General features: G+C 45.1%; 1 protein-coding gene across 2 annotated transcripts; it reads right to left on the bottom strand.

Moving 5' to 3' along the window:
- Positions 1-16,747: 16,747 nt before the first annotated feature.
- On the bottom strand, positions 16,748-69,798 carry LOC149362442 (neprilysin-1-like). 2 transcript variants are annotated; one of them, XM_089569718.1, is made up of 8 exons: positions 69,691-69,798; positions 67,271-67,457; positions 62,002-62,188; positions 50,875-51,054; positions 49,597-49,842; positions 47,463-47,813; positions 44,103-44,413; positions 16,748-16,777 (listed from the first exon to the last, which is right to left on the bottom strand). In XM_089569718.1, the coding sequence occupies exons 1-8, from the start codon at positions 69,736-69,738 to the stop codon at positions 16,767-16,769; spliced, it is 1,521 nt and encodes a 506-aa protein (XP_089425844.1). In that variant the 5' UTR covers positions 69,739-69,798; the 3' UTR covers positions 16,748-16,766. The 2 variants fall into 2 exon arrangements, with proteins under 2 accessions (XP_089425844.1, XP_089425843.1); XM_089569717.1 differs by lacking the exon at positions 16,748-16,777 and adding an exon at positions 41,054-42,697.
- Positions 69,799-72,089: the final 2,291 nt, after the last annotated feature.

Genomic DNA, 72,089 nt, shown 5'->3' with positions numbered 1-72,089 from the left:
CGCTTCGAATGAGGTTTTAAAACTTGGCAAAAGTTCTTTAAATGGTTTTACACCGTGAACCAAAATATCCGTACTCACCTTTCTACCATGACCATGTTGAAGACGGCAACACAGGTCAAAACGAGAAAAAAGTTCATGATGCCTCGAATGAACCTCAAATGTAGCCAATAGAAGCTCTTGCAGAATCTCCTGACGAGAGACTGCAATTTTATATCTTTGGCTTACTTAGTGACTCCCACTTCAAGTCACTGCTATTTAGTCGACAGAAATTTTTTTCAATCGTTTTTCTGTTCTGTTTTTGTACAGCATTTTCCGCGGCTCTATTTTCAGGACCATTGTCGTTACATGCGGGTGGCTTTTATATATTTGCAAGTTAAGTTCAAAGGTTAATTCTAGCTTCGCAGGGATAGTATTTAGTGCCTAGCTTTTTTTAAGGAGTTATGACAAAATTGAAAAAAAAATGTTTGGGGTTAGATCAAAACAAGACAGATCTGTAGGTGCTATCCAGATCATAATAAAAAAAGGAAATCAAAAGTCGCATTATTCACCCTCCACGCGTGTGCTCTCAGTGCTGAAATAGGAGGCACCCAAAAGACCACGGTTTGGCTAAGTGTTTCTCAACAGTCGGGGTCTTTTCATAAGGGACAATGCTCTTGAGCTATATGTTGAGGTCCTCGGTTCGTCGGTTTAGGACCTCGGATCTTCGATTTAAGGCCCCCAAAATCTTGAAAGTGCTATTATATTCCTCGCTCGTGTCGAATATCTGACTTTACTATAGCCGCGTACGGCCCTGTCTCCTGTCAGCCCTGTCCTCCCTTTTTCTACGTCGTGTTCTAAAGCTAAATCCGTTGTCTCAGAATATGTAACAGTTATCACGGAAGAGCTGCAGGCCACAGTGGCAAATCTTCTAAAGTAAATAAGTGATCACATAAAAAAAAATCTTTGTAGTGAAACTTCCACGCCTTGGTCGTCGACTACGGGGAAGCATTTATCTTCACCGAACGGCACATTCGGTTCTAATGCGAAATTTTCCTACAGTATGGAAGCGTTCTTTCAGAAAGGTTGATGCTTAGTTCCTATAACTGCGTGTATTGCTATGCTCTTCTTTGTTCGCAATATCAGATTCATTCAGGCATACAGCACTTGGACTGTTGTTGACCTTTATTCACACCGCAAAATTGCTTGCGGTATTATGACGAATGCTGATGCCAAGACCTTTGATGGGGGAGTTCAGTGCGCTCAAGTAGGACTGGAACTACAAACTCCTGAATATCAAATTACACAACAAATTGTTTTCAAGATCTTATAGTATGCTTTGAAGACTTTGAACATCCTATTAAAGATACTATTGAAACATATATTGAAAATCAAAAAAAAAGAGAAAGAGGCGCTATGATATGCTCCATTTTACGTCATTCACCTAATGATATTCACGTCGATTGCGCGATCTTTGGGCAGCTTGCGCCTAGAATATCAGAGGAACATCATTCCGGTCGTGTACCTGAATCTCACTGCGAGAAGGTTGTCGCCTAATTTTGTCGCCGTTACCCTTCACTCGGTAGCTTTGGCATCGGCAAATGACTTTTTCTGAAGGTAACTTTGTTTCAGCACGATCGCTTTTGGGAAGCCGAAAGCTCCTGTTAGTTTTTCTACGAAACTTTCCCTCACCCTTTTAAACAAGCACATTGTTTAAAAGTAAAGCGATAGGATATACCCCGGGAAATGTTTCGGTACCTGTTCTTTGCTTTTTGTCTTGATGCAGGAAATTCAGTTGCGACTGCGAATTCGCCTGTGCCTTTTTCCCGCTCCATTAGGTTCCTGTTTTCTGGATATATCCTCTCACATTCTACACAATTTTCCAGCGAACGCTTTTAATGGGAGATATTTTGTTGCCTTCGGGGCGGAACACAAAAGCCAGTAGTGTGTGTGCCTGCTTATGGTCTACGTAGCATTTCATACGTCGGGATTGGACTCCCCAATTCATAGTATAATGTAATACTCTCGGAAATGACATGGTATTGCGACAAATATATGAATTCGCTACTGCGCCGCACCATGCGGTGCCTCTGGCGCATCGAGGCTAAGACTTGTGTGGCGCAACGTCATCACCGAGTCTGCGGAAACGGTCCTGCTTGTGGAGACGGAAGTGCTTGGACCTCCAGCCCCCTTCGGCGTAGAGGGGAAATGGAGGTTTACTGCTAGGTCTACTTTTCTAATGCCTTCCCATAGACTGTGGTTCCAGGCTGGTCCATTGGGTGGAAATATACCTTTGGCTTCTACCTACCAGTTGGATTCTCTGGTTTACTTTCCTGACTGTTGCACTTACTTTTTAAACATATAGGTTTAACTGCCCGTGCGGCTGAGAAACCTCTATTTCATAGTCGGCTGGAACTGGTACTTGCGGCTTACGAACGCAGCTCTTGTGCATAATATTGGCCTCCGTGTTGCAGGGTGGACATCTCTGAAGGACAATAATGATATGTTATAGATGCCCCTCACTGTTTCTGTTCGTTTTATCCTCCCTTGAATACGAGGCGCAATGACGCAAAACTTTGTGTCTTGACAAAAAGGGGAGCGGGTGTCGTATTTTGATGGAGGCGAAACATATTAATAGCAAACTATTACTCCTTTAAATTTTTCTCCGTCTTTAAGTCATTTCGTCTTCACAGATTTAGTTCGTTCTTAATAGATTTTATGTCCGCCTACTTTTAGATGCTGTTCTTTAGCATTCTGAGACGAAGTTCTGACCTTCCTCGGCAAATGCTTTAATATGACGCATTTTTTCTTCAAAGAACGTTAAGACGGCGGGTATTTTATTACGTATTCGTTACAGGTTTTTTTTTAAATATCTCTTCTTAGCCCCTTATTATTTGTTTAAGAACAAGGACAACAGAATTTGCTTGTTTAGATGCACTTAATGATGTTGTGCATTTGAATTTTTATGCCGCGAGTCATATTTAGTGTAACGCAAGGTAAGGTAACGAAAGAGGGAGCCGAAGCTTCCTTGTTCATGTTTTTACCATTTAAAGAGACTGTGCTTATACTGAACTTTCAGGAATGTGAATCGTTCTTTTGTGAACTTCTCAACTTTCAAAAAAATATCAAAAAATCTTTTTCAGCTGCTTTCCAATTTACAGTCAATTTCCTCGATTTTCGCTATATATCTCATGTCCAGATCGAGCTTCCTAGTTTCTGAGAATGGCCAAACAATAATACAAATTGTACAGCAGATTTTCCGCTTGTAATCAACGCTTTCGAAAGTGCCCCAGGAAAGAACAAAAACAACTGGTTCCTCGCTCAGCGGGCATCCTATTAGCTATTCTCGTGAGCCACCTCTCGAAGATCGACGACAGAACGACAACGCAAGAGAGTCGATAAAATTCTTTTCGCAACTTACCGACGGGGTGGATGATGGTCGCTGCGGTTTGGTATTTCGTGTGAAATCTCGCGGACGCCCACTTGAGACACCGCGGCTTCAAGCTTAGCGTGATTCGAGCTCGCCTGCTCAGTCGCCGCCCTATGTAAACGGTGAGGTTCCATAGCGCAAAACAACGAAGGAACAAGAAAGAAGCGCTAAACTTTCACCAAGAGCTTTATCTGGGGCTCACAGTGTTTACAAAGGTGCCAACCAGTTTCGAGAAGGGAAGAGTGTGAAAGTTTATCAGGCTCACATTGCGGAGTTTGAAAACAGGGATCTCAGAATCAAAACCAAAACTAAAAAATTGTAACCAAAGGAAAACCTATAAACTGCTATGCACGTTTCACAAGGTCACACACTGCCCTGCATCCAAGAAGGCGAGGTATTTTCTGAACAGTGGTAAGGAGGTACTGCTCGCACAATTTTCAATCCATTGCAAAGGCCTTAAGTAGCTCTCATGCTTTTTATCTGCATTTTTTTCTGTCATGGTATGTCACGTATGTTATTCTCATAGGCCTCTGTAGGCAAGCACTAGCACCGGCCTCAGCAAAGATCTTGCACCTGGATAATCACAGGATCACGCTAAAAATGCAAAGAACACCATACCCTCCTTCAATGTTTTCAAGGAGTCCGTATCAGGAGAACATACCAGCCGCAGCACGTATCAAGGCTGCTGTGTAAATAGAAGGCGCTGAAGTAGAAGTCACGCAGTGATGGATACATAGAAGGTAGGAGCGTACGCTTTGAAACGAGGTGCCAACAGTGGCCATCCGGCTCGGATTTTTTCTTTATTATTGATTAACTGCGTTATAAATCGGTCTTACATTTCGCCATGTTCTTTAAATACGTTTTCAGTCCTACATTTCTAACCTTACCTCACCTCTCTGCTTTTGAGCCAACAATCTTCCAATGCCTTTTTGCTAACTTTCACCGCAGATTTATTTATATAACCGTCTTCTCTAGACCCTAGGGCCTTAAGAAGAGCGACTGTGTCTGCATCAACATCAAGTTGGCTACCGTCATATTCGAGTATGTAGTGATCAATTGTGCCTACAGATTTACCGCACACAACAACACATGCGTCATCTTCGTTAAATTTCTTTTCTAACCTGCGCTCTATAACACTCCCTAAACTAACTTCATGTAGCGGGGCACTACCTCTTGAGCATAGAACGATTCCTTCTTCCGGATCTCTTTTTTCCGGTATAGCTATAGTTCTGTAGGGGTGCGTGTAATCTGCGCCACCGCGCTGTCTATATATATACAGCCGACAGTCCCGCAGTGACGACACAGAAGGTCAGTTGCGCTAACTGCGCCGTTCCCGACACCAGAAGGGGCACCTGTGTGCATTGAGGCGCCGTTAGAAAGTAGGGGTCCCCGATAGTACGTTGGCTCAATGCACGAAGACAGTGGAGGAAAGAGAGAAAAGAAAAATGAAAACTGGCAGAATCAACTGTTTCTATGTAATTGAGCTCGAACTCACGAACAATAACAAAAAACAGTGCTGCAAAACGCACCCGCAGGAGTGGAAGACAGGCAGAAGTGGTGGTAATGGGCACAGTAGCTTCCAGGAATACTGGTAAAGAATCATTGGTAGAGTCAAATAGAGCCAAACAATATACGCGGACATGAAACCAAGTTAGCAAAATAATTTAGTTTAAGCAATCAGGCACAATTTTCAATTAAAAACATAATCCAAATAAAGAAGGTGAAAGCAATGGCTGAACAAGTGTCGAGAACTCAGAAAATATTATAAACCAGCGGCAAGAAAAACTTAATGGACCGGATTATAGCAAGTAGAGTGGAATAAAACAGATTTCAGACAGCATGGATTTAGGCTGTGTATGCAAAATTTGTGCGACCCTTCGAATCAATGCAATGTTCTTTCACGCATTGTAAAGAGCAAGGTTGTGATACAAAATAAGTGCCGCTGTTGTGATCCGCACTGCTCAGTTACTAATTTAAACAAGTAAGCAGAAACAAGCACTGAAATCGTAGTTTACCAGCCTTCATAGTATCTCTTTAAACCAAGTTTGAGGACCTTCCGATAGCTTTGAGGCAGGAGAAGGTTTGGCGGTCGGTTCTCGTATTCAGACCAAAATGCGAATGAGCTGCGCAGGCACTTCGATATTCAATTGGTTTCCACTGTTCGGATTGATGCATTGATGGAAGTCGCTTGGATAGCGATAATGAGTTAATGCTCATATATGTGGAACTGCTCATTCTCTACATTCATAGATCCCTGGGAGTCCTTGTACCACTTCTGGCAAAGAAATGCAGCGGTTCAGCGACGCGCCACCGCCAGCGGTGGGGCTTGTGAGACGCAGGTTCCTCTCGCGACGACTGAATAATTGAACTGCATCGTGCCACGGTGGACGGTGCATATATATATATATATATATATATATATATATATATATATATATATATATATATATATATATATATATATATATATATATATATATATATATACATATATATACATAAGCAAACAACGAAGGAGAATGAGGGGCTCGTTATAAATATGACAGAAGCCATCCGTTAGCTTTAAGCGATGACATATTCAGCAATTATCTAAATTGATCAACACCACAAAATAAATAAATTATTAAAAAAATATCCCCTGTGTCCCTTGGTTTCTGTGGCTGTTGGCTTCTGTCATATATATATATATACATATATATATACACTTTGCTGCTTGATGTTTCGGCCTGGGACTGGCATTCGTCTGAAGCAGCGTAGTAATACAATGATGTTATCACTATCTGCACCAATTACGATGAGTATAAAAAAGCTGAAATGGGCAAAATCATGCTTTCGCAAAAGGGCTAACGTTTTGTATCAAAGCATCAGGTAAGCTAACTTTTCTGACCAACTTCTTGAGAGCGGCGGGGACGTGGCTGGTAGTTCAATTCCGTTTATGAAATGTGTTGCACCTGACTGGACAATGTAGCTGCATTGTGATTGCAAGCGACTCTGAATCTTTGCCCTTTCGTGTAGGTTTATTCATTTTACTGAATGTGCACATATCGGAAGGCAGGTTTACTATCCACAGTGCAGATTCCTGTTGTATCCCCCTTTTTGTTTTTGTTTATTATTTTTTTGCACGCACAGTTTTAGCACGTCTGCGCTCTGCATTAATCTGCATCTTGTAATTGGACATGTTTCTATGTTTCCTTGATGTTTTGCATCACCCCTGATGTAGACCTTTAGCGCCTTTGCGAATGCCCGATTACACGTACGCGATTTTAGATTTTTTATATTCATCGTCATTGGTGCAGGTAGGGACAACATCATATAAATTTAAGAGACTGCAGCTCAGGTTCTTCACACGAAGGCCTGTCCCCGGCCGAAACGTCAAGCAAAGTACTGTGTTTCTTGACCACGCCTGTTTTCTTGCAGTGTGTGTGTGTGTGTGTGTGTGTGTGTGTGTGTGTGTGTGTGTGTGTGTGTGTGTGTGTGTGTGTGTGTGTGTGTGTGTGTGTGAGAGAGAGAGAGAGAGCAAGACCGCCCACGCCATGCCATCACCTTTGCGTCAGTTAATCTTCGCAGTGAGCATTGGAAAATAGAGGTAGACGAACGCGACCGAGAGAAGAATGACTTTTATTGCTCTTGACGGTTTGTGCCAGTAGGCTGGTCCCTTTTCGCCTGCGTTCGACCACTGCAACTTTCCAACGAACTATGGACACCGTACTGTCTGGCCTGAAGTGGCAGTCGCGCCTCCAATACCTCGGCGACCTCCTGAGCGCCTGAAACGCTGTTGGGCTGTTTTCGAGCCATTCCGCTCAGCCGGTCTCTCTCTCTCAAGCCCGAAAAATGGCACTTCACGCCTAAAGTCCTAGAGTTTCTTGTCCACATTGTAACCGCTCGAGCACGAAAACACAGCCGCCATAGGCGCCTTCTCCAGGCCCACAGATAAACGGAGCCTGTATCGTTTCCTGTCCCTCTACGCCTACTATCGTCGGTTTTCTCACGATTTCTCCAAGCTAGTTGAGCCTCAAACTCGCCTGGCGAAATATACCGAAGCATTCTTCTGGCACCAGGACCAGGAAGTATCCTTCACGGAAATCAAGTCCCGTCTCAAATGTAGGCCTATACTTGACCACTTCGACGAGCAGGACGGCCCAGAAATGCACACAAACGTCTGCAACTTTGAAATTGGTTCGGCCTTTGTTCAGTGGCAGGACGGCACAGAACGCGTGAATGCATGAGCCAGTCGCACAATGTCCCGCTCTGAACTCAAGTAATAATGCGATAGCGTTAAGGCTTGCGTTGTGCGAAAATTCCGGCGTCGTCCTCGGGGTTCTGAGTGAAAAATGCTAGGAGAAGCAACCTAAGTTGGCAGCCTAGGTCACATCAACTTGTTGCGTCATCACAACCTGTCCATTGGATTGCGCGCAAACTGACCACCATGACAGGTGGCAATTAAATTAACGAGTAGTCGCGAGATGTTGCTTAGGAGGAGCAACCTCTGTTGCACAAGTCACACCAATAGCACCACCTGCCATTGCAGGGCCATTGCTTAACCGCTGTACCACAGTGTGGGTGTGGTATGAGGACTGTTCAATGAATGTAAGTCAATAATGACCAATTGAGCATATCAGTGAGTAGGAGTCTAGAGGAAGCAACACAAGAAATCGCACTTTTCGCAGATTTTTCCGTAATCACGTGAAGGAAGTGCTGACACTTTGGACAACCGTTTATGCTGCAGCAAACACTGCATAACAAGAAAGAGGTGCATACACAGCGGACCTGTATTTTAATATTACTAGAGTTCCTCTTGAAAAAAGATCTAAAACATAACTGTGGTTGATACAGTGCAAGACTCCCAACCCTGAGGACTTGCCCTATGCTGATGCCGCATACGGTGTAAAAACAAACCGTAAATTTTCAAATGAATTTTTGCCCAGTTTGCTCATTAGTTGAACGCATTTAAGGCAAGTGGCGCGGCAATCGTTGGGAAGTTGTGGGCGTTCAAGATAAAGTCTTTATTTGTCATGCTTCAGCCATATTTTTTGTGATGATGACTAAAGGACACATTGGCGGTTATGCCTGCCCAAAGATGATGGTGCAAAGACGGCATCTGGGCAAAATTTGTTTTCCGAATTCACGAGCTGCACTGCGAACTGGTCAGCCTTTTGTTCAACAAAAAAGATTTCGGATTGCACCGTTCTGGGTCTGTGTTAACTGAGCAGCCTGTTCCCTGAATACGGGATTTTAGCCTGCACCGCATGCATGCTGTCAGCTTTGGAGTATTGAAGAAGCTATTACAGCATTGGCTACGAGGCCATCTGGAAGCAGCTCTGGCCCTGTAGGACGTAGTATACTATAGCAACTAAATGTATCGGCCCCTTTCTTAATGCTCTAAGAGTTGGAAAGCAAACCTGGAGGCCTCAGTGAGTTCAGTCCCTGAAAAGCAATTTAATTTATAATGTTCCTTCCACACATTGGACCAGTTCCACTGAACACATATAACGTGTGGATGTGCGCTGGAATTTTGTTGCATCCCACTCTGTGTCTTCTTTGCATGTCAATGACAGCCTGGCAGCCTTGACGCCATAGGAAGCTAAGGGGGTTCTCACACAGCTTACACCCTCGCCGTTCGATGGCGTTCTATGTCACACCAGCGGTAATTCAGGACGTTCTACGTCCGCCGCTTACGAACGTGGGTGGCGCTGAGGAACACTCTCAAGGTTAGGTTATTTGTAAACATAAATACCCCCGAAAGCAGAAGATTTGACAGCCGTCGCCGTAGCTCAGAGGTAGAGCACCGGACGCGTAATTCGGAGGTCGTGGGCTCGGATCCCACCGGCGGCCTGTGGTTGTTTTTTCTTCTGCTTTTCTAATAAATTACCTTTAAGCGATAACATATTCATTAATATTCTAAATTGATCAACACCACAAAATAAAATAAATGAATTAAAAAAAAATCCCCTGTGCCCCTTGGTTTCTGTGGCTGTTGGCTTCTCTCATATGCATAAATTATTGGCGTACTCCTTAAGAGCAAGTTTTAAAGAGCAAAAATAAATGCTTACGAAGACCGTTGACCCTCACCATATCTTGATTTTCGTAGCAAAGATGCTGAAGCGAGATATAGCAACTAACCATTTAGGTGCTGGCCATTTTTATGTCAACCGTTCTTTCACGGTAAAAGAGTGCTTCTTTTTTAAGTTGGGTCTCTGCCTCTCGGCCGCCGCGCATCTAACACTACTTCGACTTATGGTTTGGGCGTACGATGATAGCGGTGGAAGCAGAGCCTGCCGTAGTAAAGGCAGTTTTGTTTTCACCCATGAAATTTGGGGGGGGGGGGGGGCGGGGGGAGGGAGCTTTCTCGAAGGCTTTTGGCGTGAAAGCAAGACCATGATCTATACCTGGAAAAGAAGCAATGAAACGCGCGAGCATGTTCTCGGCCTGCTTGCATTCTCTGGGCCGTTCGCGTGTGCATATCCCGAGAGACCGACGACCGAGCGAAAAAAAAAGTGACAGGGGGAAAATTCTTCACGCAGCTCGGTGAAGGGTTTTCTAACTATAAAGCGAAATCGACGGGACAATGCAGAAGGAATGCATAAATATTCCTAAATGTTCCTACATTGTAGCATACACATTCTGAAAATTCTCTTCCTTTGTTGCACTGGTTTATTTTGCGATCCTTGAAGAGAACCTTGTAGCATGGACAAATTACCCCAAACGAAGGTTTTGATCGGGGAAGGTACTTGGTCTTTCACAACTTACTTGGAGTTAAAACACCGTGAGTTGAAACTCAACGCGAACTACTGCAGAACCCCTTCAACCACTCAAGAGAGGAATGTTCCCCTCTGAATACTTGCTTCGAAATTTCCAGGATTTTCTACAGTTCCCACTCTCGAACAAAGCGATCAGACGTGAGAGGTACAATAGCAAGATTATCATCGCCAGCCTGACTACGCCTATTACACGACAAAGACCCTCTGCCATATTCCTCCAATTAACCCTGTTCTGTGCCAGCCATGGCCAAATTATCTCTGCAAACTTCTTAATCGCATACGCCACATAACTTTCTGCCACCCGCTGCTATGCTTGTCTTCTCTCTCTCTCTCTCTCTCTCTCTCTCTGCGCAATCCCATTTATTCTTGATTTTGACTAGGTTTCTTGATTTCGACTTGAATTCATTCCGCTGTATTCCTGTCTCAACGTTACTACCGTCATATTCGTTTCCATAGCCCCATGTTTCTGCCCAATAGATGAGTACTGGTAAGATACAGCCGTTATATATACAGCAAAGCGGAAAGTTGGGCAAGTTGGATAACGTTCATGATGTAAAAAATAGCGCACAGGGAACACACGGGACGGAAAGTAAACGACGCAGACAAGCGCTAACTCGCAACTGAGGTTTATTGCTGACGCGCGCAATATAAGGTAGTCACTTTAAAAACATAAAACAAAAACAACCACAAACAGTCCCTCCTGGAAAGACCAAGTCAGAGGAAAAAATTGAAATTGAAGCATCAGGCGCCACTCATCGCTGCGGAAGATCAGTTAAAAAACCGTTATCAAAAAAGGAATTCAATGCAACGCTGCAGACTGTGAAATCGATTTTTTAGCCTCAGCGTTGCATTGAATTCCTTTTTTGATAACGGTTTTTTAACTGATCTTCCGCAGCGATGAGTGGCGCCTGATGCTTCAATTTCAATTTTTTCCTCTGACTTGGTCTTTCCAGGAGGGACTGTTTGTGGTTGTTTTTGTTTTATGTTTTTAAAGTGACTACCTTATATTGCGCGCGTCAGCAATAAACCTCAGTTGCGAGTTAGCGCTTGTCTGCGTCGTTTACTTTCCGTCCCGTGTGTTCCCTGTGCGCTATTTTTTACATCATGAACGTTATATATACATTTCTCTTGAAGAATACTGGTAAAATAGCATTCATCATCTGGCAGTACCTACCGGAGGCGCTCCATCCCATTCTTATTTATCAAGTTATTTCACTGACGTGGTTTGGATTTACGATCACTACGTGCCCAAAGTAAACATATTGCCTTATCACTTCTAGCGCCTAGTTACCAGTCGTGAACTAATGCTCCGAAACTGTAGTGTATTACTTTAGTTTCCTGAGTATAATTGTTTGGACCCACCGTTCTGCTTTGCCCGTTTAAGTCATTGATCATGCTTTACCGGTCATTCCGTGAGCGACTTATCTAGGCTGATTATTTAGGCATTCGCCATAACCTCTTATCCCCAGTTGTTCCCAGTCGTCTGAACAGACGGCGAATAGCACTGCGGAGATCGTGCACCCCGCCTGCCACCTCTCCTTATAAGTTAGTGAATTTTTCTTGCTTTATTTATGGAGAAATACAATAGCTGTGCAGTCATTAAACACATCTTCCAGAACTTTTTCATAAGGCACTTGTACAGTCTGATTCCGTAATGCCTGCACGATTGCTGATGATTCAATCGAGTGAAACTCTGTCTATTAATCTATGAAGGTTATATACAGCGGTGGTTTATATTCTGCGCATTTCTCTATCATCTCACTGAAACTATAAATATGCTTTTTTTTCATGTCTTCTTTAAAAAGCCTGGCGGGTAATTTGGTTGATTGTATTCCAATGTTGGAGTGATTTTGTCACCGATTACCTCAGTAAATACCTTGTTGCAATGGACAGAAGGCTGATACTGCCTGCAATATTTCAACTCCTTGACGTAGAGTTTCATGTGAATAAAAATGTTAGCGTTCTTCTAAGGATACGATAAGCTCGAGGTCATAATGCATCGCGTGAACAGGATGTCTTGTTTTTCTAGAAACTCTGACTACTGTCCTTCAAGAGATCTGCTGTTACCTGATCCTCACCAGCTGCTTCCCCCCTTTGCATTGCTCCTAACACTTTTTTTTACTTCCTCTTCAGTTACTGGCGGGGTGTCCAATTTCTCTGCAATACCTTCTGTCTGATTAACGTCTTGATTAAAATGTCTACTTTATAGGTTTGTCTTAACCATACCTTATCCATATTTCTAACACCATTGCATTCTTTGTCTCTTAAGGCATGCATGTGATTTTTTCCTACGGCTCGTTTTTCGTTCATCGCTTTTAGTCTGTCTCCGTTCTTCAGAGCACGCTCGATCCTTTCTAGATTATACTTCGTTATGTCGGTCATCTTGCGCTTATTGATTAGCTTTGATACCTCTGCCAGTTTTATTCTGTGTGATCACAGGCTTTTATCCTTTGACGTTTTATTATTTTCCATCTCAGAGAGCTTGTCATTATGCTCTCTAACACGTTTTATTATTTTCCATCTCAGAGAGCTTGTCGTTATGCTCTCTAACAATCCCACCACCTACTTCTACTGCGCACTCCGTAATAATAGTTGTGAGATTATCATTGACTGCTTGCTTTTGGAGGTTGTCGTTCTCGGTCAAATCCCAATATTTCCTGAAGTGATCTACTTGCCTTCGTACCACTAACTGGTTGATGGGCTTCTTCGTCGCCAGTTTCTTCAATTCTCCCTTCAAGCATAACCTAATTCGATATCTTACCACCCTATGGTCGCTACATTGCACCTTTCCGAGGACCTCAAAGGACTTTGACATGCAACAGCGGCACACGGCTTTGGCCTTGCGTGTGGCTGAGCAGAGCTCACTGCTGAACACTCGAAGTACGCCAACCGACCTAGAGTCATCTGGTTTTTATGCCACGTGGCAAACATACTCCAAAGGTATACCGATCGCCGTATATTCTACTCAGGCGCAGTAGGACAATGACAAAATCTAACGGATAGCGGACCGGAAACCAAATATATAGGGTGTATTCCTAGTAATCGTGCTGGAAATCGAGTTGGCTTTGCCTATTGTTTGTGCGGCCTCTAGCGGACGGATAAGACGCTCCGGTGCACCCGTGATACTTCATACGTAGGCGCAAAATATTTTCAGAAGTGCATGTCCAATATGTATTCCTATACATAGGTTAAAAGCCCTGATCAGACCTGTCTGATGTGTCTGAATATATAGTACCCGAACTCGACCGCGGCGGCCACGTTTCGATGGAGGCGAAACGGAAGAGGCGCCCGTGTGCTGTGCGATGTCAGTGCACGTTAACGATCCCCACAAGGTCGAAATCATTCCGGAGACCTCCACTACGGCACCTCTTTCTCTCTTTGTTCTTTCACTTCTATCTTCCTCATTTCCTTGCGGCGCGGTTCAGGTGTCCGCCGAGATATTTGAGACAGATACTGCGCCATTTCCTTTCCTCAAAAGCCAATTTACCAATTTACCGTCAGAAGACACTATCCATAGCCTTCATCATCATACAGAGAAGCAGGAAGTCACTGTCGTATTATTTCTGCAGCAGAGCCAACTCGCCCCTATGAAATTTTCTGTTGTTATTTTTTTCCAATTTTAGGTTGTGAATATGTGTAATGTGTCTGTTTGATCGTCAGCAATTCCGACTATCACTGAATATTAAGTTACCGTTTCACCTAACTCCTCAATCTGCCTTTATGCCTTTTTAGCAACTAGGAACAATTTAATTCACTCCGAACAGTTGCCATGTGGTATCATGCACATTTGTCGAAAACAAATTATTAGGGCTGACTGCCGCAAGAGTTCCATATTTTTCGATGAAACACTTGGAAGAGTATAAGACACGTTCGATTTCAGCATGGTATCTGAAACCTTCACGCAAGATCAGTTCAAGGAATACGCACAACAAAATTCCGAAGAAAATACATTTTACTAGCTGCTCTTTCAAGCACACATCCCTACTGGCACTTTGTGGACAGACTACTGCACGCAGTTCCTCGACCTCTAATACTACCCATGACGATTCGCCAGTTGCTCCAGGAGTGCCTGAACCAAGCTCTGTAATGCGGCAGCAGCTTCCTTGTGCGTCATGCAGGTTTGCTCATAATCTCCATTTGCTATGCACAGACATCGGCCTTTGCACAACCTCCGCACCTCGCCTTCCGTTTGGTTGCACTGTAAAGGAAACAAAACAATGGCAGTATGCAAGAAGAGAAGTAGCTTTTCAGAGTCTACCTTCTCATGATGATAGGCAAAATGGTGATTTCGGGGCTTCGATCTTGAAGGTCATCAGACAGGTGTTATTTTCGGATGAAATTTCAGTGTGTGAGTACAAGTTTTAGTCCGGACACGTATCCTCCCACCACAGCGAAAACACGTAAACGCTTTGTAAACCATGCCCTCAAAAATTACCTCGGCACAAAGTTTCTACAGTATAATATTATTTTTTGTTTTTCTGGTTAATATAACAAGCTTTTATATGATGCAACTGCTTGAGTTCAATACGAAATATCAATTATTCTCCTTATGCCAGCTGCTTCGATTCGCACCCAGTGGTGGGATTTGTAGGCATGACGAACGCCCAAAACAGTTGTCGATCCCGGATTGACTGTGCCACGTTATTGGTTATATAGCATGAATATTTTGTATAAATATAGCGACAGCGCTAGAGAGTTATATATATATATATATATATATATATATATATATATATATATATATATATATATATATATATATATATATATATATATGAGTAGAACAAAAGACACACTAAAAGAAAACACATCACATCACTGGTTCTTCTAATGTCCATTACATTTCTTTTGGTTTGCATTGTTATGAAATTCCGATGCGGCCAGCCATCTACCTTTGTCAGATCCTATGAATGTGGCTACTTATATGCTTGTGCCATCAAGTGGCCCTGCCATACTTTTCCGCAATTTGCCGGAAAAAATGCGCAACGAAATTTTACGTCGTTTCGTGTTTAGCTCATATTTGCCATGCCTGTCCCATTGCGTCTTAGGCTACAACTATGCAAAACACAAAATTCTTGAAACGTGGACAGACGACCGACATAAAGCAGAAAAATGAATATTTCCCACTCTCCGAGTGCCGAAAAACTGAATTTTGCCTCACATTACGCTCAAATTTCGCAGAGACCATGATAAGACGCAGCTGCTTAACTTGACAAAACTGCGTTTTCTTGGCAGTCGACAAATTCTTCAAGATAACATTCTGGGTTATTACCGTCAGGCATAATGTTTGTTTCCTAAAAATTCATTTTGCAGCTGTACTCGTCATATCGGTGCTTTATACAGAGTAACTTTCGGCAGCTAAGAAGACATTATATGAGCGTACGTTTTTCGAGCGATAAAAAAACCCTTTCAGGGAACAGCCTTGAGCAAGTCATAAATTTGCCTATAGTGGCACAGACAAGTCGACGATATAAATTCGTCCATCGTTTCTTAAAAGTACAGTGGCGAATACTTTGTGCGAGTCAGAATTTCAGTCTTAGCAAAAGGGATCATCGAAAGTGCGCCCAGTTCACTTCGCACAGCAATATAGCACTGCGTGAAAAACACGTTCCAAAGCAGTTCGATTTGCGAGCTGCTTTTCGAATAATCATGGGGACCCGTGATTAAAAGCTTAAGAAAACCTTCCACCTTTATCTTAATTTTGATACGTTATGCAAGCACTGACATGACGAATGGCAGGCGCATGTTCTGCGTTATAAAGTTTAAGGAAATGAAAGGACGAAATGGTCACCGAACAATTCTGAGATAAAGTGCGCACCTACCGCAAACTAAAGCTACATCAGGTTGTTTAGGCTATGAGAAGATTTCTTAGTTAAACAGTAGAGCTCGGTGCAGGACGGCTCGTCCTGTGTTAGCGCTGAATTCAACAAAAATATTTTAACCAGTTTCCAACGTTCCTAATAAATACCGAAATAATGCCAAAATGAGCAAGGACTACAAAAGTCCAAGCGCTCGAAGCTTAGCCTTTAAGGAAAGTACTTGTCCTGCGTGTCATGCTTCTCCGTATGCATGCGCATATTCCTGCGCTGGTGTTGTACTGGAGGAAAATAATTATTACTGGGTCAGAGCTAATCAGCACTGGACCTCCAAGCTCAGTAGTAGATAAATGTGCTTCAGCATTTCATTACAATTTCGCTATAATTTGAGAGACTCAAAGCAATGTAGCTGTTAAGAGAGAAGCACTCAAAAGCGGCTTCGTGGCGCGCTTCTATTGATTTAAGTAACAGTGCAAATTTAGAGGTACTTGAATGTGCAAATTCGCATTATCGAATTTCATTCGTATCTGGTAAGAGAAGCACAATTCATGAAAGCATACACGAAGTTTCCATTCACCTAGAACTGGCAAACATTGTTCTCGCACTGAAGGGCAATCGAAAGAGTACATGATTGATGTGGCAACCATCGAAAGCGGACTAGTGCGCATGTCCTTCCTGAAGGGTAGTTCTTATTTCAGCAGGTTTTCTGGCATCTCCTGGTTACCCATATCTATACGTTACTTACGTTTGGAACACATGGCGGGTGGTCTTGTCTTGCATCCACCGTTATTCCTTTCCTGCATAAAATAGACGCTTCATTAACGGTGCGGGTTAGGGCTAAAGACATGAGTTGAAAGAACTGGTAATATTTAATAGAGCACTTAGTGAATTCGAAAAGCTAGGGAATAGTTCTTAAAGGGAGAGTCTAGTTGAGGCGGGAGGCTGCTTTAAGAACAAACAATTATTACCTCGTCTAACCGCTACGGTTTCAGTCGTGAAATTCGCATTTTGCATGAAGCTTCTGAGACAGCCGACGAGTGAATGCAGAAATTTAAGATGAAGTGAGGCGTGCCTTTTGTGGAAGTATTCAAGGTAATGGGTTGTGTCCGCACCTCTCGCTGTTTAGGTGGTTGCGACAGAGTAAGAAAACGCTAGCAGAAATAGAGAGGCGGGATGGGTGATATCCTAACTCTTTACTATACGACAAAAAGTTTTGAGAAACAATTAGTCATTCAATCAACTCGATCGTTTCTTGTAGTCGATAGTTTTCCTGGTTCCAACACTTGTGCAAAAATAATAAATAGAGCACCGTTGCCCTTTCCATTCAAAATATGCACAATATCCACACGATTTACCTAGGGATGAAGAAATTGAGGAGTGTCTCTATGCCTTCCTAGATTTTGCCAAATTAGGCAGAAATTGTTCTTTTTCGCTCGTAGTATATTTTGTCGTTGAGCAGTGAAGGTTTCATATTATGCGTTTTTTCCACAAGAAGAAGTGTTTTTTTTCTATTAATATGACGATGAAACACGAAAATATTTTTTCACCTTATTTTGAAGTAGGTGGTTCAAGGCGCCAACGAACGGAAGCGTACAGCATCTATGAAGACTGCTTAGTAATCACGCTCTTAAATTATGGCCATTGGAAACTGCTCCCCAGTATTCTTAGTTATCTATATCACCTAGAGAAGAAATACTTAGTTGAGTTTAGCAATTACACCACGACACTGAAACATGCACTGCGACAGGCACGAACCCAAAGCACTGTTTGTAATTTCGGTGTAAACGCATGATGACCGTTGGATCGCTGTGACCCTCAGCACTGTTATGATCATACAAGCCCTCATCATCAAGCCGGGTCTCAGTTGTGTGATAACAGGCAGTGCTGGCCCGACGCCCTTGAGCAACACTGGCAGGTTTACTGTGCTCTTCGGGTGTCTGTGCTTGGTGCTCTAATCTGTCAATATATACCGTGTACACGCGATTAAAGGGCACACTCCTTCATCATCCATTTCCCAAACTTGGGAAGCAATAAGTGTTAAAATAAAAGATGTCCAAACAGGGGCTGCTTCCACACTTAAATATCCGTGCGCGGCAGGCTTCTCCGTCGGGATGCAAAATAACGACACCTGACTGCTGCTGTCATTATCAGAAACTTTTTGCGCACATCGATGTGGATCTCTGGTCATTCAAAGCAGACTTCAGACTCCTATAGTGGGAGTGGATGGCAGCAGTGGACCACAAAGTGACGCTCATTGGATGGTTAAAAGAATTACCATTGCAGCTGGTTCGCTCGTAGGTTTTGACTCCGTGGCGACCTGGGCCCGGAGCTGTTAAACGTTTTAAATTTACAGGAATTTATAATGCAATGGACACTGGTCGAAACGTCGATGTAATGCATGTTTCTCCTCAGGCGTAGTTAAGCTATGTACAGCCTTTGTCAAAATTTAGAGCCCAGGGGGTTTGCTTCTGGGCCACATTGCTTTGCTCGTAATGCGTCCTCAGCGTCCCAAATCTCTTGAACGTAAGAAGATTTTTGGTCCTGCTCCCTCCAATGCGTAGGACATCCATTAGTGCTACAGGAGCGCCACAATAGTGCTTAGAAGCATACACCCTGGGCTCTAAACTTTTGAAAAAGGCTGTACATGTACACATCGAAACAGAGACAGGCGCCTTAACCGCGCAGTCCCACTGGACAATTATCAATCAAGTGTCTTAGTCCTATGGCGAAAGACGCACATCATTCATGGTTCTGTCTGCGCATGATGTGATCTACAAAGCATGGCCGGCGTATTTTGCAACAAAGAATTCTATAGGACTGTTACGCGCCACCTTAGACAAAATTGTCTCTTGGGGTTATTTCTGCAATAGAGTTAAGCCATACTTTGACAAGATATTCTCGAGGTGGGGCACTTTTCAGCAAGAAGTGGTGACGTGTCATGTTTGCTGGTATTTTAAGGAGTATAAGGGCGGTTTTCGTATGCTGACATCGAGGATGCTCTGAGTGCTTAGGATGCAGTTTAAAGAAGTGACGAAAAGTGTCGTAAATGCTGTTTCACCAAGAATGAAATCTGCATACTCACCCTTCACACACGACCATGGCAAAGACTGCAGCGCAGGTCAGAACAAGAAGAGAGGTCATGACGTCTTCGGTGGAAGCTCAAGTGTAGCGAAGAGGCGTTTTTGCTGAGTACGCTTATGAGAAGCTACACTTTTTATACACTCAGTAGCTCTGACCTGAGGGCGGTGATATTTATAAGACCGACATTCCTTCAACCCTTGTTATTCTATGGACTTTTTGGAGACTGCTCAGGCCTGCTCGTTTGTGAGAATAATTGACGTTACATATAGCCGGCTGTTGGCGTATCTACTAGTAAGTCGATAGCTCATTACTGCCCTCGGCAGGATATAGTTTAACGCCTAGCGATGTGTTCATATGTTGTAATTGCACAACCGAGGAAAAGAAAATGAACGCAGTGAGGGTAAAAACAAGGGAAATCATTCAGATGGGTTTCATCATAACTAAAAATAAAAAAGTCGCGCCAATTACCCTCGGTGCTTTTTATCTGTGCTGAAGAACTTTCCCCTGAAGAATACCTACAACCTTTGCCTAATTATTTCACCTTATTCGGAGCCTCCGAATCAAAGGACAATGCTATTAAACTAGGTAAAAGTTCAGGTCCTTTACACACGATGGTTTTTTTCGGTTTATTGCAGCCGGAAGCTTAAAGGTGCTATTCATTTCCCGTTTCAGGCGGAAAAGGTGAGCGAGGAACACAAGCACTGAACCGCAGAATCAGAGTAATAGTCGCAGAAATAAAAGAAGTATGTAGTGCTAAAGAGCAGACTGAGAACCTTTCTCAATTACTAAATGATCACATTAGCAAAAAATATGCTGTCAAAATTTTTGTACTGATATTTCTAGACTTTCCAAAGCATTTGTTTTTACAAAACGGTGCCTTCAGTGTTTGCATGGTATTTTCCTGGAATGCAGAATTGGACTCTCCGTAAGAGCAACTCCTAAAGTTACCTCTATCGTTTCAATGTACTTTTTTACAGCATAAAAAAGATTCAGGAATCTGACAATGAGCTTAGTCCTGATCATTGGTCATACGGAAAACCTGCTTATGACCTTACTGACGAGCATTGAGAGGGGATGTCTTTAAACGAGGACCTTCCGAGCTACAGGTCCAACTGAATCCATAAACTCCGAAATACACTGCATGCCACATAGGAATTACGCAACAAGTACTCTTGAAAATATTTGTTAGTCAACTTGTGCCGCATTCCCCGCTAATCACCTAACGATGGTCACATCGCTAGCGTGAACGCTGGACAGACTTCTTCAAGAATGTCAGGTAAACCCGACTAACGTAGTTTCCGAATTTCACTTCGAGGTATTCGTCGCTTGACTTTGACGCCATTGGCGTTAACTCGATAATTTCGGCATTTATTAAATCTTTTTGCTCAAGCTGTGTGTTCCGTTCAACGGCACTCGCTTTTGGACAACCGAAAGCTTCTGTTAGCTTCACAGCTAAGCTGCGAGGTGCCCGTTCCTGCGTTGTGTGTCCGGGGCGATGTCTTCTGCATAAAAGAGTGCGGCGCAAATTGAAGAAAGGAGGGCAAGGCGAGATGGATGGCGCATGGATGGCAGCGAAATCTTCTTCCTCTTTTTTTAGCCCACGAACGTGCTACCCTGCAGTGGCCTGCACGAAAAGCTCCAGCGAAATGCCGCAGGTGATGAAGTTGTAAGAGCACGTTTCATTCACCACCGTTCCTTGGCCAAACACCCCGCGTGGGCATGTGCCATCTCTACTGAGGTGAACAACAACGTGAGCACACGCAAGCGCACAGGCGCTGACTGTGTCCTGTTTTGAGCGTTTCCAGCTACATCAGACCCTAAGCCATGAGACCATCCTTATTACATAGGACTGTGAACACTTTAAATATCCATGTAACATCCGTTCATGTGTTTCAAGGCAATGTGAGGTATCCACGACGCTATTTCCCTGCCGGATTCTTCGTCTGAATTATTATTTATGGGGTTCTTGGTTCACGCCGTCGAATCTTCATGCGTCAAGCAGGGACGATGAATCCTTAGGTGATTTCATCCTCTCCTGCCGATGGTTTGCAATTTCGAGAATTAAGTATTTGCAAATTCCGTTCTCCTGATTAGGGCTGCCGTTTACTCTTCCCGTCCTCCTCCCCTTCAGTAGAGCCAACAAAGGACATGCCTTAAGCTGGTACGTGAGCTAAGCTCTTGACAAGTGTGTCATCGAGATCGGAAAATTTTTGTGTTAACGCTTCTTTCCTTCTTCGGTCATCTGAAAATTTATTTATTAATTATTCTTACCTTCTAATAATTAATTTTAACATTCGCCTGTTCGTTTCCTCGAATTTCATTTAACTCTCTTCAAAATCTCTGAAAATTCCTTCGTCGTTTTCCCACATTCCTCAGTTTTTTATTTATGAGCCGTTTGAGATAAGTCTGGATGAATTTTTTTCCTTTTTGGATCTGCACCAAACTCAGGCAAATCCCTCACCGTGTGTATGTGCCGTCGCTTCAGAGGCAACAACAACCTCCTCATATGCAGATCCATTCTGACGCAACCACAGCATGACCGCGCCGAAGAAAGCACAGCGACCAACGTTCACTATGCACTTTGGCGCGTGGCAGTTCCTCCTAAATCGATGAAAGGTGTTTCGATCTACAAGGCGAACGTTGGCGATGTCAAAACGCCAACCCTGGAGAAGCACGTCGCACTGTTGTGAAGAGCATAGCTGCATAAACGTCATAAACACGACTGAGGTTTGGATTTCTCAGCTGCAGTTTATGGCACTTTCTATGAATTGAATGGCGACCAACTTAGCAGCCTCGGAAAGGATGAAAAGGAAAGTAGAGGAGGAGCAGAGAGGTGGAGATGATGAAAGATAAAGCCTGAGGAGGAGTGGCTCAGATTGAACAGATGCCCTGCAAGTCGCGTTCGTGGGTGTAGTTTCGAGTCACGCCTGCGTGCGGCGTGTTTGGAACTGGTGAGGAAAGGAGACAAACCCCAACTAATGGCGAAGATGCGAAGAATTGTATCTGTTGACAATCTCTTTCTACGAGACTTTCGTCCAGCCCTCTACACTCGTACAGCCTTTGTTAGAAGTTTACAACCCACAGCTGTTTACTTCTGCGCCAAGTCTTGGGACTTGTTATGCATCCCTACAATTCCAAATCAATTGAAGGTAAGAAAAACCTAAGTGCCCTCCCCTTTCCCCACTCCGAAGGTTCGAACTTCCTCGGATGCTGAGCCCCGCTGAGCGACTTAGAAGAAAACCTCCTGGGGCTCTGAACTCTCGAGAAAGGCTCCACGAGGCTTAAGAGCAGGGGGCAGCAGGTGCCCCGGTACTTATTTCTCCACCTCTGTTTTCCTTTTTCTTTTTATAGAGAGAATTCACGTATGACCCCGATGTCATCTGCACCTTTACCACTATTCTTTCGGATCATATTTTTTTCGCGTTTCCTCTGACTTGATCATTTTCTAGCAACCTTTTATAGCGGAAAATCTCTTGTCGGCTTCAGGGTGGAACCTAGAAGTTTGCAATCTCTGTCCAGGTACCATGCACCAAGCACTTTGCAGCATCGAGATTGAATAGTACAGTATTTTATAATACTTTCGAAACTGACCAGATGTACGAGAAACATATGAATTTGTTACTGTAGGCCCAACTGCTGCGATCCGATGCCTAGACTTCTGTGGCATACTCTTGTGCTGAGGAAAACGGTCATCAGTGTGATGACCGGTAACATGGTAACAGTTTTTCAGAGACGGCGGCTTCAGAGTAATCCACTGGACTAGAATAGACCTTGGCATTCTGATAGCCATTCTAGTTTCTAGTTTCCTGCCTGGGTTAAAGAATAATTGCTGTGCTCTTTACTCCTCTGCATCATTTTTAACATTCAGGTTTAATCTTGTGGGAAGATGTCAAAGGCTTCAATTCATTTCATTTCACTTATTTTTTTCCTTAAAGGACCCAGGGCATTACATAAGGGGGGAGAAGACTCAAGATTTGTACCAACGAAAACAAGAACACTACAGAGAAAGAAAAAAATTAATAGCAAAAAGGAATAAGAATGTAGAGCAGGTAAGTGGCGTCGAAAAGATTATACAATATGTACGAAAAAAAAATTGAACAGATGAGTAAACAAAGGCGAAAAGTAATGATATAAAAAACCACGGACAATTGGCTCTATAAAGTACAAGGTATAATTTAAAAGATTGCTCTCCCGAACAATGGTCCTTTTGTATATATCGGAATGATTTGTGATTAGTGCATGATACAAAGGTGTTCGGCAGGGCATTCCATAGTGCTATTGCGTGCGGGCAAAAAGAAGGACTGAGTGCTAACCTGCGCCAATTGATGCGAGCGATAAAATGATTTTGGTTCAAGCGGCTAGGCGTCCTATGGGGGGTTCTAGTTTTGCGGGGGGAGGGGGGGGGCCTTCAGATTTTGCTACAACCACGACTCGCGGCTTAGGTGAACAGCCCGTGTACAATATCTCTACGTGCGCCATCATTAGGCTTCATGATACATACAGGCTCGGCATGACCGAAGAACAAAAATATATGCCGGATGATTAATCAAACACTTTCAAAAATTCTAACTAATAGACTTTTCGAGAAAAAGAGAAAACGCCTACAGAAGGAAACTCTCATCTGTGGTGGAGGCAGACATTTGTGTAATTATGCTCAATATTTCATTTTCCGATTTCACTTTTGATTTTGCATCAGTTGCAAGTCTATAACGTAAATTTCTGTGAAAGGCTCCCAGATAAAAAGAAAGGAATAACAGCCAAAGTATACTCAAAAGGAAATTTCTGGTGTTAACTAGTGAAATATTCCACCGCGAAGCTTTCCGCCTCGTTTGTGCTGTTTCCTCTTCCCACAGCTACACTGTTCCTAATGTATTTCATGCGTGCTTACCCTTTAGTGTTGCTCTTTCAGATTTCGGAAATGAGTATCCGCCTTCCTCTGTAAATTATCCGCGAAGAAATATTTTATTTAAGAATACAGAAATTGCTGCTGCCTTCTTGGTTTGCAGTATGCATTTAAAAATTTAATGTCCTACTCTTCCTAGGGTTTCTTTTTATAAATTTAACTAAAGGGACGATATATGCTGCTTGTCCACTGAGCCCTGATTATTTTTCCTGACACACGCAGCGGTCCCAAGTCGTACTGGCAGCTTTTGTGTTTTTGAATTTATATGCCACGAGCTCCGAGTAACATGGAGGGCCCAAGCCTTATTTTGGTTCATCGTCCGACTGTTTCATTCTATATTGCGGGGTTTAACGCCCCAAAGCGACCCATTGGTTGTGAGGGACGCCGTAGTGGAGGTTTTTGGAATAATTTAGACCACCGAGGATTCTTTAACGGGCGCTGACATCGCACAGCCCATCGCAGCCTTAAGCATTTCGCCTCCATCGAAACGCAGCCGCCGCGGCCGGGGTCAGTAGTAGCATTTATTGTGCGGTTACTGATTGATAAGACACTGCTCCTTGAACCTTCAATGAGATTACGAAGTGGTTTGGATAAAAACCGTTTCCGTTATTTTCTTGTTTACAATAAATTCATTCGAGTCTGTTATGGGCAGGGCGTACAGCATTAGCAAATTACACCCTATGGATGCTCAAAAATCAAAACCAATTTTCATGAAATCAAAGTGTTTTCTGCTTCATGATTGCTGCGACTCACGTTAGGCTTGTGTATGTTGCTTGCTGATATGATTGCAAAACTGCTGCGTAACTGCGTTTCTTGGTGATTTCTGTTATGACATGTGAAGCTTATATATATATGTGCTCATCGCAATAAAACTTCAGTGGACAGTTTTCGCACCAGTGTTTGTGTCGTCCCTGTGTTGTGCCAAGTCTTTTTCAAAAGCGCAATTATGTTTGACCATGTTAACTACCAACTAGCCCAATTTGAAATCCTCTCAATGTTAGTCATTCGATCATGTCGAATTGCAATACTCCGTTTCATACATAGCAGGAAATGCTGCCACAGCTATAGTGAACCTGTTCTCACAATCCAAGTCCGCGCCCGAAAAGCAGTTCGCTTTACAACCAAAGTGAACACAGAGGTATTTCGTTTCAACAAGTATCAAGTACCGTGACTGGCAGCCTCCTGCACTTCGTTTCACCTCTTGCCGCATTTTGGTCCTGCGATATCCGTATTATCTTACAAATATCCGCATTTAAGGTAACCCACAGACATCTCGAATAGACATGAGAGAGCTCTCGGTGTTGTGGTGCTTTTGTTGAGCGATATTAATTGTCTCAGTGCATAAGTGGTGTACGTATTGATGGTTGAGAGAGAAGGATGGAAGGATGGAGAAAAGAGAACGAAGGACAAAACGCCGCGTCAGGCATGCATCATTTACCTGTCCTGATTACGCAGGGTGCTTTCCTATGTGGCATCACTTGCTGGCCGGCAACCTACCGTGAGCTTGGTTATGAAGCGCCGCTCCCGCCTGGTCCTGGCTCACCACCGCTACAACTGAATGTGGACGCCACCGACCGTTTCATCTGGCCACATACTTCTTCTACAACGATCCACGTCACAGCCAGCCGGGGATATAACAGCGACGGAACAAGCAGTGGATTTGGGCACAACGCCGCGTCAGGCATGCATCATCTACCTGTCCTGATTATGCAGGTTAGTTACATTGCAGGTGCTACTTTTCCTACGAGTTCTGATTACTGTTTACTTGCGGTGTTGTGCCCAGCAGAGTTCCGCGTTAAGCTGAAGCGTTTGATATTGTCTGTGTCGCGATGTTGTTCATTTGCGCGGTCTTTGCTGCTCCTACTTGCTGGTGATGTGGAGACAAACCCTGGACCTCCTCCTGAGCAAATAACTCAAGAGGTATTGCTTGCTTCTGTGTTGGAAACAGTGCAACGGGTTGAGTCCGGTCAAACAACGATACTAAATGAACTGAAGGGTGTCAGGAAAAAACAAGATGCTGAAGATGTTGCAATAAAACAGCTCACCGGCAGAGTTACAACGCTTGAAGCCATAACGTAATTGTATAGTAAAACCGAGGCCAGCATTTCTGACCCTGGTTTGCACGAAACCACAGCAAAGCTAGCTGAGGTTACCGCGAGATGCAATGACGCAGAGAACAGCCTTCGGCGCTTGAACTTACTGTTTTTCGGTCTTCAGGATGAGGAGAATGAGAGCTGGGATGATCGCGAGCAAAAAATAATTACCTTCTGCTTCGAAAAGCTGGGAATTACGATTACGGACGCCCAGTTTGAACGTGTCTATCGGCTGGGAAAGTTCGACGTCGAGACGATTAGGCCCATAATCGCAAAATTCTCACTTTTTAAAGATAAGCAGCAAATTCTTGCGTCTGCGCACGAGCTGAAAGGCTCGAGTCACTCTATCCAAGAGGATTTTTCTTGGTCAACCAGGATAGAAAGGAAAAAACTTATTGAGTTCGCCAAACAACAGGGTAAGAAGGGCAAGCTGGTTGCCGATAAACTGCGCATGGACAAGAGATTATACATGTATGACAGCGCGACTGACTCAGTTGTATTATCCTCAATATAGCTAGGCCCGAGCACAAACATTCCGCCACTGCCCAGATCACCTGCCACTGATCCACAGTTATCACTTTCTTTTGCAAACATCCGAAGCCGGCTCCTATAAACGCGACGAACTATGTTCTTTCTTGGATGATGCTGACCGCGATATCGTGGCACTCACAGAAACTTGGCTGCATCCAGATGTAGCGGATGATGAAATTTTTCCCAGTCTTGATAATTACAATATTTATCGCCGTGATCGTTCGACTAAAAGAGGTGGTGGTGTTCTTATCGCCATCAAGAAAGCATTGCCTTCAATTCTCGTCAGTACTAATTCCATCCTTGAAATAGTGTGGGCTGCTTGTACAACTGCATCAAAGAAAGTTTCGGTTGGTGTCTGCTACCGTCCACCTGATTCTGATCATTCCTTAATTTCACATCTTCATATCAGTATTACGTCTGCCTTCCAAAAATGTCCAGCTGAAGTCATTTACCTGGTTGGCGACTTCAATTTCCCTCGGATAGACTGGTCAAGTTTGTCATTCGCATGCCACACCTCAGTTGAGCTTACAACCTCATGTTAGATTTCAATTTTTTCTAAGTTATTAATCAACCAACTCGTGGTTCCAACATTCTAGGTCTAGTTGTCTGCAGCGCGCCTGAAACGGTTCGCGAAGTGCTATTCCTAGATGGTTTTAGCGACCATAAGCTTATCCAATTACAGCTTACGGTCCGTTTAAAATTTCAAGGTTCTACATCCGGGCAAATTCGTGATTAAAATAGAGCCAATTATGGCGATATGAATATCGCAATTAACGAATTTTTCATTACAAAGTTCTTGCCTTCTTTTTTGTACAGGTCTGTTGAACAAAACTAGATGCTTTTTAAGAACACTATATCAAATTTAGTTCACAAATATGTTCCCTTGGTTTCCATCTCAAACGATAAATCTAACCTCTGGTTCAATAGGACTCTGCGCCGTCACCGAAACAAAAAAAAGTGTTTGTACAGAACGGCTAAGATTGTGTCCACGCCGTTTGCTTGGCAAAAATACAGTGAATGCCTAAAATCTTACTCTACTGTTATTCGCGCTTTCAAAAACAGGTACTTTTCTCATGACCTGCCTGCTCTCATAAAATATAATCCGAAAGAATTTTGCGTATGATATCTCCTGACGGTACTCGTAACCACATTTCATTGTGCAATGCCGAGCTCACACCAATTTCGGATAGTGAATGCCCGCATGAATTCAACAGATATTTTGCGTTTGTATTTACTCAGCAAGATTATTCCAACATACCCAGTGTTCCTGACCTTGATTATCCATATATGGCTCCTATTAACATCACCACTGAAGGTATATCTCATCTCTCTACGAACCTCAATCTCTCCGCTAGTGCTGGTGTTGATGACATCAATTCTAAAATATTAAAGAACACTGCATCGACTTCTAGTCAAATTCTTTGCCATATCTTTCAGCAGTCATTATCATCTGGCTTCCTCCCTGCAGACTGGAAGATTGCCAAGGACATCCCTGGGTTCGAGAACGGAGATAGAAATTCGCCAGAAAACTATCGCCCCATTTCACTCACATGCATATGCTGCAAGTTACTTAAGCACATTATCGCCTCTCACATTTCCGAGAAGGATTTTCTTTTGATACGCAACTACTAGAATTCGCAACTGACCTGCACTTCAACATGGACGCTAACCTACACAATGATTGCATCTTTCTGGACTTTGCTAAAGCTTTTGACCGTGTTGCACATTCCCGCTTGCTCTCGAAATTACCTGCTCTTTGCCTAGATTCTTTAACACTGACATGGCTTCGCAACTTTCTTTCTTTTCGTCACCAGTTAACAATAGTTAACAATTTCACCTTCTCTCTCTGTGACGTAACATCTGGTGTGCCTCTAGGCAGTGTTCTTGGTCCTTTATTGTTTCTAATATACATAGGGCTGTTTGTTTTCGGGTAAAACCCGATTTGACCCGATTTTTGCACCCCGAACGTGTTCCTAAACTATCTGGTAAAACTCGATTTTTCCCGATTTTTGAAACAATTGTGCCCACGGAATTGCTGTGCCTCCAGTTGGCGCGCAGGTGAGAGGCGGCCAAGGCGGCCGACAGACAGACAAGACACCGCCAAAATCTCCACAAAATGGGACTACACTTTGAAACGGAACGTCTCAGACAAAGAAGAAAACCAGTTGACATTGTGGAAACTGGTTGCCGTACTCGATCCCTTCCAGAAGCTGCTGCTGAGTCAGTGATTTCATGACTACCGACCTCTCTTTATTTCCTTGATGGACTATGTAGGCTCGCTTCGTGAGGAGTTTAACCAGTACTTGCTGGCAGCAAGCCCCACAAATGAAGATGTTGAAGTGATGGACTATTGGAACGACGCAACTGTGCGTTACCCAAGGCTAGCAAATGCAGCGTTGTCATTGTTGTGCCTAGCTAATAGCAGCTGTGACGTTGAGCGAACGTTCTCTCCGCTAAGGTACCTGCAGAGACCAGACAAGTCTCGGATGGAAACCGAGATGTTGCGCATGCAGATGATTATGTACAGTCAGGCCGGAATGAAACGCGAACAGAGCATGTCAAGGAAACAAAATATTTTACCTGCCTACTTTCAGCTGAAGTGTACAACTAGCCTGATTCATGTGTCTGGGTAAAGGGCCTACTGAAAGGTATAATCGAAAATAGGTTGTAAAGGAATATCTCGCTGCAAAGCAGAAATATATGACATATGCGTGTTCGCGTTTCATTCCGGCCTGACTGTACGTTAATAAGGACGTGTAGAACGTCGATGACCAGCCCTCGTGAATAAAATGTTTCTTTTCTCAAAACTGACCGTTGCCTCTGATTCCGAGTAATAATTAATTACCAAAGAAACGCCAAATTTTGCAATACTTTCTTGAAAGCAGCCCAAAATATAGCCCTAATTGTTATACCACGTTTAGAGCAAATCGAATAAATTATTAGTTTCCAAATTTAACCCGATAAAACCCGAATTTCGGAGTTTTTCCACAAAAAGCCCGATTTCTCCCCTATTATCAAGCCGACAAATAACGCCCGATTTTTACCCCCCCGAATTTGAATAAATATAAAACCCGAAAACGAATAACCCTAAATATACATTAACGATTTACCCGCTGGCATATCTTCTTCCTTGCGACTTTTTGCGGATGACTGCATCATTTACCGTCCTATCATTTCCATGGATGATCACCTGACTCTCCAATGTGACCTGAACCTCATCTCGGAATGGTGTACTAAATGGCAAATGACGCTTAACTCGACAAAATGCAAGATTGTCTCTTTCAGACGCAAGCATACAAACTCTACCTTTTCGTACATCATAGATAGCACCGCAGTGTCTCGGGCACTATCGTACAAGTATTTAGGTGTTCAGCTGACGCATAATCTTTCATGGGCCACACACATTCAAGCCATCTGTTCCAAAGCCAGCAGGTCGCTAGGGTACCTGCATCGAAATTTGCTAACCTGCCCTAATAGCGTAAGAAAACTGGCATATCTCACAATCGTACGGCCGCAACTAGAATTTGACTAACCTACATGGTCTCCATATCGAAAATACTTAATCAGCATGTTAGAATCCATCCAGAACAGAGGGGCTCGCTTCATTACACGCAAATACAGCCCTCACTACAGCATAACAGCGATAAAACTTGAGACCGCCCTCGAGCCTTTAGACATTCGCCGTTCCATTGCGCTTTTGTGCTTATTTCCTAAATATCTTTACAGCTCAAGGCCATCTCCATTACCTCTTGAAACGCCTACACGCATTTCACGCCGCCTGCATAACCAGAAAAGCATAAAACGCATTCACGGAAGGGCCCTCGCTTTTAATTCATCTGAACTTCCATGTGTCATCGCTCTTTCTAATGATCTTCCTGACAGCATCGCATGCATCGGCAACCATCAACCATTCCAGGATCAGCCACGTAAATATCTCACATGACATCGCTTTTTCTCCTATCTTTGATTTTCTTTGTCCCAGTGTACTTCTGTTCCTTTGTTGCCGTTGCGTTTCGTTTTGGCCGTATGTCCGGCATTCATGCCACTAATAAGTACCTTGTATCCTATGTATAATTTCGCCTTTAATTTTTGCCTTCTACATTAGTTTCTTTTTACTTAATCTTTTGTATCTCATGTTGTATTAATTAGTTTCTTTTGCACATTTTGTTGTTCTTTGCCCCCCTTACTCAATGCCCTTCAGGGCCCTGTAAGGTATTATGAACAAATAAATAAATAAATGAGATGAAAATAGGTTGGCCGATCTAATAGGGTCGATGAGTGAGTGATGATGTGGACGCTACGTCTAAGCAGTATAGATGACGATGGATTGTTCGGCGAAAGACCCGCTGCCACGAGGTGCCGGATTCTCGTCGGCTTCAGCGTTCTTTTACTCATCACTTAACCGTGCCCCTTACATCACGCCAGCATCGTACATTTCTCACCGCACTAGCAACACGCTTCAAGTTTTTCGCCCACCTGCCCGACCTGTTACTTTTTCAGCCTCCTTCTTCCCACGTGCAGCTAAAGATTGAAACGGCCTTCCCCAGCATATCGTCGACATCACCTGTCCTTTATCATTTGCTAGCAATCTGAACAAAATTTTTTTAACATAATCACAAATTGCATTGTATTGTACCTTTCTAGCTCATCCCACCCCCTATGCAATACCCCGCGAGGGGTCTCTAAGGTAATAAAATGAAATGAAATGTAATGAATGAGGCAAACCAACAGCGGGTGGTTGACATCAGCCTCAGTATTTCTGGATTTGCTGATTTGACACCCGCAGCGGGAATATGTCTCGAAATTGAGGCCCCTTTCTAGTTACGGCAGGAGTGAGGGCAAGCCCGACCCGGACCCTCCGAAGCCCAACCTCCTCTCCGTGGGGAGGAAGATTCACGAAAAAAAAATGATGGAAGATTTGCGTACTTAGGCAAACTGCCAACTAGGTGTGCTAGCACTTCAGTTTTCGCTTCGGCTCCGGTATTCAGATCCAGATGGCAGTTGTTCATAGACGCCTGGGAGACCTTGCTCCGGAGCTCGGACCCTGAGCTCCAGCTCACCGCCGTCCAACTGGCTGAAGAGGCCGCCGGGATACAAGAGATCCTGGCCAGCATCTCACGCGACTACCCCATGCGGCCGGATCTCTCCTGATCCTCCTCCCTCAACTGAGGGTATGGGACAGGGGAGGTCTGGGTGAGGTAGTCTCATTCTGTTGGACAATAAATGTTTTTCACTCACTCACTCACTCGGATAGCGATAATGCGTTAACGCCATATATGCGGAATTGGTCATTCTCTACATTCATACATCCCTGGGGTCTTCCTACCACGTGCAGCGGTAAGCGGTCAAGCGATGCTCCACTACCCTTCTATGGTAGGTGCTGCCATCGGTGGGATTCGGTTTGCTTCGGATGGGTTACGAAATATTAATTGAGCTCCCGCCTGACAAGGTGGGCAGATTGCTAAGTATATATGCATATACGTATATGCCTGGGCAGACAGCCCACCACCTGTCTGGCAGGCGAGCAGCCTGCCACAAAACTGGCTTCAGACAAATATACAGGCAAACAGACAAACACACAATTGCTAAATGCGGAGAATGCCCACTATAGCTGTAAGTGCTCGCACACTAAAAAAAGATATTTGTTGGCGGGCACGCAACGCACGTCAATTAAGAGCATAGATGTATGAGAGGCTTAAGTTCATCAACTGGACCAAATGGAAGATGGCAGGCTACCGAGGGAACGTTTAAATATTTTTTTTTTATCTCAGAAACCTTCGTCGTGATTGCCCATACTATACGTGCCAGCCTGCGTCGGTTCACTTTATTGATAGTCGGTGTTTTTATGTCATCTAGTTTACCTTTTCATTGCCTTCGCTTCGTGCGCTTTTGCAGGGTAAATTGAGCATTATATGGTGGAGCGCACGTCATTTAAATAAATAGAATTGAAATATGGGATAAATCTAGAACAAAATTCAAAGGACTGAGTTTGCAAACAAAATTTAAACAGCAAAACGCGAATGCAAATGACTGACCTCCAGACGCATAAGAAAAATTGGAGGGGGTGTTTAGCTCCGCCTTCAGGGTATGCCGCGATAGCATAATGGGTTAAATAATACCCGTATATGCGGAATTGGTCATTTTAGGCTTTACATTCAGATCTCTGGAAGTCCCCATACCAACCACTCCTGGCTCACTGATGCAGCGGTTAAGGGTTGCGCCAATGCTCTGCGATGGCGGGTGCTGTCACTGGAGAGGATTGTGCGGCTCAGGTTGCCCTTCCCAAGCGAACAGTCATTAATTTAACAGCCACCTTCCACTATGGTCTCTTCGCTCACTGTCCAGTGGCCAGGTTGGTTACACACCGCAAGGTCACATGGCCCACCTGGCTGCTTCTCCGGTGATTTTTCGCTCGCAACGCCGACGACGACGCCGAAATTTCTGCACAACTGGAGCCTCAACGCTGCCTCATTAAAATATTGTTGCTACGGCAAACACCTAAGACCATAGGGGGACAAAGGCACCTCCCATATTCCTCCAATGAACACTGTTCTCCGCCGGCTACCATCGCCTTCGCCTCCAAACTTCCTAATCTCATCCGCCCATCCGACTGAATACATCTAATCAAACTAAAGCACTTCAAAATTCCACGCATTTACTGAGCACCGTATCATTGAGAAATACCGATGAAATAGTTAATGCATACAATAGATTCTATACAAATCTCGGTCGTGGCCGCAATCACGGAGCTGGTAGTGTGGAAGGATCGCAGTTCCCTCCGGCGAGGAACAGTGCAATAAAGAGAGCTTTACAAACAAACAACCGTAATGTTGAAAGAACTGTAATGTTATCTTAATGCTTCCGTGAGACGACGTTTACTAAGAAAGGTTGGCCTGCGATGGGACGTTGCAGACGACTATACCAAGTGGACTCTAGATAATCGCTATATCACGAACTTTTGCCGATTTTTAAGCGAGGCTTGTTTGCACTCCTTTTTATAACTTTCTTTCCTTTTTCATTATGCCTGATGGCAAACAGCTCGAATAAAAAAAAACTAAAAATAATGCACAAGAAAAGGGGTGCCAATAAATGTGAAGGTCAGTGTAGCAGGAGGTGAAAGAATCAGGTGGATGGGTGAGATTAAGAAGTTTGCGGAAGTAATGAGGCCGTGGGTGGCACAGGGCAGGCATATTTGGAGGACAGACGGAGAGACCATTATACGGCAGTGGACGTAGTAATAATCTGATGGTGGTTATGATGGCATACCTTTTATGGTAGTTGTTTGTCTTATATGTCAAATCTTCTAACCTCATGAGGGCACCGCGGCTAGGCCACCTTACCAAAAACCCTAAGATTCTTTGGCGAAATCCATCTTAAAGGCGTGTCATTCTCCTAAAGGCACTGCCGCAATGCGGCAAAGCCACCTTGCCAAAAAAAAACTGGCTACGTGGTGAAGTCCACCAAGCAGGCTTGTGGTTGCGTTGACGACTGACAACGCCTGACGGGCTGCCGGCATGCATTGGGCCAGATACGCTGTCCTCGCTGCATCCTTCACCACAAACCCAACGAAGCTTTTCTAACCCATACTAGAAAGGGTAACAGACAATAGCCCTTGTTCCTGTGGTAATTTGGCCATTTGCAAACTGCTATTATTCCGTGCTTACTGACGCTCTTCGATGATATAGCATCGAAATAAGTTTTTTTTTTAAATAACTGTGGTTAATTCGTTTTCCGTTTCTTATGAGTATCTTAGCCCCTCGTAGTTCGCAGAGTACGGAATGAGTGAATTACGCAAATAGGATTCTGAACGTAAACATGATGGCATTTGCATTGAAACCTCAAGAAATTAAGAGTTTCAGAAACACGTAAAACTTCTCAACGTTCTGTGAGTTTAGATTATAACATCGTTTTCAGTTTGGTACACAATGACCAGAATTGTAGCGTCAGTTTCGCTCCTATATAACGTCTTTCTAAATAAAAAGCTTACAGTCCGAATGATTAAAGTGAACAACCAACGCCGTGAAGAAAAATGTTGAAAGCTCATAGTGTACAAGGTGTAACTATACACTATGTTGTACGCATAGGTCGAGAATAGATATATAAATTATTTAATACACATACACACAAATATTACGCGGCTACTTAGTGATTATTAATACAAATGTTCAGAACAAAAACACCCGCTGAAAAAGTAGGCACGTGGTCAAGCAATATCGAAACACCACGATCGAGTGCTAGGCCTAGACGTACTTAAAAGGACCGAAGGAGAGGTTGAATGCCGAGAAGACGGAAACAGTGTGAATGGAATGGCAAGGTTTTTTGTGCCCATCGTTTAAAAGTTTGCGTTAGCGGCTTTATGTTGTAGCTACCTTGAGGCGGCTGTTGTCATCATGACCTGACAGTCGGCTCAAGCGAACGCGTAGGCGTAAACCTTAATACACATAGGCAGGGACCGAGTTCCCTCCACCCTGTGTTTTCGCTTCGAACCGGGTGCCGAGGAAGTGGCACCGGGGTGATCTTACCCTCGTATTACTGTGAAAGGCATTCTTCGAGAGCGACTCCTGGCTTATTACAGCAACCGCCTCCCCGCCTACCCACTGTGGAATACAATAATACCGTTCTTCCTGAGCACACTCCCGGTTAAATCCTTTTTCACGTGCAAGTAAAAACGGTCACGAATTCAGCCGCCGCGGTGCAGAAACCTGATTCGAGCCCTCGCGGCGGCTTGAGCGGTCAGACAGAGGAGGATCCAAGATGGAAATTTTTCGCCGCGACGCGCAGCTCAATCGCTCACTTCGCTCAGTCGCTTGCATGTGAGCCAGCCTTACCCCTGCCGTCGGTTGGCCGCCGCTGTGGGTGACTGTTACTGAATTCCTCTTAAAAGCAAGTAGACACGTGCCCTGTTGATGAAGTGGCTTCACGCACCGCTTACTCAAAGGCACGGCCACAAATAGAACCGAGAGAAGGGAGCATAAAAATCAGCGTGCGCTCACCTACGACGAGTGATCAGCGCTATAGCTGGTTCAAGAAGCGACTAACGCAGTGATGACGATACGGCGGCTGCATTTATTAATACGAAAGCATTAAACGCCTCATGCGAAGGAAAACTCGTCACCAGAAATTGCCCACAAAGTGTGTCCGCAAATTATGTCCAAAGGAAGTGGTACCTCTCGCGTGACCTCTCCGAGAAAAAAAAAAAAATTCGCCAGCATTGGGGTTCGAACACAGGCTCTTTGAATGCCAGGTGGGACCACGATGAATGTGCCACCAAGGGTCGTTGGTTCAAGCGCAGTTGAGGGGCAGAAGTGAACGCTATATGCTATGTACGACGTTAAAGTGTGTTGGGGCTGTGTACAGAGGTTAGGCAACGATGACTTGCAAAAATAAAGTTGCTGCTTTCATCCAAGGGTCACGCGATGTGTCACGTGACAACAATGACTTGCAAAAAAGAGTTTCTGGCGTTATCCAAGGGCAACGCGATAAGTTTAACGTGACAACGATGACGTTCAACAAAAAAAAAGTTGACGGTCAAACGCAAATGCTTTCGTATTTCTCGAGTGCAGCAAGCTGCAGTGCTCTCCAAAATTTTTATGTTACGACAAGGTTACATTGAATGTTTTGTAGTCTGTGAACTCTTATCTACTAGCAGATAGTCTTCTCCTTCCTTAAAGAGAAACTGCATAGGTTTTAGAAATCAACGAGCTTAAGAAGGTCGAATGTGTGAAACTTGCAGGTAAAGCATGCGAAGTCTATTTGGGCTAGCGCGTGAAATAGTAAAGTAGTCGCCGATTAAAATCCGGACGCTCTTCGAGCTTCTCCGCAGCGCACAACGCCAAGTGGGGGGCGCATGATCACGTCATCGAAGGTATCGGTATACATTTCCAACGCGCAAACGCCTGCTTTGAAGGAAAAAAGCAACGCCACCGAAGGCAAACCCCAACGAGAGTTGTTTGGCAGCGTCTAACGAGTCAGGGCAGGGTGTGGCTGACGACAGCGGTAATTTGAAATCATACCTTCCGTGACGTCGCGCTGAACTTTCCTGCACACCGCGAGTGCATTGAGCAGAAACGCAAAATTCAATCGTCCATTACGTCACTTTTTGAAATGCTAGTGCAAAAACACTTGGCATGCTTTACCTCCAACATATATAGATTTCAATCCTTGAATATCGCAAAATTCTCAAAAAAGTGCGCTGCAGTTCCTCTTTAAGGAACATGTCAAATTCACCGTCAGCGCGTAAGCTGGTAGCAGGAATTCCTGCTGCTGCCTGTGGCGGCGCCTGATCCCCTGTGACTATCCCACGAAGTCGTTCTCGCGTGTTGAGCCGACGCTGTTTGTGTGGGAATCTTTCTTGAAAGCTCAGCGTGATGAACTGGGCGCGAGCTCTATCACTGGAGTGAACGCGAGCGCAGACCTGACGTCGCAGCTGATCCCAAATAACTCTTCTGTACGGTGGCAGCAGCGGGTGTTAGTTATAACTTATTCGTTTTAAAGGCTCCAGTTCTAAGTATTCTGTTAATTTTTCGCTAAACTGTTCAGTAAGTATCTTCGGAAGTAGCCTACTTCTAAACATAACAAAGGCTGAAAGCAGGCAGAATAGAAATACAACTCGGATCACTGAAAACGAAGTATACTTTGAGGCTAAAATGCTGCAGGCTGAGAATGACCATAAGATTTTCTGGGATATGAGTAGGTAGATTCGAAACGTTACAAGAATGGTACTTTTGTGCATTAGTCCGCCGTTAAGAAATTGCTGCTAATGTCCTTTTTCTTTAGTCTAGAAGCACAGTATGCGCTTCTTCACAGCAGCAATTTATAAATGACCAGGTGACAACCTTACCCTCTTAAGCATGTAAATTTCTTAAAAGAAACAAAACTATGCGCATGTGCGTAAAAATCACGAAATAATGAATGGCTAACCTAAAACGAGAAAAACCAGGCGTTCAATAAAGAAAGCGACCGTCCTGGACAGTCTCCTTTTCGTTTTGATTCAATAATAGGAACAGGGGATGAGACGGAACAAATGCTACCGAGTGATGATCGCGCTCATTACTTCATTCTGCAGCGCTAGCTGTATAAATGATTGTGGGGTGGCTACGTTACGTGCCTCGTCGGAACTACTCTGACGTTACACAGCCACGACGTGCGTACCGTGTAGCGCATGGTTTGTGAGCGTACGTCATTCAGTCCTTCGCTACCGTGGCAGAAATCGGTCGGCCGTTGTAATACTCGGAAGTACTGCGCGAAAGTTGCGCGCCCGAGCGGTCGAGCGCAAGCTTAAACGGTGAGATCAAGACGTGGCAGCATGCTATGACGAGAAAATAATAAGAAAACAAAGCAACGGGCAAACCACGATTGCGCAACCAGGACGTCTCAGCGCCGGTTGAACCACAACACGTCCGGCTTGGCGCGACCAATCAGAAAAAAACTTTCAGATCTCGCCGAACTCCAGCGGTAATTACAAGCCTAACAACTTCACTAATCACTCGCTTCATAGGAAGGCGGCGTTAAGCAGCAAACTAGCCCCCAAATTCACAGCATCCTTGATGGCGGATTGGAAAAGATTTTTGTGTTGTTCACGGCCGCTGAAAAAACTACCTTGAAACTACGATTATTGTTCTGAATTCATGTTCCGCTTTTTCTTTTTGCCAAGTACATTAATCCAGTGTTAAGAGCCGCTGTTAACCACAAACGGCACTGGAAAACCTCTTGGCAAAGGCAAAGCTGGAAAAAATTACTTTGTTCGGCACTTGCGCGAATGCAGACAGCGTCCGAGCATCATTACAACTTGGAGAGTCACGAAAAGCCAAACAAAAATGCTTGTTGTGGTTTTCAATCAACATCCTTCCGGCCTTGCAGTCAGCAAGCGTTTGGAAGCAGATACTCATCATTGTCACGCTCTGATTTTGTTCTATGTCCCGTGGATATGCCTGGGGCCATTTGTGCCTGGTCACTAGTGCCCTTGCTGCATAACTCCTCGCAATGTGTTAGGGAGCCCCTCGTTATTAAAAAGTGCTCCGCACCTGATCAATCTTTATTGCAGGTCTATAATTGCAGCGATTATCGCGCAGTTGGCCCGGATTCCAACCGCACTACATTGCCCCCCTCTCTTAATTGTCCGCAGCGAATACACAAAGCTGGTGTGAGATGACTTCATCACAGCAGACGTGTGCACCTTTGTTCATTCTGCTGCTCTATCGCCTTCGGTCAGGGCGTTACCACACATGCACGTAACTTGCTCTGCGCCGGTTTCAGTAATTGCTCGGGCGATGCGCGGGCGGTTGGTTAGAGCTTATATTTAAAATCCTTTACGACAATGTGTGCAGAACCATATCAAGCGATCCATGCAAAATGTACGCAAAAAGGCAGTGTCTTCCTCCTCTCTTCTGTAGCGGAGAGTATCAGCATAGAAAATTATAGCACAGCTTCGACCTCTCTAATTTCGTTATAAATAAACCTCTATCTTTCGGTGGTAGCGCTGGTGTAAACTGAGTCTGTTGCAATGCTCAGACGACACATGCTTGCAGCTACAGGATGTTTCACATAATTTAACCAAGGATTTATAAAAAACAGTCCGTCGGAGCTGGTTGAAACCAACGACATATGGTTTCCTCTCATGCAGCACTCCTGAGAGTTTTTTTTAATTTCGGCTTCTTCAATTAATTACCAAAATTAATTTACTCAAATTTTCTATTTCACTTCAGGGTCACGTGTGCTTCGTTAACTTGCAGGGGTGTTCAGAAACAACCGATCCAGTTCCTTGGCAACGTATACCTCTTACGTGGTCCTTTTTTTTTCTGGCATTTAAAGAAAGCCCGAGAAATATGAAAAAAAAGCACGATGCTGCGTTCATGCGCCACCATTCCCCAGAGCTCCCAACCGTGTTTTAAAAGAACGAAACGTGCGCGCTGACCGTGCCCAAGTGACAGTCCGCCCCTCAGTTCGACGGGCAGCCAAAACGTGGAAATAAAAAAAAAAAACGGAAGCTACCTTGAAATATGCTACTTCAGTGCCTTCCCTTCTTGTTTTTTTTCCATCCGTACAATGGCTCCATAAAATCGTCATCTAGATTAGTTGTCGGTGGCCTGCCTCTCGCTTATCGCAGATCACGACTCGCGCTTGCTATGTTTCGGAACAATGCGGTACCGCAAGAGCGCTATCAAGTGATTTTATTTTCCAGAAATTGCGGGCTTACTTAAAATGCTAGAAGAAAAGGACCATGTAGAAAGTACACCACCCGTCAAAAGTGTACGGCCCAGGGGGTTTGCTTGTGAGGCCTATTGCATGCCCCGTTACGCATCCTCAGCGACCGTAACCTCTTCAAAGAGGAATGGCTTCGCGCCCTCAACCCTCCCAAGCTTTGGACTGCTACATAAGCTAGGGAGTGCCGCTGAACAGCTTGGAAGCAAACTGCTTGGGGTGTGCACGTTTGACAGAGGCTGTACTTTGGTACAAAAAACTGCGTCTTGTGTTTCGCAACCCCCTGTATAACTGACAAAATGCACATGATTCTAAAGCGGCCGCCGCGGTGGCTCAGCGGTTATGGTGCTCGGCTGCTGACCCAAAAGACGCGGGTTCGATCCCGGCCGCGGCGGCTAGAATTTCTTTTGGGGAGAAATTCTAGAGGCCCGTGTACTGTGCGATGTCAGTGCACGCTAAAGAACCCAAGTGGTCGAAATTTCCGGAGCCCTCCACTACGGCGTCTCTCATAGCCTTAGTCGCTTTGGGACGTTAAACCCCATAAACTAAACTAACTATTCTAAAGCGAATGCTAAATAATTTGCATAATTAATATTAAATAATTAGACAATAAAGCGGAAAAAAATACTCTGAGGAGAGCCACACGACGGGTAACAATATGTCGTTAGTCTCACCCACCCCCGATGCGCCCCTTTTATCTCTTGGTTCAAGTTGCATAAAACACTGTATATAGCGCGAGAAATCCATGACTCAAGCAAACATCGCTGCTGAACATTGTACGCTTCTTTTCTTTCCGACGTTCACTCGTTCGCCGAATGTGTCCTCGAGGTCACGGTATTATTTCCTCGGCCCCTGATTCATTTGCATCTCGAGCATCTATACCGGATTTAGGAAGGGCAATAATAGGTGTTTGTGATAGACACTGAGGTATAAGATTGTATGAGCCTTTCGGGCTCCGCCGGCCGCCCAACTACCCATATCGCAACCAACTGCCACCTCTTGGAAGGCTGCCCCTGCCCGGCACTGAACCGACCGACTAGCGACGGCTGATGGAGCGTGCCTGACGAATCATGCCCGCCAACGGAGTCCTGGACTGAGGGCTCGGCCTGAAAGAGTAACCGAGAGCCCCGTTTCCTCCACCCTATGCGGCTGAATTCTCGAAAACAAAAATTTTTAGAAAAGTTCACGGGCATTTATAACACTTCTTTTGAAATAAAAAAAAAATTACAGAAGCTAAAAAAGTAAGAAATTTCGGATGAGCGAGGAAGCATTGCATTTATTAAGAAACGAAATGAAATAAACAAGCTATATGAGCAGTCTGTGTCCTTCGGGAACATCTTGATCAGCACTTCAGGAAACACTGAAAAGTAAGAGATTCAGAACTTCGCCCCTAAATAATTTCGCGCTGCTAAAAAGCAATATCTTTTAGACATTTTATCCCACAAATAGACGAAGTTGAAATCTATGGAAAATGTTAACTCAGTACTTGGAAACTCGGGAACCAACAACAAAAATTATGCAAGACGAAATTTAATTGAAAGGGGCTCAGCTAGAGGATGCTGCTACCGTAAACAGTACTGTTAATTAAAATAAGGAAATCCCTTATTGGTACCCTGCGTGATCGATATGTATTGTGAGGATGTAAAGCCAGGTGGAGATAACTGAGAATTACTCCTAATGAAAAGGCACAGCATTAACGTTGTTTTATAGTCAATTAATTGATATACAGGACCTATCTCTAAACATTTGCAGAGAGGCGAAGTATGAGAATGGCAACTGGCTCATGAGATTAACCGAATGGCTCGTTTTGGATATTCAGTAACGATAGAGAGAGTTAGAATAGGCATGGCCCCACGATTCTGAGCAGTAAGATAGGCGCCTATGAAATAAAATGAAATATATTGTTTTCAGGGTATCTATAAAAATGCTATAAATATTTTAACAACATTCAGAAAACACAGGATAACATTTTGCCAAGCGATAGGATGTGCGGCTGCCAGTGAAGCAGTTCATCCAGTACCTTATTCGAGTCACTCGTTCAAAAACTAAGATTGGATATGAAGATCCAGAGAATTTATTAGCGGTGACCTGCGAGCTGTACTGAATAAAATATGTGTTTTGCCTATAGTCAAATACAGAACGCTTATAACTAAAAAAGTATGATTACATGTTTATAGCATAAATGTAGTAATACATAAAGCATATGTACAAGAATCGCTAGACATTATCAAGGCAGTGTCGTCAGCGCACATAAATGCCATGAATTTAATGTTTTAGCCTCGGCTCAGGGTAGCGTTCATATTCTTTTCGGCTCGATAGAAGGACATTATGTATGAAGAAACAATAAAAGCTAGGGAGAATGAAAAACGCTATGCAAGTGAACGCGTTAAGACGTGTGCGTATTGCCAAAATGGTGATGCTGCGCTAGCATTCGAGCGCACGTAAAAGGGAGCATCTACAGCCTTCGCGTCGTAGAACGTGCAGCGACCTTAATTGTTTTAGGGAAGGTGGCCATAGGAATTAAAACATGTTCCTCCCGAAAGGCGGCTTCGCCAGCGTCACTGCGTCGTCCCCGCTGCTTCGATGGTTCGCTGACGGCTGAGTCAGCAGCGTAGGCGACGGAGCCCCGGTCGGAGCGCGCGGGGAGTCGGTTTCGAAGAACCCGCATCGCTTGTACGGGTTCATTGGGGAGGCGGCGGGGCATTTGAATGCGGCGGCGAATGGCCGATAGTTCTTGAGCGGCAGCGTGCAGGAGAGGCGTTGCCGCTCGCTCGGCTCGCGGGCGCAGTACGCCTGGCAGAAGGAGACGAAGAAGGCCTGGTCCTCGGACAGGCCCAGGAAGTCCCGCTGCTTCTTCCACCAGCGGGCCCGGTCGCTCATGGAGCGGGTAGTGTTGAAGGCAGCGTAAGCTGGGATGCAGGCGACGCCATTGTACATAGTTGGCGCAGGCGTATACAAAGACGATGAGAATCCAGCGGGTAAGGGCACCAAAAGTCAATAGAACTGATTTTCCATATACTAAATGTTAGTATAGAATGCCCCTAAGCTGAACATAAAGGCCAAACAAAGCTTTGACGCTGAAATGTAGTTTTTGTACCAATATTCCTTAATGAACTTTAATGGTATGCGAGTGGCAGGTGACACAGAAAAAGGCAAGTAAAAATTACCGCTGTGAGGCGTTTCGTGCGAGTCCAATGACATCTAGTATAGAGCGGCAACTTCTTGCCCACCAGGAAAGGCTCCAATATTAGGCACTTAACTAAAGACTCCAATAAACGGCACTTAACTATAAAAGAACAGCAGACATGTAACTGCGATATGTCATATGGTCGGTGTTGATTTCCTGTCAATCATTTTTGTGTGGGCTTAATCCTGTAGATAGATTTCCCTTGGTCCTGGAGCCAGAGTTCGCCATCGTTCGCTATCAGCCCTGAGGTTATACAGGCAGCAACTACCAATGATTCGTTAAAGATGAGCCCCGAAATGAGTACTGGGAAAAGATGGCGCCAACATTTGCTGTGAGAGACCTCGTGGCAGAATTTACTACTGTTTCTCGCAGAGAGAACAAGCATTGAGGTAACAGCACAAACTACCCAGTGTGCTTCTAGCGACACCTGTAAAAGGCAGGTTTTCTGAGGGACGCGGTGTCGCATTGCAAGCAGCGTTTCTATCGTACGAAGAAGTTAACAGCCGTGACAGTGCTGAGTAATATGATCGTCTTCTGACTACTAAGAACAAAGCGAGAACGTGTCGTCCTGCGAACTAATAGGAATGTGCCACCTGTGGTTATGCAAGTTCTATGTCTGTGGGCCAAGCACGGCTCTTTATTGAGGTTGAAGGCGGGTGGAATATGTTTTTTTGAGCTATTGTCCCTCTTCGCCCGAGGAGACTGTGGTAGATCTATTTTAGTGCGATAGCACATATAAAGGTCGTTCCTCGCATATGGCCATTGTGTGGTTGTCTGAAGCCTGTTTTCTGGCAGGCTGCCCACCTAGCCACTGGTTTGTGGGCAACCTGCTCAGGAGGGCCTTACACACAATTAGCGGTTTCTGACGATTTCATAAGGTAACGTGACCTTGGTGGCAAGTGGACGATAAACGCAAGACAGTGGCCACACAACACTAACACACGTAAATCGAATTTGGCCTAACTACTCGAATCGACGTGCATTTTTTGTTCACCTTTTGCCTGCCGCAGTGGAGAGAAAGAGGATGAAGTGCTGTTTTAGAGCTATCGTCACTTTTCGCTTAAGGCAACTAAAAGATGTCTCTGGACGTTTCCTTCGTTGCCCGCCACAACTCGACCAGCACGCACCTATCTCTATGGCGGCGACCCCTTCAAAAGGCTCCAGGGTACCGCCAGAGCCGTTGGTACCGGGAGCAGCTGCTCCACAGGCGGCGGTCCTTTGCTCGTACTCGTGGTAAGAGGCCCTGCCCCACCAGAGACCGGACGCTGATCCGCGACCCTCCAGGAGAACGCCGCGAGGGTCGAATGCTCGCGCCAGGGCTGCCGCGTACTGGGCACCCAGTCCGGCCATGTTCACGGCACGGCCGCCGCCGTGAACGAAGAGCGGACTATGCAGGGCTTGCAGGGAGACGGCCAGCTCGTTTGCGTAGTAGTGGTACCTGCACCCGCACAGAGGGCAGCTGAATGCAGACGGAGTCGATCTTGTGGGCAAAATGCTAATTTTCGAACGCCATTCACTCTAATGCCTTACAGCGAGAGGGTAGAATGAGACCCGTTGGAAAAATGTCTCTCTCGCACTGCTGTTCCATCATAAGTTCTAATAGCTTAGAATCAAAACCAGCAAGTGCTCGTACAGGGTGTGCTACGCATAAGTGCAACAAATCAACGCCCTGTTCTGCGCCTTGCGTGGCTCTAGCTGTGGACGCCCAGCATAGTTAGCGGAATCATACCAGGTGGCATGTATACCCACACACTGTGTAATGTGCCGGCGTTAGATGCACCCGCAGCCGGCGCTGAGCGTGCAGACGAACCTCATGCACAAGTGTTTGCATTAATCGCAGTCTACCCCGCATGACATTTTGCTGCTGGATTTAACGCCGAAGCTGTATTAACAGCCTTTGCCGATCTTTTGAATGGCTTACTATTGCCGTTGTGTTTCTGTCCGTTGCTGTACGTTGCCAGCATAATGACTGTTATGCTAATAGCGAACACGAACAACTTTTTCTGCTATTTATTATCAGCAAGGCACCCTATTGGTGTCCTATGGCAGTCTTATCTATTCCGTGCGAGCGCAAGATAGCCAATAACAATATTTTTCAATGTATCCGAAGATTAGACCATTCCCATCAATAATGTTAATAGCAGTATCCTATAATATTCCCCAGTTGCCTCATAATTAAAGCTGATGTTAAAGAAAGCTGGGCATGGGACGGCAACCAATAACTGCTGCTCTCACCTCGCGGAAGCCGACAGGATTATGTCAGCTGCAAAAAGCCGGGGATTTCGCTTTTCTGTATTGTGGTTACACGGTTCTAGCTTGCCTGGGAGTGTTCACAATCGTCGGGGAGGTGCCAGGGCATGGTTTAGCTATATTTATCCCGTTTCTCTTGGTATGGCCATATCTACGCAGTTGTCAAGCCCACAGGTACTCACGACGGAGTAGTTGATAATTTGTAGCAACATAGCATAGTGGGCGAGTTGGTATTGCATCTTTAAGGAACGAAACAGCGCAACTAAAACGAAGGACCCAGAAAAAGAGAGACACGAACACGCGCGTGTTCGTGTCTCTCTTCTTCTTGGTCCTTCGTTTCAGTTGCGCTGTTTCGTTCCTTAAAGGAGTTGATAATGCCGGAAGTTTACTTTTGGCGCATTCTACGAATGTACTATAACCGATGGAGCTCTATTATAGCGTTAAACAAAAGACTGCGCAGCTTAGAGCTCCGTCACAAGACCTAAAGCGAAAATAAGCTCTGTTCTCCTTCAAGGGTGTCTCCAAATCAGTTTTATGGGCTAACAATTTCCAGCATTATCATAAATCCTAAGGACTGTGGCCTAACATTGAAAGGGCTAATAAAAATCAGCCGCAACCACTGGCCCGGGCTTTTCCAGCAAGGAGTGGCCGGTGCTCCCACGGACGTGCAGATAAGAAAACTGTTAAAAATAAATAAAAAGAAAAGAACTGCGCGCTGTCGTATAATATTACCAGGATCATAGCATTTAACTTGCCACATCTGTCGCAAAGCTGTAATCTGATGAAACTTATCAGCCTGAACATACAATTCAATATATTTAGCTAGAATGTGGTAGTATTCATCCATATGCAGACGCAGACACAGTAAATATCACCGAGGTTGAAGATTCACATATAACAAAGGAACTGTAAACACATTTGCAATAGATTTTAGCAAAAAACGATTGGACTGGTGGCCTGAAAACAACACAGTGATCTGAAAATATCAGTGCAAATCCAAAATCGGCGTATATCATAAAAGTCAATAAATCTGTATTAATAAGGGTAGAATTTCTAGTAGTACCGCAAAGTTTGAGAAATTAGCTAGGGAAATATATAAATGTGTTTATGTGCACCGAGCATGGCAGCACCTGCCACCACCACGTTTCAAACCACCACCCACACCTAACTTGACCGCGGCTTTCACGCCTCCATCGCTCAAAAGCAACGCGCTCCCTCTAAGCGCACGTTTTTAATCTGTTTTTTGCATTTTTAGGACGCAATAAATTGTCAGTCGCTGGCAAATTCATCGTACAGATATGGTGTGGGCAAGACTGATGGCTGTGCTCGTCGGCTCGAAGAAACCAAAATCCCTTACCAAGGACGAATGATTGCGAGTACGCACGATGAATTACAGGCGTCGACGCGGTACGCCAGCACTCTTGCTCACCTAGGGCCGTAGCGTGAAGGTCACCGCACGCAAAGATCGATGGTGATGATTCACAACACGACGCTATGATAATTACAAGCATGACAGGTGCGCACGTCCGGCACTGTTCGTGTATTCCCCGTCGAACTTGAATAGCAGGAACGTCAGAAACTATCAGCAAAGGCCTGAAGTAAGAACGTAGGGCGAAACGTGTAAATTTCAACCAAGTGTCGCATTTTAATCAACTTCTCAGTTTGATGTCTGTTAAGTCTGCATGCAGTTCTGGGAACTATTGTTATCCTTGCGAAATTTTAAAGCACAAGAAAGAGCTGAATTGGGTAGTTAGGGTAAATAAGAAAACTACAGTATCTGAACTTAGCAAATGCCCCTAGTTCCAAATGCCTAGACAATTTGCCGCTTTCAGGCAATTAAAATAAAACTTCTTCTTTTCTAATAGTTTAGTGATCTTTTGTGGCATAAGTGGTTATGGCACTCCGCTGCAGACCCGTAAGATGCGGTTTCGATCCCGGGCGTGGCGGTCGCATTTCGATGGAGGCAAAATCCTAGAGGCCCGTGTGCGGCGCGATGTCAGCGCACGTTAAAGAACTCCAGTCAGTCGAAATTATCTGGAGCCCTCTAGAGCCGCTGTGCGAAATTAAACCCCATAAACCTAAACTCTGAAGAAAGTGAGCTGTAGTGTTTTGTCCTGGCCTTGCCTCTTTGTCTTCGTCTTGCGTATTGCTAATCTACGCCCCACAAATACAGAAGTTTATTAAAGCGTGCTCGTCGCTTTCAGCTGCAGCCATTAGCGAAGCATTTATGCACGCACCTGAAGAGGGTGCGCTGGGAATGCACGTCCTCGGAGAGGAAGGCGTCCTCCAGGTCCCGCCTGCCTAGCAGTGCCCGGCGCGCAGCCAGGGCGTCCAGCCAGTACCGGAACAGGTCGTCCCTGGGCTCCGGGAAGTGTTCCAGCAGGGTGTCCGTCTCGGAGGCGTTCATTTGGGCCTCGGGAGGCCACAGCGCAGTGCTCACGCGGCGGAGCTTGTCCACAGCCACCTCACGGCTCTCGGCGTCTATCCAGGGCGTCTTGAGGAACAGGTCGATGGCTGTCTGCGTGACGCTGGTGAGGACGCCGTCCACCGCAGAACGGACGGGCGTCGGGTACCTGGTGTTGATGTAGCTGCAGGCAGTGCAGTGATCGGGAGTCAGTTTTTGAACGCGAACATAAAAGCCGAAGCGAGATTTGTGGTTCCGCGTGCTGTGCCAGGAGGTACCAGTACTCAGTTAAAAATAATAAATGTCACGCTAATTTGTAGATTAAGCGATGGTGCAAAGCTATGGTGTCCATAACACCTGTGAGCCTCACCGTCTTTCTACATACCAGTTCAGTCTCACTCACGGTGCAAGTTACACAGGTGAGGACGCAGCAAGACAAACGCAATGGACGCCAGCAGTCAGATAAAGTACTACTGTCGCGCATATGAACCGGGCCTTTCATCGCAGCTTTTTCCTTCTAACCAGTTGTGAAACTTCGCCGGCAGGAAAAAACGTACAAAAACTAATTCGCTGACACGAAAACACTGTGCTGTCGCGTGGCGCTGGTTCTTACCGGGGTGGCAGGTTCAAAGGACGTCTCTTTGTGCCTAGCCCGCTAGCGGACTTAGACGAGCTAGGCTCGTGATCGGCCGACTATGGAATGGAGTGAAAGAAGAAAGAGAGAAAGGGGTGCCGTAGTGGAGCGCTCCGGAATAATTTCAACTACCTGGGGATTCCCGGCCGTGGTTACCGCATTTTGATGGAGGCGAAACGCAAAGGCGGCCCTGTGCTGTGCGATGTCTGTGTTCGTCAAGGATCCCCAAGTGGTCGAAATTATTCCCTAGCACTGCACTACGGCATCTGTTCCTCTCTTTTCTTTCACTCCCACCTTCCTCCCTTCCCTTACGGCACGGTTCTGGTGTCCGCCGAGATGTGAGACATTACTGCGCCATTGCCTTTCCGCAAAAACCAATGTTCTGCCTCGCGGCGCATTTTTTTTTTTTGCGTTTGGCCGGTCGCCCCCTGTTCCGCGCAACCGCGCCAGACGCATTACGTGAGCGTGTTTTTTTTTTCAGTATTGTTTTTTTAGGCTGGCGGAAGATAGTGCAAGCAGTAAAAAATGCAAGTGCCGGCGGCAAGCAATAAAGCCATCGATCCGTTTAAGAAACGAAAAAGCGAGAGAACACCACGCTTCACCTGCTGCTTTGTCACCAGGCGCGAGTCAACCGTGTGGCAGGTTCAAATAACGTGTGACAGTTGTCTCTTAGCGCCTAGGCCCCAAGCGGATTTAGACCAGCTTGGCTCGTCATACGCCGACTGTCAGTTGTGGCTAAATGCCAATTCAACTAATGATTTTTCTGACTGCCAGAAAGAGTCGGTTTAAGGCGAGTTGGGCTTGTCCAAAGCAAATTGTTGATTTGCCGAAAGGTTGCACCACGGGTACTATACTAATGATTTGGTACCATTTTCGAAAAATATGTGTCAGGTAGGGTTCTACAGGGACTAAGGGCCTTAATGTGCCGTGGAGGGGTCTTTGCTTCCTCAACCTCTATACCTTACACCATGGGCTCGCTGCAATAAAGGCAGCTATTCTCATCAGCCCTCTTTCAAAAAAGCAGCGTCAAATTGCTTCAAAGGCAGCTATTCTTATCAGCCCTCTTTCAAAAAAGCAGCGTCAAATTGCTTCAAAGAGCCAGACAATCGAACCCACACAGGCGTTTGTACCTGTCACCCTATGTCCCTGCGCATAAGAATGTTTTTTTCATTTCACTACAATACACCAGGAAGCTTAGCAGAACATGGCATTCTTGGAAGCATTAGCTTTTTCCTAGTGGCCGCAACTAAGGGTGCTTTCTTCATGCCTAGCAACCCACACTCTGGAACAAGCACACAGAAGGCAGTCTCGGCCTGGGCCTCTAGCATCGCACCTCGAGAGAAAGGCCACCCCGAAGGCCCTGTGGGTGGCCCAGAAGCAGTCGGCGTGGCGGCTCTCCACCAGCCGCGTAGCCGCGGGTCGCCCCGGCAGCACTGGGTCCGCCATCCAGCCCAGCAGCTGCACCAGTGTCCAGGCCAGCTGGTGGAGCACCCTGTCCGCGGGAAGCGAGCTCAGCAGGCCGTCCACCGCCTGCAAGAGCTTCACGTTGGTCGCCAGCACGCGGTCGTTCTCGGTCACCCTGCAAATGAAGTACGCGCACTTGTATTCCCTACAAGCCAGCAAGGGCGCTGCTGCTCAAGAAGCAATCTGCAGAATTGTTGCGAACGACGCAGTAAAGTGCTGGAATTGGCTGGTTGCAGTTCACCATAGGCGTGTCCGGTGCTTCAGGTGCCCCTTGCACGGAGCGGTTTCAAAACTGTGGAGACAGGGCTCTGCCACTTATGTTTTGCCATCAACCAACAATAACCAGTGCGATGAAAAATCTGATCGGAGAAGCGCTAGATTACCGACTTTTAAGCACCCGGAAAGGGACTGAAGGAAATCGATGTTAATTTAGAATGCTCCACAACTTTGTGCATCCAGTCTTTTGCTTAGCTCTGGCACCTGATAATGCATAAGTGCCCAAGTGATTGAATATTTGTAATTTCGAATGTATACACACAAAAAAAAAATCAAACTCGTTTATACCACTCGTGTCATATTGTCATTGTTTTAATTAAAACTTTCGGTAATGCGCCTTCTCACACCCTCAGAATACTGGCAATCGCCTCTTCGACTATTTCATCGGTGCTGTGGAGGAAGGCAACAAATAATATTGCAATTTTCGCGTCTTATTATTAGGCTGTTTTTTTCCTATTGTTTGTGTATCGGCCGTTGCAACTCCCACTTGAAGCTGGGATACCTCGTACGCCCCTTTTAGACACATTTCCTTTACGCAGGGATAAATATAAGGACAGAGCAACACCCTCCACGAGTACCATATGCTCCGAAAACAGCCTACGAATGAACACCAGTTGGCACAAAATTTTTTTTTAAATAGTAGCTATGCTCATTTAGCCTGGCCTACCAGGTCTCCAAAAACAGTTTGATATGCGCGGTAAGTGCACTTAAAATGTCCGTAATACAAGGTGCAATCAGCCAGAGGAAAACACACCTAACGAATCAACACCTGCTCCTTCTAGAAACGGGGTGGTAAGATTGCTGCCAGACTTCGAGAGGGTTTGTTGAGTGTTCCTGCGAAGAGGTTTTCGCTTTAGACAGTCGCCCATACCTGTGCTGCGTCTTGAGGTACCGGTTGAGAAGCGTGACCCACTGCGTGGAGCTGACTCCAGGCGTCGCCAGCCTGTGCATCTGTTTCATCGCGAAAGCCAGCTCCCGTTGACCGCCGCTGGCCGACTCGGAAAGGGCCCCGGCGACAGCGTACTCGTCGTGCCGCAGCTCTTCCACATCCCTGCATCGTGGTGGCACAGGCGGGACGCCGGTTGTAAGCGTGAAGTAGTTTGTTCATCATAATCATCTTTCGCTTTTACCCCGTTTGTCTACAAGTGAGGCCTCGTATTTATTTTTATTTTTCCGTTTGGCTGCGAAGCATGGCTCGCCCTCTATCGGTCGAGTCAGAAATAGAGACGAAATCTCCCAAGATGTTGTGTGACACCTCTTTTGCCTGCTCGCCTTTGCTCAGTATTTACGTGTCATGAAAAAAGATCTAGCACTGAATGAGATGCAAGGAAAAAAACAAATAAGAAAGAAAGAAGGAAAAAAAGAAAGAAAGGAAGGAAGAAAGAGAGAAAGAAAGAAAGGAAGAAAGAAAGAAAGGAAGAAAGAAAGAAGGAAAGAAAGAAAGAAAGAAAGAAAGAAAGAAAGGAAGAAAGAAAGAAAGAAAGAAAGAAAGAAAGAAAGAAAGAAAGAAAGAAAGAAAGAAAGAAAGAAAGAAAGAAAGAAGAAGAAGAAAGAAAGAAAGAAAGAAAGAAAGAAAGAAAGAAAGAAAGAAAGAAAGAAAGAAAGAAAGAAAGAAAGAAAGGAAGGAAGGAAGGAAGGAAGGAAGGAAAAGCAGTAAAAAGGAAAGAGAAGAGAAGTTTGCTCTGTTTATTTATTTAATCATTTATTTATTTATTTACAGGTACAACGGTCTCAAGGAGAGCAAGCAAGTGGACGTTTTGTCCAACATTTTCTTTCGATTAACATCCTGTCTTTGACATGTGACGCAGGAAAGGAAAATGAATAAATGTTTCAGGGAACGAATAAATGAGCATTTAATGAATTAATAATTGAAGAAAACATAAAGAGAACGAAGATTGTTCGCTGCCGTCATCGGAAGCAGAATAATATTGCTACGCATATGACAGGGGGTCAGTCTCGTTAATGCATTGATTTCAAGCAACGTGCTCCCTAGTGGAGGTCAGCTTTGCGTCTTTCGACAGCGATATCTTTAATTCCATGACTTACATCAGCGCCGATAGCACTTCGCTATTTGGGATGAATATTAGTTTTCTGCGAATATCCGTATACCAGTAGCGAATAACCACACTAATATTCGATACGTGTTCGATTCGTTTTCTACGTACAGTATTCGGATTCGATTTGACTCGCTACGAAAGTTAACCTATTTTCACAGGCATATCGGTTTCAAAAAAAGTGCTGGTCCCACAGCACTAGTGTAAAACAATAAACGAGAGACCAGAAAAAATTGATGTTAGGCGTTTGAATACGGCTGGTGTGAAAGCGGTGCAGTCGGCGCTCTATGCGTGCTGTGAACAGAATTTAAAACCAGAGACATTTGCAATGAAGACGCTTGTACAAGTGAAAAACAGAAGATGAAGTAAGCAAGGCCAAGCGATTCTCAATTTCTCAGGCTGCTATGCACAAAACTCCCGAAAAAAAGTTTGCAATCTGATTTCTACTGTGGAGCTGGTCTCATATGCGTTTTTTTCTGGTGTTCTTGAATTTTGTGCTTTCAACGTAAATATTGATTTACAATCGCGTGAATAGATTTGCAGCCAGAGGAACGCAATGCGATGGCCTTTCTCTGCAAACTGTCCATTCGCATTAATTAACCATACTTGACTTAGTTGGTAACCGGTGCATGGAAGGCATGCAGTGAATGTAAGGCCGCTCTAACACAACCCTTTTCGTCCAATTCTATTAGATTCTTGCCACCCAGCTCAATGCAGCGACAGCGAACGCATCGGACAATCGAAGTGCAAAAATAATCGGAACGAACTTGAATTTGAATGAGATCAATATATCACTGCATTTTTCTGTGGATAACAAAGCACCATATCACCGTGCAGGCAGTAATGAGGCCTACAATTAAAGAGCAACTCCTAAATGCAGTAAAATATCCACGCTTGGAAATTTGCTGTTAGTCACGTATGAGTATGTTCAGCGACTTTTTTAATAAGCAGCGTCTCGTATTCACATCGGCTAATCTACTCCAGGCAAACGATCTTTTCATAATTATAGGTTGGGTGCATGCGTGATAAGAACTGCGCTGTCATGGCCCTGCAAGAGTTCCACTACGGCGTGGAAACATGTTCCCATGCTCTCGCTATTTCTGACTACAGAAAACTCTGGATATAACACATAGGCAGCTCTTCTATCTCCTTAGTGGAGAAAGATTCGTGTAAGAGCGTTCGTAAGATATGTTTTTATAGCACAGTTGTGACAACAGCGTGTAGATGTACCGCGAAGCACGCAGACAAGAAAACAAACGACACGATTTCGTGTGCGGCGCTCCTTCTTCGAAAAGTGTGCGGCGCCGCCGCAATGTGGCGTTGATTTCGTAAAAATCGCCAATAGTAATTGTGATTTTGTTTTCAACGCCTCAAAGGAAGGGAGTCCAACTTGTCTGGTCTGGACAAAGGTGGGTAAGGATCTTTTTTTTTCAAACATTTGACCCTCTGTTTAGGGGCCAGCAGTAAAAAATATAAAGGAAGAAGAAGAAGAGGAAGCCGGCACCTATCCTTGTTGCGTATGGCTTGCGGTTCGAGACTACTTTGTGGGAAAACAGTTTTAAGAGCAGTTGCAAAGATAAAATTAGTGGTCTCTAATAAAAACCACAATGCCAAAATATATTTTGACTATATTTCAATATATTTTTTGTGGCATGAATAAACCGACGGAAGGGTCTGCAGATATGTTGTTGGCCACCTGTCAGGCAAGCTTTTAGTGTGTGCCGGCCAGGTTCCACTCTATGTGCTTCAAGGTGTCTGGCGTACCTCTGTTCCCATTGTTGAAAGGACAAACGGCATTATACAAACCAAACTTCAGTGTAGGTGGGCTGACATAACCAGCCAATGTGTTCCAAACGTTGTGCGTCCGTCTTGTGAGCATTTTAGTTATTAAATACAAACAAATGCAGACCCAGACGTTAAGAAAAATTCACTACCTAAACTAAAAAATCATGAAGAAAGAAGACTACTGTAAATATGGCAGAGATGACAAGAAGAACACAAACATAGGGAACAAAGGAGGGTGAGATTCGTGGTGCTCAGACAGCCTTTCGATAAGAGGACATGTCTTCGTCAGACGGAGTATTAAATAACGTGAACAACGTCAGACGAAGACAAGTCCTTCTTGTCGAAACGTTGGCTAAGCACCTCGAGCAATTCTCCACCATATTTGAAAAAAAAAAAAACTGCATGTGTCGATCGAATCGCATAACCAGCCTGGGGTGGGGCCTGATCTGGGTGACTATAACCGACAACGCATTCCCTCACCAGAGCAGAATTTGTTCTCTCTGGTGTAGTACTTGGCAACAGCCTCCTATAAACAAAGTAGGCAGAGAGGGTGAAGAACAAACAAGGGTTCATGACATCCTCTAGTCGAAATCAAGAGGAAGAAATGGGCTTGGGCAGGGCATGTAATGCGAAGGCAAGATAACCGCTGGTCCTTAAGGGCAAGGGAGTGAATTCCAAGAGAAAGAAAACGTAGCAGGGGACGGCAGAAAGTTAGGTGGGCGGATGAGATTAAGAAGTTGGCGGGGACACGGTGGGCGAAGCTTGGAAAGGACAGGATTTATTGGAGAGACATGAGAGAGGCCTTTGCCCTGTAGTGGGCGCAGTCAAGCTGATGATTATGATGATGAATTATTTTGCTGGCAAAATGTTAATTTCGGTCTCGCGAGATAAGAAGGGGCCTACAACGTTGCCTGTACCTTTGGAATAGTGTTCATTAGAAACGTAAGTCTTGTAGAAATTTCTTTTCGGAAATAAATGCTTATTTCCATGCAGTAAGATTTATTTAAAAAAAGTATGAAGTTTTCAATGTAGCCGCGTACCATAAGTGAATGTAACTTTAAAGGGGTAGAGACACCACATTTTTGTGTTGTACCTCTGGGTTGTCAATAATGCGCAGCGATTCAGTGAGCATGGAACACCATCTTAGAAGCATGAACTCGCATTATATAATTAATAATCGTATTATTTGTACCCAGCAGTTTCGGTTTCGGTTCGTAGTTGCCAGGTTTTGCCAGGCTTTTACATGACGTCAAAAACCAGACAATGCGTTGTCACGTGGGTCCGGAAAGCCGTGACGACGTTGTAGGCATGTCGTCTGCTTGACACGCACGTGGTGCGCGTAAACACGGAGAGCCGGGCGGAGGGCAAGTCGCAATGCCGAACAGCTCCGAGTCGGAAAGAAGAGTTTTTTTCGGCGAAGACACCAATTATGAGGAATCGCGGGATGACGCAGACGAGGAACTACACTAGGCCGACGGGACCCCGATGGCGACGCGACAGCGACGCCGACGGTCGCGTCGGCCAACCTGGTCGTTCCCCGACTAGCCAGTCACACTGCACCGACGACGATGCCCCAACGACCAAGCGTCGTCCTAGTGTGACAACGCCGCCAACCAAAGATGCCGACGTGTCTTGGGCAGATCGGTGGCCGAGCGAGAACATTCGCCGACCAAAAGCAAGTAGCGAGCTCAGAGCGCGAAGTGCAATCATTATTTAGACAAATAATGCACGCGCAGCAACATTCATCCAGCCATATGGCCACTTGGCCGACGCGCCGCACCGATCGTCGCTTGCGAACTGCCGCCCCACTGCAAGCAGGGACACGGAGCGGTGAGCATCGCTGCGCCGCTCTACCCAAGCTCCGCCCACAACCGGTGTCGCACTTCGCCGCCGTGCAGCAGTGCCTAGCGCTGCTTGGGATGGTGTACAAATCTAATAATAAAAGACAAGATCGCCTTGTTATCAGAAAGACTGCTCGAGCAGCGACAAAGCACGCCTGCTTATATTTAGAGCTTTCGGCAACGGCATCGCTCGCGGGAGCTCCGGGCGACGAGCTCTGCTGCTGCCTGGTTGCCGTGGTCGTCGCTAGGCCTATAGCCTCTTCCGCATGGAAGCCGCAGCGGCCGGCGCTTCGGAAGTCGCCTGCGCTATAATAAACGGCCTACTCTACACATCGCTTTACTGTCAACAGCATCATCTCACAATAAAATAATAGTATGGTAAATCTCCGCGACGCCTTCAGCAGCGAAGCGAGCGGGCGCCAGGCGAGCCGGACCCCAACGTCGGGCCAGCGGCAGCTGCGAGGCGGTTGTGGCAAGAAGTTTGCTCGTATCACAGTCGTTACCTTTGCCACCAGCTCAGTATTTGTCAGCGATCCTCAAAAATGACACATTTTTCACATTTCTTATCCCAGGGTCTATTATTTACGTCAAGAACACACTTTAGCTCGTTTTTATGACGCCGGCAAACGGGATCCAGGTTGGCCGGCCGGCATGATCGGCGTACTTCACGTTCGCACAAGAAAATACATAACATCCATGATACCAGAGAATGCTTCCTAGATTAGGGCACCGGTAATATGCCTGTGCAAAAGTGGATCTTCCGGCAACGACATCGCCTGCGGCAACGCCGGGCGTAAACACCGTCGCACTCGCGAGCGTGCAGAAAAAAAGACTCGTGAGCACTCGTAACCAAGGTTGCTAGGCCGAGAAACCGCAAAACTTGGTCCCGTACGTCAGAAAACTGGAATGACGTAGGAAATGCTTGTGTTTTCTTCTCTGTTCCTACGTCACATTGATGCACAAGCGATGACTCAGACTTCAAGAGTGAGCATTTTCACAAACTTTAAAATTAAATTAAGATATGTTCTAGACCTCCCTTAAATTTAATACTTCGCTCTTATGGTCCCCACATACAAAGGAAACGTATGGCAGTCTTTTGTACAACCTTGGAATTTGATGTCTCTACCCCTTTAAAGAATCAGGGCCTTAAACTGTCCAAGGCTGAATACTTAAAGAAAGCGCCTGTTTTGAATAGAGGACGTTAAGGGCATGGTCGCACAGGTTCGTAAGACGATGTAAAACAGGCAAGAATGCTCTCAGCGGGAACTTTTCATGTTGTGGGCCTGCCGGTTAAATACAAATATATCAGTTATAAGTCAGCCAACTAGGGAGGGCTGGGAGGCGGCCCTGTCCAGCTCGGACCTGGAGGCCCAGCGGGCCCTGGTCCAGAGAGCACGGGCAGCGGCGGCAGCCAATGGCGTCCCCGAATAGGGAATGTCACCCAGGTCAACGACCATCCACAGCTTCCCTTCCCAATTCAATACAGTGCTACAATAAATATTTTCTCCTCCTCCTCATGGAAGCCACGAAAGCCATGGAATCACATAGCTTGAAACCCTTCTGTTAAAATATGCCCCAACTATTTCCTTCGCCTTCTTGCCACTCTGTTATACGCATGTATGTACAGGGTGTTTCACCTGAGACTTTACACAGTTTTTAGGAATAGGCTTTTTGAGTTAGAACAGCGCTTTTTTCGGCATAGCATTGTGAGCAGTGTATACACATCAGAATACATCTAACACGTGCTAACTAGCACGCTGCTTAACCAATACTTAATAGTTAACTTTTAAACTATTACTGTTAGGCTCCTTAATTATGCACAGGCGTGTAGCCCACGGTAAGTAGTAGCCATAACTTTTTTTTAGAATTTCGAAAACGCGGTTCCCTCGGCGCTACGGCAGAACAAATTTTGGCTACATCGGGCCAAAATACATGCGCTCTCAGAAGCTTGCGGGCAGAGCAACCACGCCAGTGCACGTAGCTCATCGAAATAGCCGACTCTAAAAACTGATGTAGGTATTATTTACAGTTTGCCACACACCTCTCAATAATTAAGGAGCCTAAAGTTAACGATTCAATGTTAGTCAACGAGCCTGCTAGTTAGCGCATCTTAGCTGTGTTCTGATGTACTACACACCTGACATTCTATGCTTAAACAACTTTCATTGAACTCAAAAATCCGCTTTTTTAAAAATCGTCCAAGTCTTAGGTGGAATACCCTGTATACTATGGCCAGAAGCAAGCAACCACGCAAGTAAGCGGGCAAAAGGGCTTCGATGAAGCGGAAGTCATGTCACAGGGAGCACGTTTACACCTAAGCAGAGAAATTAAAGGAAAAAGTAGATATTACAAACGGTGTTTTCAAGTTTTACCATTGTGGCCTTGAACAGGCCTTCAGAAAAAGGGATGTGTCTCCATAGAAAACGAGTAAAGCGAACAGGCTTCTCTACCTATAGCACCTCCCGGTATAATTTGTAGAAATGTATGAGAATTCGGTTAGCTCCTAACACGTTAAAGGTGCACTAAAGAGGAATCTGAAATCGTCTTTTTGTCGCGGGAACTCCATCTACACATTCCGAGAATTCTTAGAAACTTCGAATGATTGCTCTGTGTGGCCGATTTCTCTAATGCAACACAGATTAACGTCCGGGTGCCCCCTTTTCTTTTTTTTTGTATTCCCCGCAGACGGTGGGAGGAGTCAACCAACGCATGGAGTGCCTTTCAGGCAGTCGCGTGGCGGCTTTGCTTTTGCTTTTATTTTGTTTTTAGGTTTTCGTGAATAAATAGATCCAGTAAGAGGCTACATAGCTGCAGATTAGTCCCACGAAAATACAAATATGCGTGGACTCTATGCTTTCGCCGATCACTCCCTATCACTCCGCCGATGGCAGAGCGGCAAGCCGCCACGGGACTGGTTGAAAGGTTGGTCGACTCCTCCCACCGTCTGCGGGGAATTAAGGAAAAACAAGAGGCGGGAGCCGGGACGTTTAATCGGATTTAAATTAGGGAAATCGGTCGCACAGGACAAAAATAGAAACTTTCTAAGAACGCTCGGAACGAGTAGATCCAGTTCCAGCGGTAAATATACGAGTTCGGATACCTCTTCAGTGCACCTTTAAGTGGTTGGGCCCCAGAAAAACTAGGCTTGATAATATCTCACTCAAAAAATTTCAGAAAATATTCTTGAACGCCATAGAAGACGGGAAAAAAATGAATGAGATCTGGAATGGAGGACCGTTGCCTTGCATACGCGGTTCACTGGCCTTCATTTATTTTATATTAGTTACGCTCATAATAGACCGAAAGGCTAAAATCACATTTCTAGAGTAATTTTAGCACACTTCATGCACATTGTGTAGTGCGTGCCGTGTCCGCTGAATAGCTGTTCCCATTAATGTTGTGACTGCCTTCAGAAATTTTTTCCGGACTGGAGCTTCACTCGCGGAGCGCGGGTAGCGTCCAGTATAAGCTGGATTTCTAAGTTATCTTTTAATAATTAGGTTCCGCGTTCATCGATGGCCCACATAATGCGCCCGATGCTCGGCGCAGGCACGAGTGCACGACCTTTCACGAGTAGGAACAAAGGTCCGGAAACTGGATTCCTCCTTCCTTCTGCCCCACCGTCGCAGTTCCAGGAAGTTTCCCTTGGTGCGCTCACTTGTCGCTGATGGGCACGAAGTTGTTGGTCCGCATGACGTCGTAGAAGCGGCGAACCCGGGCGTTGTAGACCCCGCGCAGCACGGCCGTGTCCAGGGCCTTCTTCCAGGCGCCAGACACGATGCCCGGCCCCACGCGCACCAGCCGCCGTCCGTGGTGGCCCCCGGAGACCCGCACCGAGAACCACAGGCCTGAGATGCGGGCGATGCACTTAACGTGTTTTCCCTCCTCCTCGTGCAGAACCTTGAGGGTTTTTCAGCTGACATCCGCCGCCGAACCCGAAGCCATACACCGGGTGACTTTTTTTAACCTTTCCAGAGTTGCGTTTTTGAAATTCTGTGAGATAGATCCCTGCGGTTTGTGAAAGTGGATTACGCAGCAAGGCGGACATAATTTACGTGATAAAGTAATTAGGGCAGAAAGGTCAGCTAGTTGGTGTTTAGATAGAGAGGACATTGCAGTAGCACTAAATAAGAGGGACGAAAGAAGAGAAAAACACATCACAAGCGCTTGCGTTGTCTTCTCTCTATTCGTCTCTGTTATTTAGCGCTACCACTATGCCCTCTCAGCGTGATAACGCGTAATGATAAAGCGATTAGAATCACTAATCAGGTGTATTTATTTCTAAATTTAAGGCGCAATATCACACTATGAAATTTAAAGCCAGAAGGTGACTACGTAATACTAGTTAATTTATCATCTAACCATTGCGCACTATCACCTAGATTATGTCGGCCTTGCTGTACCACACACCTGGACGCGTGTTCGCCAAATGCAGCCGGTACAGCCAGCGATGACAGCGCCGCCCACCGGCAGGTAGCAGCCACATTAAGGCTGGTTATAAATATTCATTCACAACGACGGCTTGACATCGCTGCTATGGCGCAGTGGATAAGAGGCACGTGTTGCGTATGGAAGGTCGGCCGTTCGACTCCGCTCTCTGGACTGTACTTTTATTGTTTTTTTCATTTCATTTTTTGCAATTTTTTCCCTTTTAGGTCGCAAATCGTGATGCTTAGTGGCATATTACGCCGTTTAAGAGGATTCATTATCCCTTTTAGGTAAGCCGTTGTGACAATCTTCACTCACCGTGATCAATTCACCGTGGTTTCAAGCCTTGTGGCTGTACAGGCTGCAGTTGGCGAATACGCCACCTGCACAAACCACTGGGACGTATGTTTAGTTTTTTAAAATGGGAATGTGCAAAGGTTAAAAAAATGTTCCATCAGCAAGATTCGAAGAGGCGCAGATTCTGGGGTGAGGCTGACACTCTGCACTTACTGTAGGTTTTCCCACCGTTCTCTCAATAGTACCCCGCGCGCGTCCTGAAGCGGTGACTGAAATCACTTCAAAAGCGTTCCACGAGCTTAAGCTTCCACGTACGCGTACAAATGCTCACATTAGTGTCATTCAGTGGACGTTTGCTCGAAAGCCGGTCTTAGCGGCAAATTTCTAAATTCGAGTTGCTTTATGTGCCATAATGTCCCAATCCCTTTGCCACGTGAATATCAAGGAATAGCAACACAGACCAATGCCGGAATGTTCAAAGAAACATGTTTTACATTTGCTCATCCACTGCCGACTGTTCCTTTCTTTTTTCGTGTACCAAAATACAGGTGTCGCACTGTTACTTCTACTTCTCGGTTTTCCCCGTCCACTAACAGGAAAAAGCTCCGATTATATGAAGCGAATTCTGCGCTCCCTGCCAGCAAAGAGTGAATTATAACGAAGCAGTTTAGAAATAAAAAGAGACGGAGGTAGGACACGACAGTTGCAGACCACGCTGAACTAAGAGACTGATAACAGAGGACTGCTGATGAAGACACTTACTCCGACACCAGTCAGTCTGAGCATGTAGTTGCAGTGAAACTGAGCCAAGTGCAGTGTAAGCACCGAGGAACATTTCAGCGATAACCGCGACGTTGGAAAGTCACGTAAATCTAGAAAGCAGTCTGCATGCCCTACCACCCAGTAGGTTGCGTTTAGCTGCACGCCACTAGGTCTTTTGCTAACAAGCGCCACAGTAACCATTTTGTAACTTGACATCTGACCGTATTTCATGCATTAGTTAGGCGCTAATACTTCTCTGCAATGCTCGTGTCTGCTTTAGGCACGTCACTGACATCACTCAGATATGGTTTCTGGTAATAAATTATCTTTTTACTTGCTTGCGACTCTCACAGTGTAACTAACGTTGCAAAGGAAACAGGATCGCTAAAAGGAAGATATCGAAATGCACAAAAAAAGTAAGAACTGTATCTTCCAAAATACAGCAAGAAAATCGGGAATGCGTCGAGACTTGATATCCCTGCTCACAGTCCCACAACAGCCAAGTTGCAAATTCAGTGTTGTATTTCGTCTGCACAATTCAAGTCAGCCAAGCTAAAATCTAGCAGTAGAGGGATTTATCCAAATAAAATATAAAATTTGCCGATCCTTGCCTCTTCAACTGGTTCCCAAAGCACAGCAACTTGGTGAAACCGCCGTCTTGAAACCCACGCGTAGTTAACATCAACGTTTCGCCATTGACATCGATGACTTAGGAAGAAAAGGTAAAGCTGAAACAACCTCAACCCCAATCCCGCGGACACAAACTAAGCCTGGGCTCGTGTTAGTTGCTCAACGCTACGTATAATTGTTTGCGGGCATCGGTTTGCGCACCGAGATTCCAGTTGATGTCGAGGTCCAGGAGGACGTCTAGCGGTTTCGCGGCCGCCGTGGTTCTCTCTGGCCAGGAGAGCGACCGGTTGGCCAGGAACTGGTGCAGCAGCGACACGTCGCTCACCTGGCTGTAGAGGCACACGCGGTACGCGCGCTCGGCGCGGTTTCTTGGCGAGGGCACCGGGTCCTGCGTAGACCACACACACTCTATCTTGTTGGTATGGGGTTGATTCATATAGCTGTCTCAGAGCTTAAACGTGGCTACACCTTCACCCGCAACCTTACAACATTTATAAGTTTTAAAGATGACTATTCATTTCTTTTTTAGCAATATATCCCACATAGTCTCTTGCTGCTAAGCCTTATGACAGTTGCGCAACAAGAAACTGAAAAACTATGATCACATCTACACTTGCATTTCACAGAGATTTCATAGTAATGGTACTGTCCCATTCTTACTATCCCTGTACTAAAACGGGACTGTACCGACGAGCAATACAGCAAGTAGAGAAGCCATGCAGGAACCGGCACTTTAGTGCCGGCAGCCATAGCTTAGCTTACTTCATGGAAAAAGGTGCGTAGTTTATTGCACGCATAGACCAGCAAGCAAGATTTTGCTGAATCAGGAAGGAATGCTCGAATAGGATTTCTATTAGCCCAGAGACAAATCATTCGTTGTCCTTCCTTTCGCTCCTCCTGTGCAAAACACAACTGCTCAACACAGGTTAACCTGAAGCCTGTCCAAAATTCCAAATTGTAGAGGCGCGTCACAGACTCTGCGTATGTTTAATGAAAAACGATTCATGGTTCGACATTTGTGACCTCATGATACACCTCCTTCCCACGGGACAAACTTGCGAAAGGCACGGTCAAAGGAAAGTACGCCTTGCGCAGTCGTCTACACTGCACATAACGTACAAAGGCAACGCCTTTGCTCTTCGAATGAGTTTCGCATCCCCCTTTCATTTCGCAGCTTTCGTTTCGCTTCACAAGAGATTATAATGCTTTTATGTTTCCTATAATGCTTTTATGTTTCTTCCCGATAATATTTTTTCTAACAACGTCAATAGGTAGAACACAATTTTAATACACCTGTTATTGTTCCATAACATATCCCGTTTTGCCTTTGTTTTTTTATGTATTTTGTATACTTTATTTGTATTTGTTGAATCGTTAGGCTGTTTCATTTTCGCGTTACTGACACGTGTGTTTTTGAGCGAAAAAAAATATTTCCTTGTTTGGCCATCTGCTAGGCTCTCGGTTGAGAGAGGGAGTATTGTAAATGAATAGTAATAATGAGAGCCATCAGCCGTTGGGGCAGCACATGCACTCTACCCAAGCGCATTTTCTATCAGCTGCACTAGGTAGCGCTGCAGTACAGATCACCCATAGCTGCCCACTTTTGTTTGCTTTGCATCTATCTATCCGTCTACTGGAAGAAATCGCGTGCGGCATAGTGGACAACACAGACAGAATCGGCAGAAAAAAATGATCAATAAAAACACTCCGAAGCAGTGCAGCTTCAGTTCATGGCATCCTATATTCTATAATACGTCTCCTTAGAGATCAGGACACGCCATACCCATGTGAAGAATACTACGATGCCCAAAGTCGTTGAATGCCTCGTTACGGCAATAACGAATTTACTGCGTTATTCTTAAATTCTACTCCCCCTACAAACCTAATTGGTAAAGTCGCACACTGCGCGTACTTTTGGTTTTTGTTGCGTTATAGAAGCTTCTGAATACAAATTCTTGTAGTTGCGAGTAAGCGCTGTGTCCCCTCTGTGTCTTTGTTTGTTAGTGCCTGGATTGTTCCTCCATACGGTAAATTCATTGAATATTGCGGAGTATGTGACGGACGCGCACAAACCTTAGCCAGGATTCCGGCCCTAGGGAGCGTCATGTTCGCGTTGTGCGCGGCGCCCAGGTACCGGATGGCGTCCATCTGCGCCACGGCGAGGAGGTCCCTGAACGATGTTTGTGCCCCTGCCACGCGAGGGCGCCACGAGCCACAAGCGAACCGGTAGAAGTCCTCGCACGGGGCGCTGCTCCTGTTCAGAGAGTCTGATGGCCAACGGCAGCGCGGTCATCTTTTTCAGTATGTAATATTGGGTCAGTCGGTGTGTGAAATTTTAGGAATGCACGGCCTAATTCCTGCGAATGCGCAAAGAATAATGACTGATTGAACATGCGTTGAGCTTTTAATTGTTTCTTTCGACAGTGCAAGTAAAAACACCATTTACACGCATTTTCACATCGCCATTAAAGCAACCAAAAGCATGGAAAGAAAGTCTGCGGTTAAACGTGTGCACAGAACAGAAAACAAGACTGTCCATGAAAAGCGTGACAGGTAAACAGCGATCGTGGTAAAAAGATAATACGCTAGTCCTTTGCATCAAGCAGTGCTGCAAAAGAAGTGACACAGCTAGTTCTTACTTGATTGCTCGATGGCATGCATGCAAAAATAACGTGCCGATCTCTAGGTGCACCTTGAGTCCGCATATCTGGAAAGCACCCTTATCTGTATGTTTCATTCAAGGTAAGGGCACCAGCAGCTCCGCTGCTGGAGCTTTGGCGAGAAACGCCCAGCAAAATTGACACGTGATCAAAAACAAAAAGCCTTTTGCCTGTTGCCCTCAATGAGTTTTGTCAAGAAATAGCTTTTCCTGCCTTAGCTTCTCGATGCTTTGGTAGTTTCTCGCGTTTCTATCAACATACCGCGAGCGTTTATTTTTTCTCTCCCTTAGTGTAGCGGAGATTCCAAGAGAAGGAAAACGTAGGGCAGTGCGACATGTACGCAGATGAAATTAGGAAGCTTGTGGGGATAAGATGGGATTAACTGGCGCAGCACTGCTTTAAATGAAGGTCAGTTGGAAGCCCCTTCGTCCTGCAGTGGACAGCGTTAGGCTTATCAAGGTGGTGATGGTTATGATGATAATACAACCAACCAATGGCATGACATCGCAATAAAATCGCAAGATGGGCGAGGGGAATCCTATTCGCAGTGAAAGAGAAGCAATGACAGGTGGTATAAGAAACCAGCGCTGACGAGCATTCGTTGCGGTGCGTATTATCAATACTCTCCACTTAAGAGTTTTTGTTGCCCTACGCTTCACAGATTATTGAATATATTTCTTTTTCTGAACGAATCATATCATAATATTTTTGGGAATACACACGCAACCCTGCATAACCGCAATCTGAGCAACAATCAAACAGCACCATCGTATACCATGCAGTCAGCAATGGGGATCAAACAGCGCAGTATACGGGCTGTCCCAGCTAAATTAGCCAGTATTTAAAAACATATGGTTTATTGGTTTATTCGGGTTTAACGTCCCAAAGGAACTCAGGCTATGAGGGACGCCATAGTGAAGGGCTTCGGAAATTCCGACCACCTGAGGTTCTTTAACGTGAACTGACATCGCACAATAAACGGGCCTCTAGAATTTCGGCGCCCCCGAAATTCGACCGCCGCTGCCGAGATCGAACATGCGTCTTTCGGGTCAGCTGCCGAATTTCATAACCACTGAGCCACCGCGGCGGGGCTTAAAATATATTTCCACGGACTCTAAGAAGACGCGACCAAATGCTGGTTGCTCTCTACTGCTTGGAGCAACTCCCACTTTATTTTCTATTCTGCTTCAAAGCGTAATTAGTCGAGATTAATTAACTAACTTCGCAAGCAAATAAGTTAGGCAAGAAATTCCAATCACAAAGTTTTAGTACGGTCCGCAAAACGTCCGATTGAACAGTTTCTTACTTTCTATCTATTACGTATTAATTTTTTCCACTCAATCCAGATGCCCACGAAGTAAAAAAAAAATACCAGGTGACATGCCCCCTTGTGCGCCGCGATTGCTGTGCTCTCAAACGTTCCACGCACAAACGAATAGATTATTTAGCCTGGTGCGCTGCCACGTTGGCTGCCGCTCAGAATTTGACAGGGCAGCGACGCTGGCGCTTCCTCAAGCGCCAGCTCAAGCGATAAGCCCTTCTGTCTTATCGCTATCATGAACCGCCTCAAGAGAAGCATACTGCTGTCGTAAATCGTACAGCCTGCACCTGCTTCTCTGCCCTGTCGAGTTTTAAGCAGCAGCGCACCGGTCTAAATGTTCGTATGAACGCGGAACGTTTGAGAGCACTGCAATCGCGGCGCGCTAATGGGGATGTCACGTGGTATTTTTTTTTTCTGTATTTCGCGGGCATCTGCAGTGAGTAAGAAAAAAACATATCGCAATAGATGGAAAGTTAACTTCATTCGAACTTGTGAGGACCGTTCTACAACTTTTTCATTGGAATTTTCGCAACTTCGTCACTTGCGAAGTCGGTTAATTATTCTCGAATAATTATGCAATTAAGCAGAATAGAAAAATTGCATGATTTGCTCCATACAATACCCAGCGACATGCATTTGGTAGCGTCGCCTTAGAGAGCCTCGGCACGTTTTTACTGTCTGGCTTAATTTCGTTTTCATTTCATGCAGTTCCAGTGATTTTGTGCAGTGACAAACCGTGATGAGAGTAACCTGAAGGGCGAGGGGAGAGAAAGGGGGTGAGAATTAGCGGCGAATCATAGGCACAGCTTGTCTGGTCGCTGCACCGCCTCTGTCCACCGTCCTGTTCAGCCGAATGACAGCGGCTCTGGTCGGTCAGTTCGTCACACAACCGCAGGACAGTTTCTCTGCCGAAATTGTATTAGTGCGGCGATAAAGCTCGTCATGCGTGTCGAACGCGTCTAGGTGCTGCGCCATACGTTGGCGTCGACACCTGTGCGCCAGTTTATCATGAGTAATAAAAACAGTACAAGGACACAGGACGAGAACGGAGAGTAGACACACATGAGTGTGGGTGCATTTATGGAAGCAAATTACATGTGGCCGTGTTCTTGTCTCGTCCAGCGTGACGTCAACTACCCGTCCCCTGGAGCAGTGGCCAAGGGTAGTGTACTAAATAAAATAAAATCAGAATGAATCGTTACGTAATACTTCCCCAGATTTCTTTTCGTCCACTTTCATACCATGCGCATTGTCCTATAGGGCCCATGCATAGACAGGATGCAGATAGGTTAGCGGCCGTTTCAACCTTCTGTAGATTTGTTTACGCTTCAAAAGAATTCAACAAACCAGGTAATGCTGCTGCATCCTCACAACTACTGGCGCTCTGTGCGCTCCTCAGGAGGATTAGTATTTTGTTTGAATTTCAGTAGCGGTGCAGTTTACGACTGGCAGGGAAAGCATGGCACGACCAAAAGGCGGCGCCGGTTACCTTCGAGTCTTCGGAAGTGCACGAGGCATAGCTGGGAGCGGCATTCGTTCCACGAGTTGCGTCCCATGCCGAAGAATGCCCCGCCGTTGCGGTAGCTGAGCACCAACAGGCCGACGGTGATAGCGCTGAGGGTGACAGCCACTCCAAGGAACGAGGACGCCATAGGCCCCAGTCCTCCTTCCTGCGACTGTTGCGGAGCATGCGACAGGCGTAGTTGCTTCTTATAGGACATTTATATCACCTTCCTTGGTAGCGCGTACACAAGAAAGGAGCACTTTCCTGGGGGGCATACAATGAGGGCCAACGTCCAATCCTATTAAAGACACTCATGCAATAAGGATATGCTTCTGGGCAGTGTAGTCGCGTTATGCAGGGTGTTTCACATAAGACTTTACACATTTTAAAAAAAACAGGCTTTTTGAATTAGAAGAGCGCTTTTCTGCAAACTGGCGTTCAGAGTACGCGCAAACCAACATGCTGGTTAGCTGATATTGAATAGTTAACTTTTTAACTATTTCAGTAAGACTCCTTAACTATTGAGAGGCGTGTAATACCCATATCAGTTTATGTAATTTCGAAAACGCGATTACCTTCGGCGCTGTGGCCCAAGAAAATTTGGCTATTTCGACGAGTTACGTGCACAGGAGTGGTTGCTTTGCCTGCAAGCTTGCTGAAAGGGTATGTGTTTTGGCGCGATGTAGCCATAATTTGTTGGGCCACAGCGGCGAGGGTAACCGCGTTTTCGGTATTCTAAAAACTGATACGGATATTTTTTTTTTACTGTGGGCGACACGCCCCTCAATAATTAAAATAAAAATGAACTATTCAGTATTATTTAACCATCCTTACATTAAGCACGTCTTAGCTGTATTCTGATGTACAACACCGCTGGCAATGCTATGCCTAAAAAAGCGTACTTCTAACTCAAAAAGCCTATTTTTAAACGTTTTGTAAAGTCTTGGGTGAAATAACCTGTATTCGCATCGTCAGCGAACTGAGTCGTTGGGGGTAAGCACACCCTCATGCGCAACGGATCACGGATTTGTCAAGTGCACTTCCTGCAATAGATTTTCCGCAGCAGCACTATGGCTTATCTACGGTGTGCTCTAGGGATTCGAATAGATATACTACTCTTAAGTGAAGCGTGTGGCAGCCAGCCTGCGGATATCACAGGTGGAGTGTTTGGAAAGAAAGGGTGTACGACACACTAAGACATTTAACCTCTTAAAAAGACAGTGAGGTCAAGTTCGCCCAATTTTGGTTTCTTAGTCTTAAAAAAAAGGATACAATAAACAAAAAAACTTTAGATCGGATAAAGTGGTGCACCACTGCAGTGCACGGTTAGTTGCGTATCCCGATATTAAACTTTGCTTGCCACAGAAATACACGCACTTTGTAAGCGCTGGATAACTCAATTGTATTAAACGTGGTTAAAGGTCAACTGCAGCTCTATTTTGAGAATTTCGCGATATTCAAGGATTCAAATTAATATAGGCTGTAGGTAAAGCATGTCAAGTGTTTTTGCACTAGCATTTAAAATAGTGACGTCATCGACGATTGAATTTTGCGCTTCTCCTCAATGCACCTTGGGAGTGCAGAAAAACTCAGCGTGACGTCAGAGAAGGTATGATTCCAAATTCTTGCTGTCGTCAGCCACACCCTGCCCTGACTCGTTAGACGCTGCCAAACAACTCTCGGCAGGGTTTGCCTTCGGTGGCGTTGGTTTCTTTCCTTCAAAGCAGGCGTTTGTTCGTTGGAAATGTACCGATACCTTCGATGACGTCATCATGCGCCCCCCACTTGGCGTTGTGTGCTGCGGGAAAGCTTGATGGGCGTCCGGATTTTAATCGGCGATTACTTCACTATTTCAAGTGCTAGCCCAAAAAGACTTCGCATGCTTTACCTACAAGTTTCACACATTCGGCCCTCTTAAGCTCGTTATTTTCTAAAGCCTATGCAGTTTCCCTTTAAGACTCAAAATTGTGATGCACATGTGCTACTCAATCGCTGAATAGCGCATTTTTAAAAACGTTTTTACCGTTTTCATTTGGCTGATGGTTATAGTTTTTGTCTATCAGCCGCTAAAGAAGGCCATTCGATGTTTTTGTTATTTGGACATTGTTTTCTGTCTAATTTAAGGTTTTGTAAGTCAGGACGCATGTTTTCAGTTCGGTTCTCGATCATGCTATCGCATGATCGAGAACCGATCTGGCGTTGCACCGCACTAAGTGGATTGCAGGGACGAACGCTCAGGGAAAAGACGTCTGTAGTCGGAGCTGCACGACAATCATTTCGCTTACTGCCCAATCGAGAAATCTGCTAAGCTCTCGTGTAGTCCTGCGTTTGGTTACCTGAAATGAGGCCCAAAACACCTTTCCCCGGGTACATGTCATTTCAAACGCACTGGCGTTCTAACTCACCCGTTTGTCCAGGTCACTCGTTGAAGCTGTCGGGCACCCTTCGGACATTCTTGAGAGCAGTGGTGGCAGGCAGGCAGGCACTTGAACGGAGGGGGTTCGCTTGCACTCGGTTGTTGTTGTCGCGTGACATCAGGTGAAGCCCTCCTTCTTCTTCTTCTTCTTCTTCTTGTTCTCCACAGTAAACATGGCACATACACACGCTGGGGGATTGGCCTTCTTCTCTCCTGATGGGTCTTCATCTGCTTCTTCTTTGAATTAACGCAATCAGAGCGAATGCAGCCTTTGTTGTTGTTGTTGTGCTCTGTTGGAGTGGCATGCACCCACAGTGGGGGATTGTCCAGAATGCCTTGCTCGACATACACAGCCGCAGCCGCCTAATTAAACGCCATATGATTCGCCCTGACATTTTCGACTTGCCTTTCAGAATTCATGTCAGAGCATAAGACTGATACTAGGCCTGACCGGAAGTTTCTTCGAGCTGAGTTTGTTTGTCCTAATGCCTATAATTATGCAGCTCCTGTATTCGATATCAAAGTTATGAGGTAATTTTATGCCGAGTTACCAGCGCTCCGCAAGTGTCTCAGATATTTCTCAACAGTTGCACCCTCTTAATTTGCGATGAAAATTCGCTTGATAAATAATTTTAGCGCGCCAAAAAATGGTTTGAAAGCTTAGTTTTTGTACAACACAAACCATAATCATGTGCGCGCAGTGATGGACCTAATTCTACCTGTTTCTTATTAACTAAAGGATCTCACAACTACTGCTTCTTATGTATATGTGAAAATGTACAATGTGTCACGAAAATCACTTTATGTCTGAAAACTTTAAATCATTTTTCTGACAGTTAGGAAGTTAGATGTCTGAAAATATGATGCCTAAAAGAAATCTGGGAGCATCAGCGCAAAAGAAGACGACATAAGATCTTCCTGGGAGAGTAAGAAAGGGTGTTCGTTCATTCACTTATTGAAAGATTATTCGCTGCTGTCCCTAATAACTTCTGTTTGCTTCGCAATTTTCATGTTCTCTTCAGTTTTAGGCTTGACCCTTCTCGGTAGCTCGGTTACTGTGGCGTTTGGTTGCTGAGCACAGGGCTGTGAAACAGCTAGAATCCCGATTGCGGCCACCGGTTTTTCAAGGGCAAAACTTGAAAATTCCTCTGTGCTCTGCAATATTAGTGCACGTTGCGGCTCTCTTCGGCTGTTTACTTCAGACAATTCATCTCACTACTATGCCGGCAGCCGACAAAATAGCTCGAAATAATATTTGCCGGCAGTTACACCACATTGGCTTACTCCGGTCATGTGACTGTACTTCCGGTTCTAGAAATCACATGACTACACACACCAAATGAAATGACACTCCTGGCATTTTATTTCTGCACCTGTTTTCCTAGCAGCCGGAAGAATACCCCGCGCAAAACGTTACCAGCAGTCTACCCCGACATACATCCTATCACGGCACAACAGTGCCGACATATTCTCCCGCAGCCTAATGCACCGCCAGTCGCCATCGCATCCTACACCTCAAAAGTGCCGGCAGCCAGCAAACTAACCTTTTATTGTAAACTCTCATGAAATAGAATAAAATAAAGAAAAATTGGAGAGGAACGAAACCACACACTGCACTAATACTTGGGCGCCTCGTATCCAACTCGGAACTGCAGGTAGTCGGCACTCTAATGTGCCGCCAAATTTTATTCCGGGCTATTTCGCCGGCACCCGCTACAGCAATCTCGTCTGCATCCCATACCTGAAAACGGCCGACAGCCGTCAATCTAACCCAACCTAACAGAACTTAAAGCAACAGAACCTCAACAACTAGCCCTTTTATATCTGTTTCACAAATTAATCCATGCCACTCAGTCCCTTTATCGCACATGCAACGACCCTCTTATTCATCAGCCAGATCGCACAATAACCTCAGCTACACGCGCATTTATGGCAGTACTCAGGCCTTTCACTTTTCTCCGCTCCCACGTGCTATATGTCTATGGAATGATCTTCCAAACTGCATTGCATCACAGCGCAACCACGGCACGTTTCATAATCATCTGGTCAAACATTACATCGATTACACCTAGCACGTTTTCTTCTTTGCCCGAGGCATGCCTATTTTTTTTGTTTTTTTTGTCACGCCCTGTTTATGTGCCCATTTGCCTTCCTGTGTATTTGCTCATGTTATTTTTTTACCCGTTACTATTATGTCGTATTTATAATCTATTTTTTGATCCAATGTTTTTTCTGCATGTATTTTGTACTTTCGTGATAATTTGTAATCAGCTTTTAGAACGTAACAGTGTTTGTTTCTACGCATTTTTGTTTTTTTTTCTAGCTACTGTTACACATATTTATTGCTCCCCCCTTACACAATGCCTCCCTGGAGGCCTGTAAGGTATC

This window comes from Amblyomma mixtum, chromosome 2 (genome assembly GCF_055824585.1).
Source record: "Amblyomma mixtum isolate Tamu chromosome 2, ASM5582458v1, whole genome shotgun sequence".
Lineage (NCBI taxonomy): Eukaryota > Metazoa > Arthropoda > Arachnida > Ixodida > Ixodidae > Amblyomma > Amblyomma mixtum.
The sequence above is the reverse complement of the archived record's forward strand: the minus strand, read 5'-3'. Positions and strand labels throughout refer to the sequence as shown.

What these genes read in the sequence shown, in the direction of transcription:
- LOC149362442 (XM_089569717.1), bottom strand. Translation starts at nt 69,738, where the DNA reads ATGTCCGAAGGGTGCCCGACAGCTTCAACGAGTGACCTGGACAAACGG. An exon ending in GCACTTCCGAAGACTCGAAG is followed by an intron (nt 62,189 to 67,270) that starts GTAACCGGCGCC and finishes TGGTCTACGCAG; the next exon opens with GACCCGGTGCCCTCGCCAAG. An exon ending in TCCCAGCGCACCCTCTTCAG is followed by an intron (nt 44,414 to 47,462) that starts GTGCGTGCATAA and finishes GTGCGGGTGCAG; the next exon opens with GTACCACTACTACGCAAACG.